Source organism: Diadema antillarum, unplaced genomic scaffold, assembly GCF_040938485.1.
Source record: "Diadema antillarum isolate AM-2024a unplaced genomic scaffold, OU_Dant_1.0 seq00001794_RagTag, whole genome shotgun sequence".
Taxonomy (NCBI): domain Eukaryota; kingdom Metazoa; phylum Echinodermata; class Echinoidea; order Diadematoida; family Diadematidae; genus Diadema; species Diadema antillarum.
The window spans coordinates 102,935-175,023 of NW_027272472.1; the positions used below are offsets into that span (position 1 = coordinate 102,935).

The 72,089-nt window shown below is 38.8% G+C and overlaps 1 protein-coding gene across 1 annotated transcript; it reads left to right on the forward strand.

The window, feature by feature from the left end:
* Window positions 1-10,913: 10,913 nt before the first annotated feature.
* LOC139712334 (uncharacterized) lies at window positions 10,914-43,236 on the forward strand. Its single transcript, XM_071624170.1, has 8 exons — window positions 10,914-10,940; window positions 11,671-11,838; window positions 13,293-13,463; window positions 15,387-15,554; window positions 37,576-37,680; window positions 38,108-38,224; window positions 41,693-41,968; window positions 43,204-43,236. Exons 1-8 carry the CDS (start codon window positions 10,914-10,916, stop codon window positions 43,234-43,236), a joined length of 1,065 nt encoding a protein of 354 aa, XP_071480271.1.
* Window positions 43,237-72,089: the final 28,853 nt, after the last annotated feature.

Sequence of the window (72,089 nt, forward strand, 5' to 3'; positions counted from 1 at the left end):
ACATGCCTATTACAGGCAACACCAAAGCAAGGGCGTAACCTTGCAATATAATGACACTCCGCACAGATTCATTCATGCATGCAATCCCCGAATCTATCACACTGCCTCTAACCGGCAATACCAAGGGCGTAACCTTGAAAAAGGAGTAACACTTCACATAGACTCTTGCACACAAACCCGAATCAATCAAACATGCATATAAGATGCAACACCAAGGGCGTAACCTTGAAACACGGAGCAACACCCCACACAGATTCATTCATGCATGCAAATCCCGAATCTATCAAACTGCCTGTAACCGGCAATACAAGGGCATAACCTTGGGAAAGGAGTAACACTCCACATAGACTCATGCACACAAACCCGAATCTGTCAACCATGCATATAGCATGCAACACCAAGGGCATAACCTTGTAATAAGGAGCAACACTCCACACAGATTCAACATCCAAATCTACATCACACATGTGCCTCTAATAGGCAACACCAAGGGCATAACCTTGGGGAGAAAAACTTCAATCAAACTGTCACGTAAGGCGACATACTCGTACGATTCACACTGGGGTAATGTTTCCGATCAAACATACGAAACAGCTATCATATCGACAATAATAACATGCAATAGGTAGCAGTGTCTCGGTGGGACCTCCAAATTGTCACGTGAGTGACTTTTTTTTTTTCTCTCTGCTACTCTGACACCGAAATAATGGAAATTCAAACTGTTCGTATACAGTTATGTTCGAGTTTAATCTTTCAAATCTTTGCAGCTTTCTCGTTCATAACAATACATTGAGCATAAAATATAATATGAAACAAATCACAAATACATAACTTAGGTTATCTTGGGTGACCTGAACTGGTGATCCCCTCAGCTTGGCTCAGTCGTCATCGATGTCCGATACCCTCGTCGTCGACCTCGGCACAGTCGCTTGGCTTGTCTCTTGGAAGCACCCCTTGACTTGGCCACTCAGCTAGACGCTACCCTATCGGCGGTCCTTTCAGCTCCTCGGCCTTCACTAGTCCCTGCTACCACGCAGACTCATGCCTTGATCTGCGATGCCCGAGCTCAAACGACGGCGAGCAGGCAAATGGAGATTGAGCTCCGTTCCAAAGTTCGGATCATAACTGTCCGAGTTCAGTTTTATCGGCAGCTGGAGCTCGCATCTCACCGACGTAGAAAACCCCCAGAAGAACGACTGCTGCCTAAGCGGAGATCTATGCTGGATGTCTGATCAAAGTATTTCTCCTCGATCCTCTACATTACTGAGCTTTTTATTAGCTTCCCTAACCATAGAGATTAACACTAAAGTCCCTTACACTCCCATACACTTGCTTTTTCATGCCTTTTCTACACAAAAAGGATCATCCAATCATCATGCTTAAATATAGCCCTATTGAAACTCTACACAATATGTCTAGCCATCGTCTAGACTGCTGTTACATAACATCTTTACTCATGAACTTGTGAACAATAAACTACAACCAACACCCTAGTGACACTGACATAGCTGAGTCTCGACTGAGCTAGAGAACATTCCTAGCCACCACCTGGATGGGAGCTATTACATAACACCTCTATTCACTCAATTTCTATAGTCTGAGTTAATACATAATATTGCAAACCGGGGATGCTGTTGCCATGCTATTTCTTTAACTTTTGCTTTGTCTCATTTCATGTGACTGCCCTGTCTGACTTTGACTGATCTAGACATGCTGTTGCTATGCCAGTTTATTCTTTAACTTTTACTTTGTCTCATTTAATATATTAAAATTTCCAGACAGTCAATCTCTTGCAGTTTGACCTAGTGGCTTTCTAGGACAACTTTAAAGCTCTAAATCTTTTGCAAACTCAAACAAATTCGATTTCACTTCACTGGCAAAATCAAAGATAAATTTCTCTCCTGACACATACTACACATTGTCATTTCTATTTAGATTGAATTAAACAAATGTATAAGGAAATAGGAATAACGTGAGGAACCCACTAAGAAAAAAATTTGGATTTTGTCAACACTTACAAATTAGGTGATCCGATCTATTCCAAGGTGGCATCTGAGCAAAAGTTTGTTTATCTATGAAACGATTCATGCGACATGGTCTATACGTGTGAAAAATATGTCAAAGATAGGACAAGTAGTTACCAAGATACTGGACGAAGAAACATTTATAACCTTTGACACTAATGTACCTACAAAAGACGGTGTCTGATGAATTAATTGTTATTTTATGAAATAATGTGCATGACATGGACTAAGCATGTGCAAAATGTGGGGGTGAGAGGGTGTGTTTTTCTTGAGCTATTGCAAAAAAAGTCACCCAAAGAAAGACATATCTCCCGACATTGAAGCTGAGCGTCAATTTCAACCAGGTCTTTGGACATAATCCTCACTTCCATTAAGAATATGGATCACGTGAACGATAGCCCGAAGTTTCATCTACAACATATTAAAATCTGGGAGAAATTCACGGAAGTATGAATTAGCTAGTGCTCGATAAAGACAGTCATGTCATTTTTCATTTCCAGAAAAAAATTTACTCCCATAGAGATAATACCTCATTTGCACAGCCAAAATGGCGTCCAACCAAAGCGTCGTTATTTTACAAAATAATCCCTCTATCGAGGTTCATGTGTGTGCAAAATATGACGGTGATACCATACACTAATGAGATTACAGAATGAAGTATATTTAGCCTTTGACCCCACTTTACACAGCCAAGATGGAATCTGAGCAAAGAGTTGTTATTTTGTGAAATGATTCTTCCAACATGTTCCTTACGTGTGCAACATGTGGGAAAGAAAGGACGTGTATTTACAAAGATACAGGATTAAACACTTTTGACCTTTGACCCTAATTTACCTACCAAAGATGGTGTCGGAGGAAGAAGTTGTTGTTTCATGAAATGATGTTCGTGACATGAACTAAACATGTGCAAAATATGGGGTTGATAGCCATTGTTGTTGTTGATCTATTGCACAGAAAGTGGAAGAAAGAAAGAAAAATAAAGAAAAAGTTAAGGTATTGTATGAAAATTTGAAAGAGAAGCATAAAAAATCAGAAAAAGATGAAGTTAGGAATGGAGAATAAGACTAACTAAAGAAAAAGAAGAAAAAGTGTTTTTAAAAAAAGCAAAAAGCAGGGATGAGGTTCGAGCCTGGGACCTTTAAAGTCCGATGCGCTCTGCACTGACCTATTTCATCCCCCTAGGCTCTCTGTATTAAGCAAAATGACGCTACATCGAAGCCAAGTGCCAATTTTAACCAAGTTTTTCGGCGTAATCCCGACGTCGTATAAAAAGAATGGAGGTACACTAACGATAGCCCAAAGTCTCAGCTACAACATATGAAAATCTGGTAGAAATTCATCGTAAATCAAGTGAGCTAGTGCTCGAAAAAGATAGGCATGTCAATTTTCATTTCCAGAAAAACTGCACTCCCATAGAGATAACACGTAAACTGGTCAAATTTGACAAGGTTACATTCAATCCATTTTTACGAGGTGATGCCGTCATTCAATCAAAATTTTGATATACACTTATGAAAGAACATTTAATAAGCTAAAACATACTGAAATCTGGGTGAAAATCGGCAAAGGATATGTGAGATACGCACGAGTAAACTTGAAATTTGATGACGTCATTTTGAAAATTTACTTTTTTTATTTCATTTAGAAATTGTATATCTTTTAATAATTTTTTCCAGCATCGCCAACCCATAGAATAACATGTACAACTCATCAGCTTTCAGAATATGTAAAAAAAATGGGAGGGTCATCATCCATCCTGACGAGTTAAATCAGAGTTAAAATCGGCGGTTTTTTGGCATAGTTGCACTGTTATTGCCATTGACGCGCGCGCGGAATTTCAACTTTGAGGGGCCCGTACGACGTCATATTGAGTCGAATTGACTTTTAAAGCTTGGTAGAATTATTCCTTGACATTTCAGACATCTGATCCATGTGAAAAACGGGAAATTTCTATTGCATGTGAGCTGTGCGTGCGTATATGCGCGCGCGCGTACGCTTCCGTCCATTTTTTTTCAACTTTTTGAAAAATGCTCCAAATGATCTGAAACGTGTGCAAAAAAAAAAAATGAGCTTGATTGGAGCATGTCAACATTTAAACGCGCGCCTACGCGTACGTTTTAAGTGTAAAGATGAATTTTGAGAATATGAGTAGAAAGAGCTTGACTTGAACTATATGAGACGTAAATTTCATTGAGAAATTCCATTCCATTAATGAGATATAAATGAAAATGTGATTTCGTATAATGACGTCATAGTGACGTCACGGTCGACTGATGACAATGATTTTATTAGATCTGTCGTCTTTGGGACACGATACATGTATGGTATGATTTTGAAAAATTGATTCAAGATTCATTTATTCAAGATTTCATGCGTGTTCACAAAATAGGAATGCATACAAATGTATGCAAGTACATCTTATATAGCCAAGACAGAATATATACAATAAGTATACATTGATAAGAAGCAGTTACAGGATAGTATACAACTCCACTAAAGAGAGCTACATTATTCAAGGTAACGAACACGCAAAGGAATTGGAACATAAGCTTAAAGCTTGAAAATTGTTGCAACCCCCGTGCACACAATCTATATGTGCTTGCAATTATAGGAGTTGGGGGGGGGGTATTTACAAAGAGAGCATGGGAACATGAGGGGGAAAGAAGAAATGCATGTGTGGTGCCTATTTGTCCTGTCGGACATTGACAAGAGAGAGCAAGAAAAAGTTTAAAGTGTCAAGTCATTATAAGCAAATTATACTGATTAAATTGATTAAATTTCTCATAAATCCCATTCAAATGTTGATTTCAGGGGAAATATATGATCACAGCAAGTTGAATAGCTAATAGTATCCAGGAGTTCAGCGTGAAGCTGATAATAGAATATGTTTGATCGACCTTTTGAAAGTAACTATTTTTTGTAAATTACGAACATGCTGAGGTAGCGCATTCCAGACATCAGGACCGCTATGTCTGACTGATTTATAGGCTAGTGCAGTACCGGGGTTCACTAAATGTGTATCTGATGCTTGTCTCGTGGGATACGAGTGAACTGCACTGTTCAGTTGAAACATTGTCGAAAAAGAGACAGGTAATAGGTCTTGCTTAGAACGAAACATGAAGAGGGCAGTCTGTAGGAAATGTATATCATCTACTTTTAAACATTTTAATTTCAAGAACAACGGGTCTGCATGTTCTAGGAAACCAGACCCTGTACATATGCGAACAGCTTTCTTTTGCAACAAAAGGATATTATCTGTCAAACTCTTTGACGTTGCCCACAGAATATTACAATATGAAATATAAGGTAAGATAAGAGTGTTATATTGCATCAAAAGCACTTTGTCAGAAACAAAACTTTTTACTTTCGTAGTATAATATACCAATATTGCGGGATATCGGTGTAGCGATATGATTCACATGGTCACTCCAATTAAGTTTATCATTATATACGCCAAGGAACTTTGTACATGTTTTCCTTTCAATGCGGGTACCATCTAGATTGACATTAATTTGTTGAGCACCTGAGCATTTCCTCCCTTTAAAGTGAATGAAATTAGTCTTCTGCACATTCAGAGATAGTATCTTACTTCTGAACCATGATGTTAGCTTTGGTAATTCTGAATTAGAGTTCAAGGGTTCGAACATCACGATGAGATAAGAAAACACTGGTATCATCAGCAAATAAGGTGTAGGTCAAGATTGTTGAAACATCACAAATGTCATTTATGTAGATGAGAAATAAAAGTGGGCCTAGAATGGATCCCTGTTGAACACCACATTTCAGATACAGAATGTCAGAATTAACAGAGTTGCAGTGAGTAAACTGTCTTCTCATTGACAAGTAGCTAGAAAACCACTGATAAGCCACACCCCTTACACCATAGTGACAGAGCTTAGACAGGAGTATCAAATGGTCAAGTGTGTCAAATGCCTTACTAAGATCCATAAACACACCAATAACATGTTCACGTGCAGCTAGAGCACTAGAGACACAATCATAAAATTTCAAAAGGGCATGGTCAGTTGAATTAGACCTCCGAAATCCATACTGTTCAGGATTTAGAGATTTAGAATTTTGATAGGCGGAGAGACTGTCTGAGCTAACCTCTACACAACTTTTGGGGAGAAATAAAGAAAGAAAGAAGAAAAAAGAATCCGTACATATACAGAAGGTGATCCGAGAGGATACTTGGATCACCTAATAAAAAAGATTGTAGGATATAGGGTCCATAGTAATGCTAGTAGTATAATCGTTTAGTACAATGTGTCAATGACGAAATAACGAAACATACGAACACACAAGATGTCAAGAATGTAATGAAATTCACGTAATGCACACAAAGTATTGTGCAATATTAACACTTAAGATGTCATTGCTATATTGGTAAACAATTCGGTTACACAAATGCAGTCACGCGAGCGAGGCTTTATTGTGAGTACACAAAGCTATTTCAAGAGATCATGGCACGGTAAAAGAATTAAACGTAAGATTTTCAGAAATAGGATTGGAAATTTTGCTTGAACGTGTTAAAGGAACTTAAATTAAAACTTAGATTACAACCGTTCAGAATCTAACCATTTCAGAATGAAAGGCCGGTAGCAGCAAGTGTCTTAAGGGGCTAGAACGTACTAAACGAACGAGCGAAAATGATTGGATCCACTGTGTGTTGTAGGGTAAGTACGCTATCACTTTTTAACAACATTAAGAAAAAATATAAGGAAGATCGTCAATAGTCAACTTTTACATAGATATTCCAACTTGAGCCCAGTAAAATCAGGAATTTTTAGCAATTTACTGGAAATAATTCATTTGTATGATCCCAAAAAAAAATGTGCGCGATTTACTATCCGCATTAACTTCCCTAGGCAAATATTCCGTTTTTCAAGCTAAGGTTATAATAAAGTTGAATAAAGAGAATGCAATACTCGTTTGGGGAAAAGATGTTTCGGTTTATGAATAACCCCAGCATTTTACAGCTGTTTGCACTAGCAATCAACGTGATCTTTCCACGAAAGATTACTTTCAATATGAATACCTAAACTTTGTCAAATTTATCTGGTTTAACTGCAATCCATTCACTGAAAGTAAACCTGGAAGTGACTTTTTTGTTTTACTAGAAGCCTTATGATAAGTTTTATCTATATTGAGAGATAATTTATTCACTTGAATCTACTCATATACTAATACGTATAGGGTCTGAGTGAAATTTAAAAAAAAGACTTGTGTCAACTGCGAACAGAAGAAAAGACAGCAGAGGGGATGAGTTGCGAAGTCGTTGATATAGAATAAATAAACGAGGACCTAATCAATGAGGGAGCCTTTTGGGATACCACAACGAATCGATTTAATTTCAGAGTCACGATTATTTACTGTATCAAAGCCATATCTCACAGTAAGATCCTTCGGAATGATTCCAAGGCCTTTCCACAAATACCGTAATGAATTAGTTTGTACAAAAGGATTTCGTGATCTATCATGTCAAAGGCCCAAGCTGGAGTAGTCAAGAAACAGACGGGATGTATGCGACTTTGTTTGTATGGACGTGATGGATTTCAGAACTTTATCATTCAGTTATTGGGTCATACTGGTGTTAGAAGCACCATGCTTTGGAATGTCCATCTCTAATTATCACCATGATAGTATGAATGCCTCAAGGTGAAAGTCAAATTCGAGGTATAGATGAAGATGTAACATTAAATTATCATCATCACTTATACCATGCCACTATCTGGTTCATGGTCAGAAAAAAAAAATCATGAAAGATCAAATACAAGATCAAGTACTGACCCTGCATGAAGTCAAATATTGTGTTTTTCAGCTTACTTGTCTTTTGGGGACTTTTACATTTGTAGGTTGATATGAGGGTATGTCAGGTTTACATTTCATTTACTCTGCCAATGAGATGATTATTATGGCCTTTTCATCCTGCAAGAGAACTGCCCATTTAGAGTATTGTATAATGATTTTGTCGCATTCTTGTATTCTCTCAGATTCATCATTACCCAATATCTCAGAAGATAAACTAAGTGCCCTCAGAGATGACGAAGTTCAACTGTTGAAGGAGGACTTGCAGGGCCATTATCGGAGCATGTACAGCAACGTTCGCACTTCTCCACTTGATTGGCGGTCATCAATGAAGCTGGATGACATTTACACGGATCTAGTCATGGTCATTGGAAACAAAAACGAAGAGAAGTTAGTCACGGAATACGATTTCATCAAACGGTTGGATGGTGCTGGCACTACAGAAAGTTCGCGCACCCGAATTGGGATACTCGGAGAAGCAGGCGTCGGAAAGACAACCTTCCTTGCTAAACTTGCATTGGATTGGGCTTCGGGGAGATGCCTGAAGACGATTGATCTCCTTTTTCTAATTCATCTAAGGGAAATCGAGGAGAGCACATGCTTCGCTGATACTATCTTAAGTAATGTGTCCGACCAACTAAACTTTGAAGGGGTACAATTAGATGAGTACATTCGACTGAACCAAAAGAGAGTGTTGATTCTTTATGATGGTCTTGATGAGTACAGTGGGGACATCAGCCAAACTGCTTCAAATGATGCTACCATTGCTGTGATCAGACGCGAGAAGTTTAAATGCTCCTCAGTCATTATTACCAGTCGATCGTGGAGAGTAGAGCCGATAAGATCCCATACCAAGCTAGGCAGTCTGTACACATTTTTTGAGCTCAAGGGCTTCAAGAAATCTGATGTAGCAACCTACATTTCCAAATTTTTCTCCAACAACGTGAGAGCTAGAAATAGTCTCGTCCAGTTGATGACAGGTAACAATCTGGTAGCAGAAAATATGGTTCCCTACCCGATTTACTGCAGCATGCTCTGTCACATTTGGAAGGATGAAGGAAGCCGCGCAGCAATTCAGGGACTGAAAACATTTGCCCAATTCTTCGAAGAATTGATCCATTGTCTTAAAGTCCACTATGCTGGCAGAGAGACAAACAATGAATCAAAAAGTAAGAGATTGCAGCAAGGCCAGGACTGTATCAGGAGGGTCGGAAAACATGCTCTTCACTGCCTCCTTCAAAACCAGCTTGTGTTTGGAGAGGAAAGTCTCGTGACAAATAAAGGTGACCTAGAAGCAGCCTGTGAAATTGGAGTCCTGACAAGAGAAGACCGGTTTGTTTCTAGACGAGACAACAGCAGGAGGGTAACAAAGCATGTGGTCGAATACCGCTTCCCCCACAAGCTATTTCAAGAGTATCTAGCAGGAGTGCATATGGCATCGCTGCTTCAAAGTGACAGGAATGAGTTCAACAGGTTGAACAACCAGCTAATGGCAGACTGTACTGGTTTTCGATACCTCTTTTACTTTACTGCAGCGCAAGGACTAGATGCTGGTAAGGCTGTCCTAAGGTCCTTGTGTGAGAAAGTCACTAGTTCCTTCTATGGTGACCTTCATTTTGCGATTGATGTTGCATTTGAATGTCACCAGTTAGATGCTCTTGAGCCTCTGATTCCTTACCTCAATAAACTGCCATCATTGGAGATTGAAGGTTCTGGACACACAACTTCTGGATGGTTGTTTGCTGCTGAGGCCTGCGGTCACTTTGTAAGTAACTCTCTCATTACTGAATTGCTCGTTTTTAAGTTGAGGTGTGTACACTGATACTGAGAAAAAAGAGAACAACTAAACTTCGAAAAGGAAAGTATGTGTAATCTTCTGTATAAAGTCTATCATTCAGTGTGATATAAAGCGTTAGTTAGGGCATTGATACATTTAAGATATATGACTAGTGAGAACACTTTGGCTTCACCTGACTGTTGTTTTCTGTGCAATAAAGAAGACGTTATTTCTTTATATAATTTTCATTGCTGGGAAAATCTTGTACAGTTTTTTAAAGGACAAGTTCACTTTCATATACATAAGCATTGAGAGAATGCATCAATATTAGTAGAACACATCAGTGAAAGTTTGAGGAAAATTGGACAATCCGTTCAAAAGTTACAAACATTTTAAGTATCTGCGCAGTCACTGCTGGAAGAGAAGACTACTACAGTGTATGATGTCACATGCGTACAACTAAATAAGGAAAATAAAAAGAGAATTTCACAAAACTTTACTTTTTGAATAAAGTGCACAGTTCTTCGACTTGCTACTGACGTATGTTAAGGGTAATATTATTCCCCCTGCCTTCTGAAAGAGAGAAGTCGAGTGTTCTTTTGTTATGCGAGAAAAAATGGAAATATGTCGAATTTTCTTTATTCTTTCTTTATGTCGTTGTACTCATGTGACATCACAAGCTAAAGTAGTCTTTTCATCCAGCCGTGACTGAGCAGAAACTTCAAAAATTCATAACTTTTTAACGGATTGTCCGATTTTGCTCAAACTCTCACTGATGTGTTCTAATATTGCTGCATTCACTCAACCCACATGTCTATGAAGGTGAACTTGTCCTTTAAGTGGATTAATTTATGATCTTCGTTGTGTCTAAACAAATAAGTAGTAAAAGCATGTTTATTAGTCGAATGTGAGCATACATGACAATGATATTTTAAAAGATGTTCATGGTTTAGGGATGCTTTTGTGATTGCATGTCAACATTCAAAAGAGTTGTTTCTAAGGTGCTTTATTTTTATGACTCTAAACAAATCTAATTACAGTAGCTGCTTTGTCGTTCTATGCAATTTGTGTATATCTCGATGCACCTGCACTCAATATGATTTAATAACATATTCTGAGAAACCTCTTTTCTCCTTTCCTTCCATCAAAAGGCAGCAAGGAATTCAGATCATTGTGATGTAGCAAAGAAGGAAGATAGCTGTGAGTTTGCAGCTAAAACTACTGGTCAAGGCATTTGCTCACTCTTAAGCCTCACATCATTGACAGTGAAAGATATTCAGTTGCATGATGACTTCTATGCAGGCATGGCTTCAATAGCCCCACAGTCAAAGGTAAGAATCCTCTTTGAAATGTGAAGTTGTTTTTGTCTCTCTTTCTCTCTGCAACATATCTAAGCTGCGCAGTTTACATTATATTTCCGTTGATCGAAATAAAAAGCAATCTAATCTATGAATATGTTTTCAAAATGTATGCAAAGGGAATGGCTAATAAAAGAGAGAAAGAACGTTGTGTGCCTGTCTGTTTTGTGTTTGGACTGCAGTTTGCATGATTGGAGACTGGAACATGAAAATAAAGAGTAAAAACTGCCAGTCAGATCAAATGATATATTTTATTTTATATATATATATCATACGAAAATCAGCTTTCACTAATATCATCAAATTGTTATTATGAGAGGATGTGATTTGTAGTATATCAATGCTGAAAATCCTCTTATGTAAGGGCAATAAAAATAGTAGTATATGATTAAAAGTTACTATCACTCACTAATGCAAGTGTATACCTGTTTTCTTAAAGTAAAGAAAGGATTTATTATTACAAGCACAACAGTTTGCTGATATGTGTGGCTGACTTTTGGAAAAGTTGAAGATTGCATTGGCGAAATGAAAACATGATACTTCATATCTAGCGACTGCTTGCCTCTGCTTACATGTGATATCTTTATCACATGAGTTAACAATACAGTGTGTACTTGTATTTAGTATGGTAATTATGCATTATTGAATCATTTCACCTCTGTCTCATAATTTACAACCTCGTTCTTATTTTTATATAACTTAGCTTCAAAGACTGTGTATGCAGAATATTGGTGTCACCAATCGTGTTGGAGCTCAAAAGTTTGCGCAGAGTATCTGCACCATGCCAAGCCTTGAGTGTTTGACCCTATGTGATGTTGCCATGGCACCTGACTTTTACAGCAGCCTTCAACATTCATCTTTAAGTTGTCAGGTAAAGATTTGTGTGCAGTTATTTTCTTTCTTCCTTGCTTTATTTTTATTTGTGTTTTATTTGTTCTTTGTTTCTGTCAGTGCAATCGTCTCTGATTTATTTTCTTCGATAATCCAATTACTGGGAATGAAGCTTAAACAGACATGCAGATTAAGTGAATGCAGCAATATCAGCAGTTTTGTTCCCGCCACCGCTGCTGGATGAGAAGACTGCAACATGTCGTAACGTCACATGGAAAACGATATAAAGATAATATAAACACAATTCAATATAGTATTTCCTTTTACGAGCATGACTAAGAAATAAAAGACTAGACTTTACAATTCTCTTTCAGAAAGCAGGGGAAATTTCATACTCTTACTGTCCATAACAGGTTGAGTGAATATAATGCTATTGGGGGGGGGGGGAATGAAATTTTTGGATTTCTCTGCATAGCTTCTTCATATCGTTTCCCATATAACTATAAGGTCACAAAATGTTGAAGTTTTCTCATCCATCGATGGTGCCACCAAAATATCAAAAACCCATAACTTTTCAACGAATATTGTCCAATTTTCCCCAGATTTTCACTGATGTATTCTATTCATATTGCTGCATTCACTCAATCTACATATGTGTTGGGGTTTTATTTCCCGTTAAACCCTTATAATTTCACACGATGGATCATCCCTTTAAGAAAGAACACAGCGTCAATACAGCGTGTTCATAGAACACAGAGTTGGTTACTCCCACAAAGGCCAACCCACAAAAAACAATTTTCTCCGTTCATATTTAAAAACCTAGATCGCAGCAAAAGACCCTGTCATGAATATGCATAGAGGAAATGGATTGTGTGGGTTGGCCATTGTGGGAGTGACCCGATTATCGCACAGGTGGCCATGTTTAAGGTTATAGAATTTTGTGGACTTCTCTGTGTAGTTTCTCCATACATAAGGTCAAGAAAAGATTTGTTTGCAATCATTTTCTTTTCTTCCTTGCTTTAATACTTCTTTTATGCATGAGTTCTGCTCTTTGTCTTTGTAAGCACAACATCAAGAATCGGAAAAAAATCATTAGTTTAAATTCAGATCCCTTCATTTCTGTAAAACAAAAAACAAAAAACAGAGTGTAAGCAAAACATACATGAAAGCATAGTAAAAACTTACCAGCACTATTTCACACAAATTGCTATTTTCTAAAATACATTCCAAAAGGCATTGTCATATTACAATTGTCACAAGATTGATAGCTTCCAACATTCTATTTTTTTATTTATTTCAATATCTTTAGTCAAGAAATTTCAGTAGTCATGCGTTTGAAAATCAAGAATTAAGAACACTCAATTTCTGATTTACTCATTCTTGGACTCCTAATGTTTCTCATCTCTCTCTCTCTCTCTCTCTCTCTCTCTGTATCTCGTTTTTATAAATGTTTTATTACCCACTGTTTTCCTTTCCTGTGTGTGCTGACTTCAGCTTCAGAGGCTTCGCCATTATTATGTGGGCCCTGTTGGACCTGCTGCATCCAAGGCATACGGTGAGAGCATATGTACCATGCCACGGCTCCAGGAGTTGATTCTGTACAACAACGTGGAGCTGGCTGATGAGTTTTATATCGCTCTGCAAGGATCTTCACTCAAATCTCAGGTATCTATAAATTTATTAACCCTAACACTGTTCTTATTCTTTTCTTTTATCTTTCCCCTGACCACTCTCTCACTTCCCGCCGTGTGAGCAGTGCAGTGATTCCACCAAAGCTATTATTTTCTTTTTATGCCTCCGCTAAGAAATGTCGCAGGAAGCATAATGTTTTCGGGTTGTCCGTCCGTCCGTCCTTCCGTCCGTAATGAATTTTGTGGACAGCGTACTAACTCGTTTGAGGTACCCTAATGAAATTTAGTATATGTCGATATGTATGAGCGGACGAAGCTGTGCCTATCAATTATTGGGTGCATATATGCTAAAGGTCAAATATCAAGGTTAAATTCTCAAAATTTTGCTACAATGTATTCCCCCATATCAATACAATGCCTAAAGGTAATTTCTTGAAACTTAGTGTATACATGTGCTACACAATAAGATTCTCTAGTCAAGGTTTTGGACCATGAGGTCAAAGGCCAGAGGTAAAAGGTCAAAGTGAAAATGCTAAAATTTCACTTTTCTACCCAGATCTCAGAAATGACTCCAGGAATCACCATGAAACATAGTACATATGCATGTACTGCCTGTCAGTGATATTCATGGGACTCTTTAGTTCATGGGGGGTCAAAGTTCAAGGTCAAAGGTCTAGGTCAATTGCTCAAAATGTCAATATTTCCCCCATATCCATGCAATGCCTGAAGATACTTTCTTAATACGTGGCGTATACATGTATAACTAGATAAAGATCTTCTTGGAAATTTTGAGGCCATGGCAGTCAGAGTTAAAAGGGCAAAGGTCAAAGAACAAGTGAAAATGCTAAAATGTTACTTTTTCTCCATATCTTGGGAATGCCGGCTTAAGTTATTAGCATAAAACTTAGTACATATGCTTGTACTACCTGACAATGACTCTCTTGGAAATTTTGAGGTCATTTTGGTTAAGGCTCAAGGGTCAAAGATCACGTAATAATGCTAAATTTCAACTATTTGATGCTGAAAGTAAACATTTTCTCCTTACATTGTAGATAGGTCAATGCTAAAACTTAACCCGTTGAGGACGGGCTGATTTCACAATAACACGCATTTTGCATTGACCCCTGTCCGAGTATACTCGGGACTCGTTTCAATTTATTTCCATGCATTACTGCACAATGATTCTGTAAGGAAAGATTTTGGCCATGGGGTTAAAGGTCAGTAAAAATATTCAAATGTCACAATTTGGGGTGACAGGCCTTTTGTTAGTGCGGGATCCTCTCTCTGGAACAAGCTTGCTTTACATATTCGTATTATCTCCTCAGTTGATTCTTAGGTAGCACTGAAAACACACCTGTTTCATAGCATATGATTAGTATATGACTATTATTCCTTCTTTCTTTCTTTTGTCTATTTCTTTCTCTCTTTTTGCTGTGTGAGAGATTTTTCATGCCCTTTGAGCACTCAGACTGAGTGGTAAAGGGCATTATAAGTAACTCCCATATGAGATATCATTATCATATGTTGAAAGTAGCTCAGAGTATTAGGAAAATGGATGTTACAAGTGTAGTTAGGGATTATTTGACGAATTGTGGGCAGGGAGGACAAAAGACGAGGGTGTGAAAATGTTCAAATCCCCCAATACCTGCTCTATAAAACAATTTAGCCATCCGTCCAAATGAAACCTAGTTCAAGGAGGGTAAACACTCACACAATTTTGACAAACTTGTCATTTTGTTTGTGCCAATGATGTTAAATTGTCATCTCAGCATTGTCAAGACGTACTATAATAGACCTATTGGAAGAACTATGCATTATGACGGAGGCATACTAGTCGCCAGAGCGACATGTCTAGTTTTAGTTATTTTCTTCTCCTGTTCCCCCTATCCCTAGATCTTGCTTTTGTTAATATCATATCTTTTTATACTTGTATCTCTGTCTCTGTGTGTTATTTCAGCTTCAGATGCTTTATCATCAGGGTAGCCCCCCTATTGGACCTGCTGCATCCCAGGCATACGGTAAGAGCATCTCTGTCATGCCACGACTCCAACAGATGACTTTCGTCGACATGAAGCTTGCTGATGAGTTTTATATCGCTCTGCAAGAATCCTCACCAAAATTTCAGGTATTTAACCAGTTTCCTTATTATTTCCTCTTATCTGTCCTCCTCTTCCACTTGCCAGCTATAGTCACGATAGTGATTTTTCGAAGATATCAGTACATTGGTGACTCCAGTTTTAAGTTTGATTTTTTTTTATGGCAGAACCAAAAATACCCCATTGAGGCCTTGTTATAGGGCCCAAATAGGGGCCCTTACTTTACATTGCCATCTTCATCTTAAAAATGCCTGTCAAATTGTCACCAAACTCGACAGGTTTTATGGGGAAAGACAAAAACCATATTCAAATACGGAATATTTACAAATCTTCTTCTCTCGAACCTTAATGAGCATGATGAGTAAAATAGGTTATTGTGTCATGAGTACTAAAGTAGATTGGCGACGGTGGTTTCAAGCTTTTCACGGCAGATCGGGGGACAGCCCGGGGAGGACCACTTGGCCAAATTTTCTCATTTCCATCTTCTTGAAAACGCATGGTCAATTTGTCGAAACCTGTTCAAATGTCCACCAGACAGACAAGGCAGTCGCAAAGTCAAAGCCAGGTGTCAAACGACAAGCCGATGAATGCCGCCATGACAGATTTCTTTCAAAATGATGAATTTCTCGCTGCCGTAAAAGACGCAGTCAAACAAGCAGTGCGCGAAGAAATGAAGGAAATCAGGCAGGATTACTCTCCTTGATGACGACGCAGATTGAGCTCAAAGAATCCAGAATATTTTCTCGAGAAGTTTGCAATAACCAAAGAAAATAGATGAATTGGAGAGAAAACTACTCGAACAAAAAGAGCAAATACAATCACTGGAAAACGAAGCGAAAGAATCGGAGCAATATTCGAGAAGAAACTGTTTGAGGGTATTTGGAATCCCGGAAGTCAGGGGTGAGAATACTGACGATATTGTCCTTAAGCTCGCCAAAGAAAAGCTCGGTATCGAAATCGACATCGATGACATCGATAGAAGTCATAGAACAGGACCCCATCAAACCTCAGAGCGATCGCATGCCCACAAACAAGCAGAGCGTCAAAGATCACACTCCCAAGATCCAGCCACATCGACTTCGTCATCGTCATCGTCATCGCGCAAGAGAGAAGCCTCGTCTTCTTCCAAGGCGGACAGCAAGCTGTACCATCGGCCTGTCATTGACAAGTTTACCACGTACCGTGCCCGACAAGTCGTCATGAAAGCTAGGCGCAAACTCAAACAATCGGGAATCTCTATTGCAGAGGATCTCACAGCATCAAACTACAGAATTCTCAAAACAGTCAGACAATCCAAAAACGTCTCTGCTACATGGTCTCAAGACGGCAGAGTCTATGTTACCATTGTTGGGAAAAGTGAAAGGAAGCACGTGACCTCTCTCCAGGAAGCGCAAAAGTTGTAAAACATGTTTAAAAAATCACGTCAGAGCTGATGAACAATGAGGGTACATGTTGCCATAATGATTCTTCCCATTCGCGGCACTATGCTGCTGTTTGAACTTTTAACTATTGATTGATTTTTTCTCCAAGTCATAATCTAGGTGTGATGTAATTTAGTTGAATTTACGTATAAAGATTTTTTTTTGTGGTTTATGTAATAAGTCAGTAAGTGTAAATCAAAAAGGTTTAAAATGTACTCAGTGTAAGAAATTGGTTCATTTCTCATGTAATGGTATCGCAGAGAAGCTGTACAATTATGTACCAGAGCAGTTTGTAGGCTGGGAATATCGTAAATGTACTATGAGGCGTATGCCGTTTTACGTTGAACAATATCATCAATAAGAAAATAAAACTGCAAGTGTATGTAATCGGAAAAGGGATGATTCAGAAAGTGTAAAGAATAAAAGTTAAAAAATTTCACATATGAGTCAGAATGGACTAAATTGTGCACATTTAAATGTTGTGAGTTTAATGAAGAATTTTGATGAGATTAAAGTTATATTATGCAGTAATAATATTCACACATCTGCTATAAATGAAAGTCGGCTTGATGAAAGTATTCATTCTTCGGAAATTAAAGTTGATCATTATAGATTGATTCGGAAAGATCGTAATAGGCAAGGCGGGTGTGTTGCTGTATACATGCATGAAATTTTGAATTAAAAAGAAGTACCACATCCCTCCATTAATGAGTTGGAGGCGATAATGTTATTGATTGATGTTAGAAAATGTGCACCCCTACTTTTTGTGAACTGGCACAGACCTCCTAACTCAAAACGCAACATTCTCCCTGTGTACGAAGATATATATGTTGGTTTTTATTGAAGGATTCGGAACACCTGCGATTTTGATGGGAGACATCAATCTTTTATGCAGCAATCATTAAGTACTGATTGCCGAAGGTATTGTGAGATAAATGAAATTCATGATCCTCATCAAATTTATAAATTACATGTGAATATACGCGTATATCTCCTGATTCACGGTCTCTCATATATCATTTGGTGTGTAGTCAACCTTGGATGGGGTATACATGACGTGGGATTCAGTGATCATTCTCTGAGCTATCTCCCATGGAAAGTAAAGCAGATGAACAATACAAATAATCATGCAAATGTGATCACGTTTCGAAAAACTACTGGTGTTGATATAGATGCATTTAAAGATGAAATGCGGTCACAAAATTGGTCTAAAGTAGAAGAATTTGGCTGTTTAGATGAAGCAGTGTCCCAATGGGAGAAATTCGTAACGGAAATTGTAGATAAGCATAATTTATGCCAATCAGAGTCAAGAGAGTAAAGAAGAAACACTCTCCATGGATTAACGAGTTTATTTTTGAATTGATGTAGAAACGGGATAAATCGAAAAAGAATGCAAAATTGCACAACAGGGTCGAAGACTGGAGAGAATGTAAGAGAATACGAAATAAAGTTACGTTGGAAATAAAAAAGCAAAGAAAAATGTTATGCTGAAAAAAATATGTGACACTCAAGGTCGTGAGATCTTGGAACATCCTCTAATTGTTCATACCTACTAAGTCTTCAGAAATGGTTCATATTACTGGAGGCGGAAAACATTTACCTGAGGAATTTAAGTCATTTTTCAAATGTTGCCATTTCCATTCTTCTTGAGGAAAACTAATCGCAAGATATCCCACTAAATTGTATGAATAGAAATGGAAACCCATTTGTATTAAGTCCAGTGAGGGAAATAGATATACTTCAAGAAATGTCTGCTCTTGCAAGTAGATCATAGAGCCGGGGGGGGGGGGGGGGGGGCCTCCAGATCTCGGCCGTCGACTGCGCGATCGCGACGAAAATTGGCACACACATTACCTATGATGTAATCTTAAGTACTACGAAGTTAGATTTTTTAAAAATTATCATTTATGCTAAATTATGCTAATTTATGCATATTGATGCATGAAATCAGACAATTTGGTATAAATCAGTAAAGCTCAAAATGGGCCCAAATTTTGTTTAAATATTGTTTTTAGTGTCCTGAGCAAATGTAAGAGAAAAAAATTGTGCCATCAGAAAAAACTTCTGGAGTATTTTACTGTTTTTTTATTTTCTTATGTATTTCTTAGTTTTTTCGACGGAACTTGTCCGCGACATTGTTCCGAACAAGAGAATATGTTATTAAATGATTTTAATCAATAAAACCCCCAAATAATCATGCTTTCATGAAATTTGCCTGTAACCACAGTTTGCATTAAACTTGTACATGAATTCACGTTTTTGAGCAATTTTGGGTCTGACATGCACGTACATATTTGATGCGCAACTTCGGAACCGCGCATCGCAAATTTGGTGTCAAAAGATGCGGGAGACTCGAAAGAAAAAATTCATGAAACGTCGCGGCGATAGCTTTTCGCGCTAGCGATACATCGCGCGGAACGTCCAGGGTGGTGCCCCCCCCCCCCCCCCCCCGGCCTAGTTAGGGTTAATGGTATAAGTTTTTATGTTTTGAAGTCATGTGGCTTGGAGTTTGTTAAAGGTATAATGCACATTATCAATAGATCGATTCATGAGGAACGGGTTCCGAAGCGATGGAAAATAGCCAAGATCACACCATTGTTTAAAAAGAGAGATAAATCCGATCCCGATAATTATAGACCTATTTCTCTCTTACCATGCGTCTCGAAACTCTTAGGAAAACAAAATCGTCCAACGTCAACTGATCCGATTTGTGTTAGACAATGACATTATCACTCACCATCAGTCTGGATTTCGAAAATTGCACTCGACAAGCACGTGCTGTAATTAAGGTAACACATGATTGGCTTATGTCGCTTGACCATGGCATGTACGCTGGAGCTGTTTTTGTTGACCTCCAAAAGGCTTCTGATCTGATTGACATTGACGTTCTACAGGAGAAGCTTGCTTTTACCTTAAGACTTAAGGGTAAATCCTCAGACTGGTTTCATAGCTATCTAAAAGGTAGACATATAAGAACTTCAGTTAACGGTACAATATCATCAGAATGACCGGTGACTCATGGGGTACCACTAGTTCAGTTCAGTTCAGTTTTATTCACCATCAATTTAGAAGTATACAATAAAAAACATACACAAAGATACATAACTATATACAAAGCAAACAAAAACAAAACAGAAAACAATTAAACTTTTTTTTAATTTATGTTTTATTGAAAAATTATACAGAATCACAATATTTACAGCAATCAACTTGATTAGAATTACGTAATCACTGAACAACGTTGAGGAATTGTAAAAAAAGAACAAAAAAAAGCAGAACATTAAGTTACCATATACAAATCAGATCTTGTTCAAGAGCGATATTCCGAGATGGGGAAGGAGAATATAACAAACAAACAAGTAAACAATTTAATGAGTGACCAATTAGCAGTTTCATCCTCCCTTCCAACTGAAAAATGTGTGTGCACTGCAAAGACTGGAGCAAGCCAAATCAGGGGGCGAGAAGATCCACCTTACCCAAACATAACTTGAACTTCCACACAAACTACACCTCCCTCCCCCCCCCCCGAAAACAATTAAACTTGATGGTGGGAACCCCAGGAGAAGCAGTGCTTATAAATAGGGGCCCCAGTAATGCTTAAATATCAATATACATGTGAAACAAACAAGCAAAAGAATTAATATACATTTCAAGGTTTTACATTTTGTATGGTGGGAATGGGAAAGGAAAAAAAAAACAGCACGCATATATAAATACATATATATGTACAGATACCATTGACTAGGATCTATGCTTGGTCCGGTCCATGATTTCTACAGATTATTTAGCACCAGCAAACCCACTTTTCAAAAGAAATAACTTATTGAAGATTTTTTTTTATATAAATTCTTACTCTCTTGGAATATCTACGTGTCAATCAACTAAAGATGAATTACCGCATGTTTTCACTCCTATGTCTGTGAAAAATATAGTTATTCTTTTTCTTATCCCACAAGACAGCCAAACTCATTTCATTTTTTTTCCCAGTGAGAACTGCATTTATACTCAAAACAGTAGTACACAGACCGGCATTCTGTAAGAGCCTTGACTCTAACATCACGGAATCGTAGTTAATGAATTATTGTTTTAAACCCAAACTTAAAAAACAAACAAACAAACAAACAAACAAACATGAAGCCACTCATTCAGCCTTATGTTTAATCATAGCAACTACATTCCAACTTCATTTTCTTTGTCAGATTCGTTGCTTGTTAGGTATTCCGGACTTGTTTTTCGTTCTGCCAAGTGCCAACAGATTCATTCATGTCAAGGCTTTTCCTGAATTGTCATGTATCATGTGTACTTTATAGGCCCCTACATTGTTACGTAACTGTCTTGCTCGGGTGACGAGGAATCTTTAAGGCCTGATTTAACGATTTGCGAGGACGCGAATGGCAAAATCCAACATTCGGAAAAGAGTTTCTCAGAATGTATGCCGACAATGAAGCTGAAAACCATTCTTGCGCAGTTTGTGCGAAGTTCTCACGACGTATTTCGAATGTCGTGTGTACCATTGCTTAATAAGAACGGCATGCTACGTACACGAAGCACACGCGACGGAAATGCAAATTTTTCAATATTCATGGGAGAAATGTTTCCAAGGAGAGATGATGGCTGTCTTGAGTTGAAGTTTTTCTCTTTCCTGTATTTCTCCTTTCTTTTCCTTTCATTGTTCTGTTGTGTGTGTGCCTAAAAGTTGTTATTGTTTTTTTTCGGAGGACCTATACATTCACAAGTAAATCAATTGATTTTGTGCAAATTGTCCCACACATAATTTCTAGTTTTAAATGTAATTTTTTTTTGGCATACACTAGAATCATCTCAAGTGTATTCTGTGATTTTTTTTTGTATATCAAACATCTCGTCCTCTTTGTTTTTTTTTTTCACTATAGTTTTCAAAAACTGTTTGATGTGTGGATGTGTGCTACCATTTTGATTTTTAGAAAACGTAGAACTTTAAAGAGGTCATATATAACGTCCACCAAATATGCGCTAAACGTTCGTGAGAATGTCTCAAAAGGTATACGCGAACCGTTTGCGGTTACGTCGTAAACGTAAAATGATCGCAAAAATTTCGCAGATTTTGCGAAACATACGCGAGACATTTTCGAAAGTTTCGGGGTCTGTTTAGGGTTTTACAAAGATTTTCTGAATATTCAGCATGTCTTGCGAAGGTCGTGCGCATATGACGAGGCTTTAAAGACACTCTCGAGAACAAATCACGAGCAAATCACGACCAAGTGTGCGGAAAGGGTGGCAAAAAAATTTCAAAACTTTTTGAAATTCTCGCCAAAGTAAAAACGACATCCGCGAACCAATGTTGACGCTTCCGAACCTCCGCGTTCATTTGGCGATCTTTTGCAGGCTAGGTACGAATGCTGGATTTGGCCATTCGCGTCCTTCGCAAATCATTCGCGTGCTCGTTGAAATTACATCTGAAGCGTTTTACAGGGTGCTATCTCGGTATGTTGTACTGTATTCTCGTTGGGGTTTTTTTTTTTTCTTGCTTGAATTCTTTCTCTCTTCTTTGCTCTCGATCCCTCCTTTCAAGGTTGTTTGTTTTATAAGACTGTTTTTATACAATGCAAGCTTTGCTTTTAGTAGGTTCCTCATAGTTAATGTTTGTAAATTTCCTTTTCTCTTGATTACGATTCATGTGTTATGTTCTATCGATTGTATATTCATATTCATATTTGAGATGTGGAACAATAAGCTAAAATCAAAATCAAATCAAGAGGGATGAAAATAGATAAATTGACGAATATTTCCTCAGCGCAAAGAGAGTTAAAGTTTAGTACTTAGTATGAGGTAAAGATCAATGTACTTCTATTATCAAAATGTAAAGGAAGGGCTATTTTCTCAGTTGCAATGGCAAATAAAGTGACTACTTTTAAGAAGTGGAAACTTCCTGAGAAATGTTTAGTTGCTCTATTTTTGTAGGGTAAGCACAGGCAAAGAGCTCCCTTACATGAGATTACTTGAAAACCATATAAGGAAAATTTATTCCTAGTTTGTGTAATATAGCAGCAGGAGCAGCATAGTTCTCCAAGGTCATTACTGACATCGCATCTTTTTGAGTGATTGTGCCACATGTCTAAGAAATTAAAATGAGACTGAAATGTAAGTAGCAAAAAGTGCAGAAAACCCTCAATGTATAGTAGTATTGATTGGCGAAAATTTGGAACATGATATCGCCTACATCTGCTGCACTGTGACTATAATGTGCACTTTCAATATTTCAGCATTATTATGAATTTTCTGTCGTGTCTTAATGAACTAGGTTAAAAAGAAAATAGAATGTGCTATTCTGAAAAGTATCATCAGAATTTGATGACTTCTTAATTTTTTTTTTCTTTCTAATGTTCATCTGAAAAAAAAAAAACAATACTTAGCACAAAAATCTTTAAAACATCCTGGCCTCGATGTCTTGAAACATTTACCCGACAACCTAAAGCAATGTACATGCATATACACATGTTAAAAAAACAACAACAACAAACACAGTTTAAGGATATGCTATCAAATAAATACATGTCTTATCATTATAGAGCATGTCACTAATGTGGTTTTTTTTTTTTTGCTCTCCTCGATTCACTCCTATCATTCAAGAAAAGGCCCCGAACTAAACTTACAAATCAAACATGGGCATTAAAGGGATCGTATAGTTTTGGTTGAGACATAATTTCAGGTTTCTAACATTTTTAGGTGAGATAAAGAGAAACCTCCCATGAAATATGAAAGGGCATGTAATTCCATGAGGAATTCAACGTTTATTTGATGAAATTGGTTTTGAAATGGCTGAGATATCCAAAACAGAGCGATTCTAATAAAGTGTGGGACCGAACTTTTCTTACGATCGCTTTGTTTTACTTTGGTTCTTTTTTTTTTTTTGGATGTTTCAGTCATTCCAAACCCGATTTTCATCAAATAAACTTTGAATTCCTCTTAAAATGGTATGCTCTGTATTATTTCATAAGTGTTTTCTAGGTATCTCGCAAAAAGTCAAAAGCCCAATTCTCATCTCCACCAATACTGTACCATCCCTTAAAAGACACATTCACTCTCACATACACACTCTCCATCTCCACATAAACTGTTCATATTTTTGCATGATGCACCGCTGCACTTTTCCCTTGTTTTTTGTTTTACCTTTCAGCGACTGACGACTTGAGTATTTTTTTTAATTTTGTCGTACAATGAACATTACAACTCTTTCAGAGGTCACTATCTTCGACGTACAGTTGCTAAAAAAGAAATATGTATGGTCTCCTGCATTTTTTATTTGTCTTATGAACGCAGGTACGTATAATTATTGAGTTTGTATATGCACGTGCTCGTCTTCATTTTATATTACCCGCAAAATTGTGGAACAATGTCGCACATTTCGGTTGATCACTTACCTTTTCCAACCTTTAGATTCAAACAATACTCATCAGTGACTTTGTTAATATTGACTTTGTGCAGCATCATGACATTGTGTGAAAATCAAATCAGGCTTGAAGAATCATTTTGAAAGCTGTCCAGTATAAAATCAATATTCCAGTGATCTGACAAGTTCGGTCATAAAAAAGGAACATCAAATACAGTGCTGTTTTTGTCATGTCATAATTTTCTTGATATTATTATTTTTTTGTTTTTGTTCTTGCTTCGAAAAACCTCATACAATCCTGCATAGCTTCAGTCAATTACCCAATTGGTCAGTCGTGATGAAGATAACATCTCATCAGCTGCTGAATCGCAAGCCTATGCCAAAAGTGTCTGGTCCATGCCAAACCTTCAGAGTCTCGCACTTTACCAAGTCAACATAGCAAACATTCCTTACGCCACTCTTCCTGCGTCGTCCTCGGGAGCATACGTAACCATACTCTTTCTGTGATTGTATTTCTTTAATACCAGTTTGTTCTCATGTGAATGGAACAAAGTCCACTGCTCGTTTCATTTTCATATGTCAATTATGAGAAACCCTCTCTCCAAATTAAAGTTATCTGTAAGAAAAATATTATGATCGAGCCAACAGAATAATGTATCATCAAGATTTGATGATACAGTAAGAAAGCGTTACATGTTTTCATAAAAATTGTGGGTTTTTTTTCATGTGTGAAACTTATATGAGGTGGTGACATCATTGGATCGTAAGTTGCTCATTCGTTTTTATGATATAATAGATGAACATGATGAATGTCAACGGTTTAGCAACTATGAATCTCTACCGTCAGCAGTCATATATAATGAAAAAAAAACTCCGAAAAATGGAAAATATATTTCCCTCTATAATTCAGTCGAATTGATTTCTACAAGGAAATTTTAGTGAGCATTGTTTGTGTGTATGCTAGCAGAGGATCTTTTGATGCAATACCATCATCTTAAAATCTCATGTCCACGTATCAGTTTAAGAAAAACTCCATTACATAAAACACCATCTCCTTATTTGGTTGTATTGAAGCTTCAGACTGATCTACTCTCTTGAAGTCAAGTGTATTGCAGTCTACTGCAGTTAAGTTATTTAAGCAATTTTTAATGTTTTTTTTTTTTCACAAATGTCCATCTTCCAAACACAAGGTGGGAGGAAAAACGTGATATATGCCATCGCGATAAAACATTCATTTGGATGAAGAGATCACCATTGTTTAAGAAAAAATGTGTTATATACAGCCACGGCAGCGGATCCTTGTTATAATCAGGACCTAAAGAGCAACATGATTACATTGTTACAGTGTATATCAGGTTTTTCACTACACATTGTATTAGGGCGTATCTGGGCAGTTACACCCTGAACGAGTTCTCATCTCACCAAAAAATTATGTTAAAAGTCTGAAGTTAGGTCTCAACCAAAACTATACGATCCCTTTAATGAGCAAAAATTTGCCTTTTTTTCGATTCAAATAAACGATGTTAGAAAACTATCAATGGGACGGGTAATATTTTCATGGGGCAGGGTGACTGTACGAGGGGTGATTTGTTTGGATCAGGGTTAGGGATTTGTTTTGGGGCCTAGTATTTACAAGGGGTAACTGTAAAGGGATGTAATGCTCTGTGGTAATTACACTAGTGGTTAATGACCAATGATGCAGCAGGGCAATTATAAAAATAGTGTTACAATATAAACTAATAAAATCGCATCGAAGAAACGCCTAAACACAACTGGTGGTAGTGATAGGCATTGTCGAAATAGATACAGTGATTATCAAATAATCTGTAGACGAAATAAAGAATATACAATAGATATAATTATGGGCGATATCACGCGAAGTCGGTTAAATTACTCCGTGACCCTTTTTCCTAGGCAGAACTTAGCCTGAGTAGTTATCTTGGAGGGGGGGGGGGGGGGGGGTTGCCCTAATATGGGAATTGTCCTTGAGGATGATTACCCTAAGAGGTTTGTTATCCGGGGGTAGTTGTACTGGGGGAATACTTGGTAGCCCTACTTACGGGGGGTGCTCGGGGGGTATTCACCCGGGTGGTAAGTTGTAGTTAGGTTATCTAAGCCCTGGGGGTAAGTTATGGGGGCGGTTGTCCGTATTGTAGTTATCCGAGGATAGTTATCGGAGGTATTGGGGGGGGAGGGGTAGTTATCCGGGGGAATGTCCTAGTTATCCGGGGAATAGGTCCTAGTTATCCGGGGAGTATAGGTCCTAGTTATCCGGATGGTAGTTATCCGGGGAGTAGTTATGGGTCTATAGAAGACCCATAACTACTCCCCGGATAACTACCACCCGGATAACTAGGACCTACTCCCCGGATAACTAGGACCTATTCCCCGGATAACTAGGAACACTACCCCCTGGAAAACCACCCTCTGGATTACTACCACTGGGATAATTACTCCCCAGGACAATTCCCCCCTAGGGCAACTACCCGCCGGACAACTACCCCCCTAGGGCAATTACCCTCCAGGGCAATTACCCCCTAGGACAAATACCCCCAGGACAACTACCCTCCTAGGGCAATCACCCCTCTGGGAGATTCCCCCTTGGGACAACTACCCCACGGATAACCACCCCCAAGGATAACAACCCCTGGATAACTACCCCTAGGATAACTACCCCCCGGATATCTACCTCTTGGATAACTACCCCCCGGATAACTACCCTCCTGGATAACTACCCCCGGATAACTACCCCCGGATAACTACTCCCCGGATAACTACCCCCCGGATAACTACCCCCCGGATAACTACCCCGAGTTAACTACCCCCGGGAAAGCTATCCCGCGGATGACTACCCCCAGATGGCACTATCAAATAATACGTTATTACAACATGAAAGCAGGGAATTCAAATATAAATACAACTTAAGCAATCACTGAATATTACCGATGCTCCACCCTGACCTGATGGTGTTAACTCATCCTGCAAAACTGGTGATTGGATTTACGTTCTTTCAGAAAAAAAAAATGTGTCATTATAGTACCACCAAACGGCAACACATTGCCCAACGATGATCAAAGATAATAATTATGTTCAGCTTATTCAGAAATGATTATCCGTACCAAAATTTCGATCTTTCGGAGTTTTGCACGCTGTAACAGCTAGTGTAGCTCGTGTGTAGGAATCAACAACAGCGCAGCGGTGTCGTTCGCTACGCGCTGCACGCACTGCTGCTGCACTGCTACAGCCTAACGTTAGATTTATCGTTCACGAAACCTGCACACTTTTCCAAAAGGGAACCGTCATTACTCTAGTAAAATGCTCGAGAGGGATATAAAACAAATATCGACTGCTTTCTTTCGGGCCATGGTAAAACTATTTGACCTCGGTGATGTCTCAACACTGCCATGTCCCTCGACTTCGTCTCGGGACATAGCACTGTTGAGACATCACCTCGGTGCAAATAGTTTTACCATCTCCCTCTGCAGCAGTCGATATTTGTATACTACCCGATAATTACTACTCAGAGATCCCCATTTTTGCATTCAGTCTAGGAATGCAATAGTGAAAAGCTTGCTTGCTTTACAAATAATAACGATGATAATGATAATAATGATGATGATGATAATAATAATAATAATAATAATACACTGCAAAAAGTCCGGTGTTAAATATGAAACACCGAGCTGGTATTAAATTTCCGGTGCTCATTCATGGTGTTAGATTAACACCTCCGGGTGTCATTTCAAAATTTAAAATTGTTTTTTGAATAGTTTCTTAGTTACTGCACTTCTTGTTAATTTTGAACTTCAACAAGACGATAAAGAATTTTCCGATAAAGTACTTGATTTTTGAAAAAATGTGTAAACAAATTTACACCACAGTAACACCAGTTGGTGTGGTCCCCTATTGAAGCTGGACGGGTGTTATACCATTGCAATTAACACCACCAATATCAAATCAACACCATGCGGTGTCATTATTGAATTAACTCTAGCGCAGTGTCAAAAATATCAATATGTCAAATTAATACCACGAAGTGCCAGGCGAACACTTTTTAACACCGTCACAATACATTTTCAACACCTGTGGGTGTGGTCCTCTATTGAAGTTTGATCGGTGTTAGATTTAACACCCATGGGGTTAAATCTAACACCGATGTTTTTACAGTCTAATGATAATAATAATAATGATAATGGTGGTTATATTTGCACAGGGCGCAGGTCCACTTTTTTTCGATGCTAATGGCGTTTCAAGAAATAAAAATGAATATAAATATCATACATGTTCAAACATGAAAACACAGAAGAAAATGACAAGCAACAAACAACCACATACCAGATAAAGAATGCAATCCTTCCGAACATTATAAATTGCAGTTATAGTCCTCAGTGTGAGGGGAACAGATACGTGGATTTAGATATTTGTAGATGACAGTTTCCTCATCTGAATAGGTAGCTGAGTCCACAATTCTGGTCCTATAACGGAGAAAGCACGATCACCCCCATCCATGTTTTCCTCTAGATTTTTGGAGTAACAACATGGTGAACGTAGACTTCGTGTCGGATTGTATTTTGGAATAGAGTAGGTATACGGGGAAAAGGGTATAAACCGAATGATGTACTAATAACAAGATCCGTGAAATATACATATATATATTTTCACTACAGAAACCGATGTAAGGAACGGATGATTGGTGATATGGAATAAAACTTAGTATAGTAACAGTTAACAACCGGGTGGCAAAATTTTGCAACCGTTGAAGTTTTGTGACATCTTTTTTGGAAGATTACATAATAGCGATTTCGAAAAATCCAACCGAGAAGAAGGCAAAGCATGATTTTTAAAAGCATATCAGCCATGGGCGTAACTTCCCACTGAAATGGAGGAGGAGGGGGTGGTCTGTACATAATGTTATTACATAAAAGGAATTTTACCATTTTATTGAATTTATTTGGGCATTATTCAGGGCCGCGCCACGTTTTTGAAAGGGTGAGGGGGTCAAAATTGTCTTTCAGTCAAGGAGAAAGAAAATCAAAAGACAAGAGAAACAACAACAAAAAATTCTTCGTACTTTTAAGATGTGATTCTCTGCCGAATGTCGGCTGACAAGCAAAAAACAAACAAACAAAAAACAAGAACAAAAAGACTTGATATTTTTGCTGCCACTTCCATCCCACTTTATATTTCATGCAAAATTGTTGGACATTCGCTCCCTGTAAAGTGTGTGTGTGGGGGGGGGGGAGGGGGGCACCAAGCTTCCCCCCCCCCCCCAAAAAAAAGGCTGCGCCGGTCAGGTTATGGGCTTGTAATCGTTAGTAATGGTGACTATCATTCCCCCCCCCCCCCCCCCCCTCAGTACGGATTTGCGCCGTTGATATCAGCTGCAAATTTTGACCCCCCAAAAAAGAAATCGTATGAAACTTAAATTACCCAACTGATATCTAACATTTCGCTAAACTTGAGCTATATGACTTGAAATGAGATTTCGTGATCGACTATCACACCTAAGTTACGGGCTGTTTTCGATGAAGTATATAAGTGCTACAGACAGGACTGATATGGACTTGACGTCATTAATGATCGACTTTACTTAACATATAATTCTTAAAACCAATATGTATATATATATATATATGTATATATATATGTATATGTGTATATATATATATATATAAACAACTAAACATTTATCATCATTTAGTTTAAGACCACTGGATGTAAGCCAAATTCTTCAGATCTTGCGAACATGTTTCAAGTTTTGCAATGGCCGATGAAAGTGAAGACACAGCAGGTTTGAAAGAAAATGAAGTTGTGTATCATATCATGCATAACAATGATAAGCAATACAATGTTTGCGCAATACTTTACCGATTAGTTTCATAAACAGACAAAAAAAAAAACGGGCCTCCAATAGAACCTTGGGGTAACTAATAAAAAAAACTAATAACCAATAACCAATAACCAATCCTGACATAATTCTCTGCAGCAACTCAACTCAACAATCTTCATCTTTCAGTGCGTGAAACACACATGTACGTATAGGACCTACACACAATGTAGATGTAGGCTTACATAAAAGTAGGCTTCATTACAGATGTATACAATTAATGATATACTAGTACCTGAATGTCTTATATCGCACGAAATGCACCAAAAATATGGGAGAACGTGGCTACAGCTGCTAGCGTCTTTCACGGTGAGTGAGGTATTTAACCAGGGGGTATAGGCCCTATAGTTATCCAGGGGATTTTTTCCCCGAGGGGGGGGGGGGGGGTGGGGGGGAGAAAGTAATAGGGGGGGTGAGCATTCCGGGTGGTAGTTATCGGGGGGGGGGGGTGGGTAGGTGTCCAGGGGGTAGTTTTCTGGGTGGTAGTTTTCCGGGTGGAAGTTATCGGGGGGGGGGGTAATTATCCTGGGGGTAGTTTTCCGGGTTGTAGTTTTCCGGGTGGTAATCTTCCGGGTGGTAGTTATCCTGGGGGTAGTTATCCGGGGGGTAGTTATCCAAGTGGTAGTAATCTTGGTGGTAGTTATCCGGGGGTAGTTATCCCAGTGGTAGTAATCTCGGTGGTAGTTATCGGGGGGGGGGGTAGTTATCTGGGTGGTAGTTGTCGGGGGGGGGTAGTTATCTAGGGGGTAATTTTCCGGGGGGTAATTATCTGGGTGGTAGTTATCCGGGGGGTAGTTAACCGGGGGGGGGGGGGGTAGTTATCCGGTGGGTAGTTGTCCTAAGGGGAATTGCCCCTAAGGGGTGATTGCCCTAAGAGGGTAGTTGTCGGGGGGGGGTAGTTGCCCTAGGGGGTAATTGCCCTGGAGGGTAATTGCCAAAGGAGGGTAGTTGTCCGGGTGGTAGTTGCCCTAGGGGGGAATAGCCCTGGGGGGTAATTATCCTTGTGGTAGTTATCCGGAGGGTAGTTGCCCATTGGGTAAGTGCCCGGATACGGTGAAGAATGTGCAGAAAACAAACAATATACATGGGATAACACAGTAATGATGTGATGATGTAATGATAACTGGTCAAAATGAGTTGGTACCTGCAAAAACACCTTATAATAGGAGGCTTTTTTATATCCAGCCTCGTTAAGACGAGATTCCACTGTACTCTCTTATTTTCTGATAAACACTAACCTTTACAAAATGTTGATTATTAGGTCTGTGGATATGAAGTGGTGAATCACACTGTACGTAGCTATGCGACATGTGAAGACGATTGCTGATTGGCTGGCAGCTCCGCAACTCCTTTCTGCTATTTCAATTGGTTTCTGACCCTAAATTTCATCTGTTGACTTCGATGTACCATAGATAGCAGATATATGTTTGTACCCTAAACGACTGAATTGACTGGTGGAGTGCATTTCGTCTGGAATTCTTCCGAATTCATGACATTTTTAGGGTCTGCAATGCCGATGGCCACCAGGCTCAAACCGAAGCGAAATCGGCACAACGCCTGCCCGGGCAACCCAGCGGAGGAAGAGCAGCCCACTGACCATGGCCAAAATCCAGCTGGGCAACCAACCATCACGTCGCCGGACAATGAAGTGACAGATAATGACAATGAGCTGGATTGTATACTGGTTGAAAAGATTCGCCGGGCTCTCCTTTCACCGACTGTCATGGCTGCCCTTGTGAAAGCTGTCAAAGAGGCTGTCATTGAAGACGTGACACAGAGAGTGTACGAATCCCTACGACTCGATATAGAGAGCAAGGAAAGGGAAATCGGTGCTCTCACATCCCAAATGAGGAAACTACAACAAAGGCTTGACGAGGTTGATGACGAGCTCGACGACCAAGAGCAGTATAGTCGACGACACTGCCTCAAAATCCACGGAATAGCTGAGAGACCCAGTGAGAACACCGACGACGTGGTCATACAGTTCGCCAAGGATCAGCTAGACGTCGACATCAAACCAACCGAGATCGACCGCAGCCACCGACTTGCCCGACAAAATCGACATGGACGCGACGCTCGAGAAGAGAGTCATGGAAAGCGAAAACCGAACGTGATCATCGTCCGCTTCTCGACGTACAACGCCAGAGAGAGAGTTTACAAAGCAAAGGCCAAACTGAAGGGAACGCCATTCTACGTCAACGAATCTCTCACAGCGTACAGACAGCAACTCTTGAACAAGGCTCTGCGCCACACCAACGTTCTAAGAACTTGGACATACGACGGAAGGATCACAGCCCTCACGAAAAACATGAAGAAAGTAGCCATACACGGTGAAAAAGACCTCGAGAAACTTGACAGACTGTAAGTTTTCCCCTCAAACTTGTGTCGAACATTTAAATAGTTGAAGGACTAAACATGGTCTTAAAATACCCATGCATCTCATGCAATACAACAGTTAAATCAAATCAAAATGCAGTTATGTGTTTCATGTGTAAGAGGTGGATTCACCTGAAGTGTTCGACTTTGGATCTGAATTTTTTTCTCTCAAGCTCAGACTGGTTCTGTGATATATGTTTATACGATGAATTGCCATTTAGCGCAAACGACAGTCAAAATTGTGATAGTATACTTCAGTGTCAAAATAATAAGCTCAACCAAGTTAAAGCGTCATGTGATTTATTGAACTCTCTAAAAACTTATTCTGGTATGAATATTGCACATCTCAATGTCTATTCTCTTGTTAAAAATATAGACGAAATTCGACTCATAATGCAAAAATCACTGTCACAAATGTACACACTAGTCGTTATGTACATATGTATGATGTACTGTATGCATGGCTGTTTTAATGTGTATGTACACAGGTTGACCAGATTCATGGAGAACATTCTATATGGTATAGATATAGTACATACAGGCTGACCAGATCAGAGGAGAATTTTCTAGGTGGTATACAATGTAGCTATACAGTACATGCATGTAACAGGAAATACATTATAGCTCACTCAATGTAGAATGATTTCACCCATTCCAGAATGTTCTGGGAAGTGCTAACATATTTGGCTGAGTGAGGCACTGTCCCTGTAGCCCAATGTGATTGGTAGTTATTCTTGGTAATGAAGTTTTGTACATAGTTAGGCAGTGAGTCATCCAGGTTTCCTGGAACTAGGACTTGCTATTATGTTCAGGTATGTGGCCCCAGGTTGGAGAGAGTTACAGAATGTGCTAGAAAGGGGTGAATGGATAGTATATAAGCCAGAGAAATTCTGCAGTAGGCAGAGTACCCAACACCTCTGCTCTGAGAGTTACGTCACTTCTGGCTCTGAAGCGACTTGTTATAGTCAGTCCTGTGTTACCTGCTGACCTGTTATGTTTGTGGAGATAAGGCCTGGGAGACATTTTGCCTGCAGATAATTAATTTGCCTACATTGGAGAGAGACTCCATTTTTATGTCAATGGACATTGCTACGGCAAAGCTGTGGTGGGCTGGATTCTTAGCTGAACATTATTAAGTGAATCATCATTCAACGCATCAACTGGACGTGGTCGTCACAACGTTTGGACTCTGCACGTTTCGCCGTAGACATATATCGTGGATTTTACCCCGGATCTATACCGTGGACTATCGTAACCTGCGCCTCTGGAGTTACGTCGGAGGAATCATTCATCGGTGCGTCAAAGATCATTCGTCTGTGCATTGAACATCGTATCTGGACACTTTCAAAGGATTACTTAATACGTGTAAGTGATTCCACTACCGATTTATAACTGTTTCTATTTATCATTGTTGTACTGATGTGACACCGATTACCAGTCTGTACCCACAATATCACTGTTAATAAACCGCCTGAACATCAGTTGATTGTTTCTTTTGTGCGATCATTCTCGGAGTGATTTTGGTCGTAACATCACATATTCATATATTAACTCTATGTGAAACCAGGCTGGATTATTCAATTAGTATCGAAGAGATAGGAATACCGGGCTTTAAGATAGCCAGGAGAGACAGAAATAGACAAGGCGGTGGTGTAATTATGTATATTTGTGAGACGTTAAATTTCATCATTAGAGAAGATCTGCACATCGAAGGATTAGAGTTATTGTGCATTGAAATTAGTTTGGAAAAACAGAAACCATTTTTAATCATGTCATGGTATAGACCCCCCGATTCATATGCTCATATATTCGATTCGTTTGAAACAGTTCTGCAGACTGTCGAAGTGCAACAAATTGAATATCTTTTGATTGGAGATCTCAATTGTGATCTATTATCAGGAAAATTATCACACAGTTGCAAACGTTTACTTGAATTGATGAAAGATTATAGTTTGAAGCAATATGTTACTGAGGCCACACGTGTGACTGAAAACACTGCAACAAAAATAGATCTCGCACTCGCGTCATGTGATAAAATCTGACATTGCAATGTTATTCCAGTAAGTTTGAGTGATCATTATGTGATTGCAGTGACGTGGGGGAAATGTAAACCTCATATGCAAAGAGATCACAATTATATTTGTTCACGTAATGTTAAGAAAATTAATGTTAATACACTGATAAGATATCTGCAGGAGCATTCCGTGAATGATGTCCTTGAAATGAATGATACTGAACAGGCTTATGAGAATTGGGTTGTAAGATTTAAAGCCGCCCTAGATATACAGGCTCCTGTTAAAAGGAAAAGAGTGCGAAAACAGAAGTCTCCATGGATGAATAAACAAATACTGGACACCATGCGAGAAAGAGATAATATGAAAAATAAAGCCAAAGAATCTGGAGTACCTGCTGATTGGCAGCGATATAAAAAACTTAAAAACCGTGTAACTTCTCTGATTCGCTCAGCAAAACGTGTGTATGTTGTAGACAGCATTTGTAAAAATAAGGGAAACTCCAGTGTTATATGGAAATTAGTACGATTTTTGATACCAGGCAAGAAGACATCTAATATTCAAAAGGTAAAATATAATGGTGAAGAAATAACAGATGGTAAAATTATAGCAAATGTGTTTAATAATCATTATGCTGATGCTGTAAGATGTACAAAGGCATCGATTGATTTCCAGGCAAATCCTGAGCAATTTCTCAAACCAATGTCACGTGATATTTTATTTTACTTCACTCCCGTTACTGAAAAGGATGTGTCGAAGATAGTAAAGGAAATACCCAGAAATAAAGCAACAGGACTTGATTATATTCATTGCAGTGTAATTAAGAACTCAATTGAATGCATTGGTAAATCGTTGACACACATAATAAATCTCTCATTAATGGAAGGACATGTTCCTGATGAATGGAAATTAGCTCGAATAACTCCCGTGTTTAAAAATGGAGATGTTTGCGATCCTCGCAACTACAGGCCGATTTCTGTGTTACCCGTCCTATCGAAGGTAATTGAAAAAGTTGTTTTTAAGCAGACTTACAAATATCTCTCGGAGAACGATATCTTGTGCCCGAATCAATTTGGTTTCAGGTCAAACCACTCGACAAGCCTTGCACTCTTAGAACTCACTGAAAATATAAGCACCGCCATAGACAATGGTTATGTTGTGGGTTTGGTAACCTTGGACTTAGAAAAAGCATTTGATATGATTTCCCATGATATCTTGCTCAGGAAACTGAAATTGTACGGTTTCAGTGATGATGTATTAAAATGGTTCAAATGTTATTTTTCTCTTCGTAAGCAAGTAACTATTATAAATGGACATACGTCGACCACATCATTTGTCACATCTAGGGTGCCCCAAGGCAGTATACTAGGGCCATTGTTATTTATTCTATACATGAACGATTTACCCCGTGTTGTCCATCATTGTACTGTATCTCTGTACGCAGACGATACTTGTCTATACGTAGCAACTAAAGACCCCTATGAGCTTGAAAGAAAGGTGAATGATGACTTAACCTCAGTAGTGAACTGGCTGAGCCATAACGAGTTACTATTGAATGTAAAAAATTGCAAAGCTATGCTGATGGGATCACAAAGGAGATTATCCCGTTTTCGTATCCCGTTTTCGTATCCCGTTTTTGAAAATAGCAAGCTGGAGTTTGTCTCGGAATGTAAATACCTTGGCGTTATTCTCGATAGTCATTTGTCTTGGACTCCACAAATAAGTCATGTAAAGTCAAAGGCATTGAGTAGTTTACACGTGTTAAGACGCACGTGCGCATTCATTGACCTAGATACCGCGATCTTATTGTACAAAAGCATGATACAACCCCATTTTGACTACTGTAATACAATTTGGATGCATTCAAATTCTACCGCCATACGGAAACTCCAGGTCGTTCAGAATAGGGCACTGAGAATAATCCTACAAGTAAATGGTATGTATAGTCGAAAGCTACTGTATGAAACCTTACATATAGACTGTCTGAATGTGAAGTTAGAAAAAGATCTGGCTATATTGGTTTTCAAACTACTACGCAAACTTGTTCCTAGGGAGATTTCTGCTGGATTAACAACATTACCAACTGAGAAATAACGTATCCAAAGTTTCCCTCCCAAAGCCAAACACAAATTTCGAGAGAAACAGCGCATTGTATGTAGCGTCAAAAGTTTATAACGGCCTCCCGATTAATCTCAGATGTGAAACCCAGTTGAATAGATTTGTGTCAAACATTAATTGTACCATTTTCCAAACTCCGTTTTAATATGGTAATTTGCAGATTTGTATGAATTTTTTTTTGGTCTAGACTACTTTTTCCCTTTGTTTTTTTGTATCTACATTTTTTACCCTTATCAAACTTTGTTACTGTATTTTTGTTTTGTCAATATGTTTCTTGTCGTGTTTGTGAATGCAATTTTTGTTTTGTATTTTACTTTTGTTGTTTTATACCATGTATGTTGATATATACGGACTCACTGAAAAACAGCCCTGAGGCTGATAGTGGGTTTTTTTACACCGTATTGAAATAAATAAAACAAACAAACAAACAAACAAACAAGATACCGTGGTTGGTCTATGTGCTCTTACTGTGTTTACCAATTGTGTGGGTGTACCATTATGAGAATTGTTCTGTTTAATAAGCATCATTTATGCTGAATGTTTCGACACTTCAAATGAAATTTGGTGAGATCATATTTTTGCAATATTCCTCTAACGTGAAAGTTTATCTAATTTCGATGAATATCAATTACATGAAATAATTAAATATACAAAATATAAGAACAATGTGATGTCCAAAATTTGAACTTTTTCTGAAGCAACGTAAATTGCTGGACATTATACTTTTAGTCTAGACTTTTGCCTGTGGCGCAGTCAAAAGCTACCAGATGACTCCTGATCATATGTCACTGTTTTTCCACTGACAGTGACTGCTGTCATAGTTACTATCGTACACTAATAAATACTTTCCATTAACGATCCGTATAGATCCAGCGACTTGATCTGATTGGAGTTAACATGTCAACAAGTGATCTTCAGTCAATCTTATGTCTGCCCCGTCTGAGTTCCCTTAGCGTACGAAAGGTAACTGAGGTAAGTGTAATGAAATTTCATGGCATTCATAGATACATTAACAATTGGTTTCAGCCAGTGGACATTTCACTTGGAAAACGTATAGGCCCTACTAAATAATACAATTTATTATGTGAGATAATTCAAGTAAGCGCTGTCTGTAATGTGCAATAGACATTTGACATCATTATTCTACATTTGATTTCTAAAATAGAACATTGCTCAAAATAATGGTATATCTATTTGACTATGTGCATTTGAATGACAAAGTCTGATGTTTGGCATGTGCTATCATGGACATTTTTACTGTCGCTGCTGTATATCTACTCACTTGATTATTTTGCTTTTGTATTTTCGTTTCTTTGTGTCCTTGCGAGAAACTTAAACAGTTTTCCGTCAATATTTTTCTTCTTCTTACTAACAATGTTGTGGAAAATTATGAATCCAGCCTCCAGTCACTTTGTCATCTCGTCTACGCCGGAAGTTCCGTCGTTCCAAGGTTCCGTCGTCTGTACAGGCCAAGATGAAGACTGAAGCTGGCAAGGGACACAAAGAAGGCTTTGAGGTTTGTTCCACGAACATTGTACCTTTATGTATCAATTCTAATGAATGATGATTGTGACAGAACAGACAGAACAGAACAGAAATGATGCAAAGAATAACGGGTATAATTAAGATGTCATTTATGACTGTAAATAATGACAGTGACTGTATTGGGGGTCATCCCATACGGCCCACGATTTCGATACATGTATTGAAGAAAAGAAAAAGTTCCATGAGAACACTCGGTAGGCAAGTATGGCCCATGAGTCTGACAACAGGCAAAAAAAAAAATCTTCAAGTCCAACACTACGCCCAAAAAAAAAGCCTAGAGTCCAACACTGAGAAAAAAAAGAAGAAAAAAGAAAATGCGCACGGACCGACACCATAGGCAAATAGGCCTAAGGGTTCGACATAAACCAGCAATAGGTATGTATTTGTACAGGGTGTTGCATTAAAAAGAAATGAACCGTGAGAAAAAGAGGGGGACGGAGAGAGAGGTAAGCCGAGCAGCAGGATGAAAAGGAATTACTAAAACAGAAAATAATAAGATATGAGTTTGACCGTTGCATCTAAAAATTCAGTCACGCTGAACATCTTCTGGCAGTATATGAAAGTTGCATTTTCAGATTGAAAGACATGATTTCAAGAAATATACTTATTTAGGATGGTCCTGTGATAGGATGTATGAGAATGCATAGGCAAAAAAGAAAAAAAAAAGAAAAAGGAAAAATCATGTTTAAGTAGGAAACAGCCGTTGAACGTGAACAAATAAAGAGCCCCCGCCTACTTAGCATCTCCCTCTATAATTCATTTCCCTCGCAGGCTCCGTCCGCAAGTTCGTATACCATTGGCCTCGATTAGGCCCCCATGCAACTCCCACCCCATCGCACATGATGACCTGCACCATTCATTTCTTCCCCGCTTCAGTCCATTCTTTATTTGAATCATCCACTCTCTTATACTGTAAATATCTGTCGGGATAAAATGGAAAGTAAATCGGCTAACACAAAAAAAAAAAACGATAAAAGGATCGACCTTTATCCTTTTTCTTCATTGCTAATTCTAATGACAGCATTTAAAAAAAATCAGAGAAAAAAAAGCATAGTATCGAGGATCTCTTTTGCGTAGTGTCGGATTCGGGGGCCTTTTTTGCGTAGTGTCGAACTCGTGGGCCTTATTTGCTTAGTGTCAGTCTTGTAGGCATATTTTGCCTAGTCTCAGACTGGTGGACCGTATGACTCGTGGGCCTATTTTATTTTATGTCGAACTCGTGGACCTTGTTCACTTAAGTGTCCAGCTCATGGGCTGTATGACTCGTGGGTGTCAAACGAGCACCCGTATTTGGTGCCGGGCAAATGAGACCTCATTGATTGATGAGGTCAAAGTGACAGTACTATTAGAATTTTATGATTGTAATGATGGTAAGACAGACAGTGACAGTAGTTGATGAACACTTTATGGCATTGGTGATGATAATGACAACAATGATAGTTTTCGGTTCAGTCGATCAGGATGCTGGAAAATGTAACGGTTTACATGATGATTATGATTATGATTACGGTGATGGTGATGGTTCTATAAAAGCCATCATTATCCGTGTTAACAGACCATGATATACTATAAGCTCCCCTAGCCCAAAGGCTCATATCAGTTAATTTGCAATCATTCTTCGTCCGCTCATCGTCCGTCGAGCAAAATCAACTTCTTTTTTTCCATATTAAGCTTCTTCTTGAACGCATAGTGACGGATTTTCACCACATTCGGAATATAATTATAGAATGCATAGGGGAATAGTCTCATCTGCTCAAATTGCACCGTGTCCCCAAATTCAGGATTTTTGTAACATCATCTGTAATGCCATGCAGAAGTGAAGTCTATAGAGCTGAGTAGATATTATGAGTAAGTACGTATAGATAGATGACTGTAGTTTGAAGCTTGTTCATGGCAGATTTGAGATGCCCCCCCCCCCCCCACACACACACACACACACACACACATTTTGGGAGGCGGGGCAGGCGCTAAATTAATTTCCAATTTTCCAATTTTCATAATTCTTGATAACACATCACATTTTTCACCAAACTTGGCAGACATTATTACTATCTATAAGATGATGAATGGGCACCATTGCCCCTCCCCTCCCCCCCCCCCCCCTTGATATGTAGGCCTACATGTTAGTATATACAAACGATGCACGGGACACTTTGGCACTGTTTAAACCCACTTGCGCAGCGAGTGGGTTTTAGACTGTTCCAAAGTTAAACGAGAGCATCCAATTCTCACTGATCCACGAAAGAGACCTGTGCATCGTTTGCGTTATAAAAATGGGCACATAATTCATGAAATACAACCATTTTCTCATGCGTCCGGTACAAATACAACGCTATAAAAGACTTGAACCATGTGCTCGGATTTTGCTGGTCCAGATACTGGATTTTAATCGGCCGCATTCCCCACACTAACACACGCACCCCACATGCTGATTGCGACACTCCACAATTGGGACGCCCGAAAAATAATCGGTGATCTTAAAGGGACTGTACAGTACTGTTTGAGGTAGGGATTCATGTTTTGAACATTCCTAAGTGAGATAATGAAAAGCCTCTGATGAAATATGAAAGAGCATGTAATTTTTAAGAAGGATTCAACGTTTATTTGATGAAAATTGGTTGTCAAATGGCAGAGATATCCCCAAAAGTGCTAATAATGAAAGGCGACAAGCCACAACTTTATTAGGATCTCTTTGTTTCACCCTGTTTTTGGATATCTCAGCCATTTCAAAACCGATTTTCATCGAATAAACTTTTGATACCCCTTAGAACTGCAGTCCCCCTTATATCTCATAGAGTGGTTTCTGAATATCTCGCAAAATGTTAAAAGCTAAATCTACACCTCGACCAGAACTGTACACACCCTTTAACGTCCGGGCACACACTGCATTGATTGTGATAGTATACCACTACGAATACAGTCCAGGAAGTGGACTAGGATTTTACCAAACGCATGGCTCAGTGTGGATCAGTAAAAATCAACGCATGACAATTGACCAATCAGATTGCAGAGATTGTAAAGCCCATTTTATAATCTGCGAGAATACTTAGAAGGTTAACTTGGGATACTCACATGAGCGCTATAAGACTCTCAGGTTTCTTGTTATTATGCCTCATCAGGTGTGAACTACTAATGAGAAATAGTTTTCATCAGATATGCACACAAAGAAAGAAAGGTATCACTTGAAATCACTCCTTATCTTGTATCACAGGAGTATAGACGCGTTATAAATTGCATATTTCATCTATCGCGTTTGTGTTTTAAAGAAGTTTGATATACATTTTATGTTAGCTGTCACAATTTCCATTTTGTTGTTGTTGATGGAAGAATGAATCTTTGATATGCAAGTTAGATTTTTCAATTGAACGAGTGACTGCCATCTCTCAACATAATGTTATATGACTATGGTACATTTCCTCTCTTCCCCATCTTTCTACAGAGTGGTTGTGGGAGGAGTCCCCTTGTCCACCTTGGAGTAGACGTCCGATTCCTCCTCTTACTCAAGCAGATAAATGTGGCCTCCCTGTGTCCTAATGTGGAGAAGGTCACCCTTTATCTGCTTCGAGAGATGCATATTCCAGACTTGCAGCAAGCATGGCCACTCCATTCCCACAGTGATATAGAGCTCTGTCTAACTCTCGACTTGAAACAGTTCAGGGAATGCCAACAGTTACGCCAGGTCCTACTTACGCCGCAAAATGTTACCAAGCTGTCTGTAAGGGATATCTACTTGGGCGATCGCGGAGCCAAGGAGATAATCGGATCTGTGCGCTCTTATTCTCATCTAAAGAATATAATGTGAGCTTTCATGAAACTCCGTGTTTAAATGTTATGTTCATGCTTTAAGAATTCCACATCGGTCTTCAGCGAACTATTTCAATTTGCACAGAATTTTATCTTAATATACAGGTTCAGTGATACATGTATTAGTAACAGCCATGCCAAAGCATACAAATGTCAAGAAATCAGACACGAGGATGTTATCTTTATGAGTATCTTTATATCGATGGTGACTGTTTCTTCAATATTTTTTTCTCTATAAGTGACATCGCTCAAAATTGGCATTTTAGTTGCTGAATGAGACTTAGTTAATAACCCCCCCCCCCCCAAAAAAAAAAAGAGGAAAAAAAATGCCGTACTAGTGTCTAAACATTGAACGAACTTGTTTGAAGAACATGTATGGCGAAGTTACACATTATTTTCACTGTCATGTAATACTGTCTAGAAGCACTGTTTACAGGCAGTTAGTTTAAGATCCTTTGTGGCTTTTCGAAAACCAAATGAAGATTTGAAAGTTAACAATTTATGTGGCAGCTCTCGCTACCATTTTTAAGGGGATATCAATTTTAAAAAAAGACACTTGACATCAAGTCAAATTTCATCGTAGTCACATGCTCCTCTTTTTACTAGAGTTAATAGTATTTAGGGGAATATGCAGAAGAGAGATGCGAATCAAATCAAGAAGACCGTCCATTATGAAAGGAAAAGCTGATTATACCATTGACCATGCATGGAGTCAGAAAATTTAGGAAGGCTGATTTTACTTGATAGATTGCTGATTTAGATTTGAATGTATGGATAAAAGTCACAGAGACTTTTAATGATATGAGATTGTGTTGTTCGGAGAAAAACAATCAGTGCTGCAATTCTGTCTTCAAGTTGTAAAAAAAAAAAAAAAAAAGTGGTTTTAAAAAAAAAAACTATATCTGGGCGGACACTGCATGAGTTGCCCCACCACTAAAATAATAGCGGTTTTTCTAAACATTGCTTTTTGATCCAGGTTGATCAGATGTTACACGACAGAAAGTCTGGACCGATATTGTGAGAAGGTTAATGAAGAAGGGGGACTCAGTGTTGATGTTGAGCATGGAGACCCAGATGAGGAAGTATGCATCAGAATTACTGTTCATTCAACTTCTAATTTTCATAACGATTTGTTGGCCTTTTCAGCATCTCAAGATTGAAGATGCCTGCGTTGAATAATGATTTTTTTTTTTTTTGGGGGGGGGGGGAGGGGGGCTGTTTCTCAATAGTCTTTCATCAATATGTAAATTAGTTTTCAAATATTTAAGTAAGTAGCAGCAGTACTTTTTAGACATTTTTATTGTCATGAAATAGAGGAAACATTGCTCCACGATATTCATATAGTCAAAAGGTGCACAATAAAAGTCAAACATTATTTGAGAGATGCAGGTGCACAAAGTCACGCCACCCACATGGCAATAATACAGAAAACATACAGTATAGCCAACACCTACCATGGATCCCATCATGAATACATGCCTAAAAAAAACACACACAAAAAAAAACTTCCAGCTGTATAGCAAACTAATTTTCACGAAACGTGATGGAATCTATAAAGGAGACATTGTCTTATACAATATCATCACTGCGACCAAACATCATGCGTTTGTTTCTCTCGTCAAATTTCTTATTTTCTCTAGTACGGCCCACCAGCTCGACATTGAAAGAGGCCCATGAGTCATACACCACACGAGTCAGAGGCAGTATATAGGAAGACAAGACCAGCGAGTCCGACACTAGACAAAAAAAAAGGAAGAAGAAAGGGCTCATGAGTCTGACACTACGCGAATAAAGGGCCCATGAGACAGAGTAGGCGTACATTAAAGGCATACTTTACCATTTGCAGATGAAACAAAAACCCTGCTTTAGTGCTTTAAAATAGTTCTAAAATGTGAGTTACGGATGAAAACAACCGCTGTGAAAATTTGAATCAGTAAAATCGATGCTAAGTATTGTTAAATGTACAAAATGTGAACAATGGTTATACTAAAAATGTTTCCAGACTAAACCGTTATACTGCTACGGTTTATAGAGAAAAATACTTACATCTCCTTATATCTCAGGATTTATTGCAAAACTTTTATATGGGAGGGTGTTTTATGACACAACAGACCTACACATATGCATGAAAGGCAATATCTTGAACATTTTTCAAATGACTGCTCCCAAAGGTAAACTGAATCTTTAACCCAATAAAGCCCGGGGGCACGTGCTTGTGCCCCTACCAAATTTTCTTTTGCCACTCCTACGCCCTTTACCTGATTTCAACTGATTTTGATGACTTTCCCAAAACATTTTTTGCAAACATTTTGATATATAATTTAGCTGTATGCGATATTGCTGGTTGCCATGGCAACCATATACTGACAACCATGTCCGTCAGATTCTGCACGGTTTTCTGTACCAATTTCAGATAACGATATGGTAATGGATTAAATGGCGGTTTCTTTGCTGTAATTTGCCGGAGGACCAAAATGTGAAGTAATTATGGTCGTGAATCACCCTAAAGTGGTCGTATTATTTCCTTTATATATTATAATCTATCATAGTCATCAAACAATAATCGAAAATACGGCACTTTCCAAAGACTATCCTTTCATTTTGTGTCATTTTCGCATAATCTTTGCCTGTATAGTATCATTAAATTTGTTTACCATATTATTATCTATCTGCAAGCTCAAAATTCCAATATTATGGAAATATAGAATGTGATACCAATACAATGTACCTATCTCAAGCTATACATCATATGGGTTTCATGATATCTCTTTGTAATGAACGGAATAGTGCCCCCACTTGATGACCTTGAGAAATTTCAACCGTAACAAGTGGTGAAGGTTGACTTGCTTATCCTTTGTGGCAAATATGAAAATGATTGATATAAAATGAAAACATTATGTACGGTGGACTCCCGTTATAACGAAGTTCTTATGTCCGGCGGTTTTCTTTCGCTTTATCGAAATTTCGTTACAACCGAACAATTAAACAATAAAAATCCATAGAGTGGATAACGATGCGACCTGATTTTTTACTTTATTGCAACCAGAATTTCGTTTTAACCGTGTTCGTTGTAACCGGAATTTCGTTATAACCGTGTTCGTTATAACGGGATTGCACTCTGCTGGCGATAAGAAAAAAAAAACATGATTTTAGCATATTTCCTATATCTTTCTTTTATATTTTGGTAAACAGCACCCTCAGTAGGTAACCGTGAAAACTTTCAAATGTTGAGTCATGTAGAGTATGAGTTGCTTTGCCTATGTGCCAAATATGACGGTGATACATCATGTAATGTGCCCCCCCCCCCCCTTTGGCCTGGAAGGGGTCAAAATAGCTTGGGCTTTATAGGGTTAAGCCCCGTGATGTAATGTCGGACTCGTGGGTATTGTTTAACTGTGGTACTCGTGGGCCTTGTTCGCCTAGCTTCGGAATCGAGGGCCTTTTTTGCATAGTGTCAAGGGCTTTTTACACTTGTAAATTTTTGCTTAGTCCCGTACCAACGGTGGGGCTAAGGGGGGGGGGAGGGGCTTAGCCCCACCGTTGGTACGGGACTATCCTTAGCCCACTTTCTGTTTACACCGGCTCGTTTTTGCCAAAGTGGGCTAGCCCCACCGATAGTACGGTACTATCTGGCCCTGCAAAATAGCACGGTTAGCACCGCAATTGCGGTGCCAAGCAAGTGAGTGTAAACAGAACGAAAAAATAATCCTGGGCTAAGCGATGGAGACGAAGTCTGACCCTCACTGACCAATCAGAAACGAGGTAATCAAGTGCTGCCGGTGCGTGCGTGTACGTGTACAGTACACAGCGTAATCATGAATATAGCATGTGGTTTGGAAAGTCCGGGGCTGAGAAATACGAGTGTAAAAAGGTCAGTTTTCTCCTTAGCCCCGGACAAGAGATAGTACGGGACTAATTGGCCAGTGTAAAAAGCTGAAAAAATTGGTACGGGACTAACGATAGTCCTGCATGGGTCAGAGAAAGTCCGGGGTTAAGAAACACAAGTGTAAAAAGGGCTTCAGACTCGTGTGCCTTTTTGTTTTTTTGCCTAGTGTCGGCGACTCATGGGCCTTATTTGCTTCGTGTCGAACTCGTGGGCTATATTAAATCCTCTACCGTATGACTTATGAGTGTCGGACTTACGCCGTGCACTCGTTCAGACGGTGTGGCAAAGATACTTGTTTTCACTTAATGTAATAGAAATGATAGATAAGACATTGTTCTACAATATCTACAGGGTGAGTGTGAAAAATATACACACTTAGAAATTGCCATTTGTAAAAAAAAAAAAAAAAAAAAATGCTATGAATGAAAGGTCATCATTCATGCTTTCAAAGATTATTTCATTTCTAATCATTCGGTATCACATTTATGTAATATTTGTACACGCTTGGATGAGCACGAGGCATTGTTTGCATACAAAAATCGACATGCACAAAAGTACAAAGGGAGAGAATTAAATGAATATAACAAATGAGATGCATTGTATATGCTTTTATTGAGAAGCAAAGTCGCACAGATACACAATAGTGGGATGGCTTAGTGACAAATATACTGATAATCGTGACACGCCGGACAAAAGTGTCATTTTTTCCTCAGACATTTGTATATATATGAGGATCAAAATTAGGGGGTGCTCCAAGAAATCCGCTAACAGAAAAAATGAGAAAATGCCCTTAATTTGTACATAACAATAATGTCTGAATTCAAAGACTATACACAGGGCATTCGCCAGCTTTCTGTACAATGCAATGCAATGTACATGGTTGCTAGTCTTAAAATTAAGACCCATAATACGACATACATGTATTATGTGCATGTTTACAGTAATACACCATTTTTACTGGTTTTCCTGTGGTAACAGGTGGTTAGTCTGTGTTGCAGACCTGAGGGAGGTGTGTTGGAATAGTCACCTTTTCATTAAATAATTTCATATAATTTCTGGTAAAGGATTTTTTTAGTATACTGTCTACCTCCTGTAGAGAAATGGCAAAGAGTGACATGTGACTCTGGCTCAGATACTTTAAATCTTGGGCAATGACTGAGCCAGGTGTAGGACTATGTCACAGTTCATTTTTTCTCCCAGAACTACTAGTTTACCAGTAGAAGAGCTGCATATTCCATTGAGAACTTAAGGTTTTGGGTACTGCCCTACATATTTCCTAACAAATTTAACCCGTTTCCTCCAAGATTGTGTGAATTCCATAGGTTTAGCGCAGGGATTACCTGGTTCCCGTAAGCAATTTTTGTAGTCCGCACCTCCCCTCTTTATATGTTTCTTATTTCTTATGGGGGTTATTCAAATGTTTCAAAAGGTTAAAAGTCTGTTTTCATAGATGAAGTTGAATTTAGACAATTTGAATATTTTTAAAAATATATTGATATTTGTAATTTCACTCATAAAGACTTAAAGCGGTTTGAATATTTTTGGTCTGATAGCTATGTATAGACATGATATTAAAAAGTAAAAGCAATGTTTGATTGGTTCACATTATCCAAAGAGGGTGGGATGTAGTTGGCTGGTGAACAAAGTCTATGGGGAAGTTTAAAAAGTTGATAGAAATAAAACAAAATCGGCATAGAGCAGAATCTAAATCACAATATAATATGACAAAATTCCCAACCCCAAAGGCGGTTGATTCTATGATGCTTTATGTCAAAATACATTCCACCCAAAATACATGTGATTGATAGGAGGAAAAAGTATAGTACATTAAAAACAATATAGTTCAACTAACCCCATTAGTCCAGCAGCATAATGAAATGATTGTTAAGTTTTATCGCCTTGTCAATTGAAGATGGATGTTACATAATGACAATTATCAAAGTCAGCTAGATCTACTAGTATATCAAGAAACCAAAAAGAAGGGGTGGGATGGGGTGGGGAGAGAAGAATGAAGTAAGTTATTAGTATCTGTAGTTTTGGTTTTCAGCATATTCATTTTAATTTCCTTAATTTCCGTTAGGTCATCATGGATTGGAGCATTTGTGTACTAGTAATCTGCCAGGAACAAACACAAGAAAAACTTAAAGGTCCTATATATACACTTTTGGGAGAGTGACTTGAAAAAAAAATGTTCAGGATATCACATTTTATGCATAATATGTGTAGGTCTGGGGGCATTTCATGAAGCATTTTGTCCGACAAGTTGTCGGACAAATTTGCTCTCTGCCAATCAGATGCAAGGATTTCTGTAGTTTGTAACAGTTTGTCAGAAAAATAACTGACCAAACTGCTTCATGAAATGCCCCCCTGTTGTATCACAAGACATCCTACCATATACAGTTTTTGCAATCAAAGCAAACATATAAAGAGATATCAGTATTTTTCTCATTAAAGCATAAATGCGGACGGTTTAGTCTGGAAACATGCTATCATAGAGATATTGTTCACATTTTGTGTTATTAACAATACTTAACATTGATTATACAGATTCATTTTTTACAGAGGTTCTTTCTATCCGTAACTCACACTTAAGAATAATTTTCAAGCACTAATTTTGGGTTTTTGCCTTTAATTATCCACAAAAAGGAGGACTCAATGCATAAAAGGTGTATGCTTTATTTTTGGAAAATGTTGAGGAGATCAGGAAAATAATACATAATGATGTAGATTTTGGACCTGAAGGAGCAGTTGAAGCATTTTTAAGAAACAATGCCTTGTGGCATCGTTCTTATCATCAAAAATTAATAATGACAAACTCAAATGAAAATTGGAGGGGGGAAGAAAAGATGAACATAATGACATGAGACAGCTTGGTAAAGATTAAACGCTAAAATAGACAATGCAGCCTCTTTTCTCAGTTCATATTTATCCAGAGTGCGTGCTTTCTTTCCAGTACCGGTATTATTATTTAGATAGGTTAGGGGAATCCCTTTGAATTGTGTGATACATTATTTTAAAGCTTACAGTCTGCTCTTTCAGAATCTGTCCTTAAAGGACAAGTCCACCTTCATGCGCACGTGGATTCAGTGAATACAACAATATTAGTAGGACACATCACATAAAGCTTTAAAAAAATCGTACAATCCGTTCAAAAGTTATGATTTTTTAAGGTATCTGCACAGTCGCGGCTGGATGAAAAGACTACCACAGTGTATGATGTCACATGCGCACATTCTAAGGAAAATGAAATGAGAATTTCACAAAACCATACTTTTTGAATAAAGTTCACATAGTTTCTTTGACTTGCTACTGACGTATGTCAAGGGTAATATTATTCCCCCTGCCTTCTGAAAGAGAAGTCGAGTATCCTTTTGTAAGCGAAAATAATTTATGTTGAATTTTCTTTATTCATTCTTTATATCGTTGTACACATGTGACATTACAAGGTATCGTAGTCTTCTCATCCAGCCTCGACTGCATGAGCAGAAACTTCAAAAATTCATAACTTTAGAACGGATTGTCCAATTTTCCTCAAACTCTCACTAATGTGTTCTACTATTGTTGCTGCATTCACTCAACCCACATGCTATAAAGGTGACAAATCTTTGTCTGGCGACTTTTTTGTTGATCAATTATACCAACCCTGATGGAAATCTCTTCAAATTCATAAGTTCTGAAGTCTCCTTTAAGTTTAACCAAAATCTATATATGTAGTTGCCATGGCAACATACCACTTAACACTAATGAAAAGTATTTCAAACCTCTATACATCCCGTTGATCAGTTGTACCTATTCAAATGGAATCTCTTCCAAACTGGAAAATAGCCTCCTGTAACTAACTTCAATTAAAAACCCTAGTTTTGGGTTGCCATGGCAACGCACAAATCAACAATTATATTTGACCCCTGGTTTATACTCTTGGTACCTTCTATACAACGTTCATATCAAATTTTGTGAAAATTGAATCTTCCTACCTGGAGAAATAAACAAAAACATAATTTTTAGAAAAAGTTCATTGACATTTGACCTTTGACCTTTGGAAAATTCACCCCAAATTCAATCAAAATATTTTACTGGTTCTCAATATTCTTCCTGCCAAGTTTTATCCAGATTGGATATTCCTGACCTGAGAAATAGCCAAAAAACCTATTTCACAAGTAAGGTCATTGACCTTTGACCTCTGACCTCCTTCCCAGCATCAATTTTCTTGGAGCACCCTATTTTTTGAGAAGGTACATTATGAAGTACCTTTGGTGAAAAAATCATGCTTTTGTCCGCCGTGTCACGATAATTTCACTAAGCCACCCCACTACAAGGCTTAAACACACTTACACACACACACATATATGTATATATTATACTTATCATTTTTACAAGAATGCGAATTCGACTTATGCCAAAATGTGGTAATGCTTAGACGTGATGTTTGATTTCAAAAAAATGGAATTTGAATATAATTCGTTTTTGCAGATACAAATTACATCCCTAACAAAATAAAACATACAAAACACATCAAAAATGACACACAGTCACACTCAAACAGGTACACACACACACACACACACACACACGCACACACACACACACACGCACACACACACAAATATATGTTTATATATATATATATATATATATATATATATATGGGTGAAAACGTTGAACGATGTACAATTGGGCAAATCAGGGGTCAAAATTAAAAAACGTGACTCATTGACATGAATATATCTCAGTCAAATGTCATTGATATCAGCTTTCTTCCAAACCCGATTATGCTGGGATATCTCCAAGGGTGTTGTTTTTATTCAAGGCTAGATAGAACTGTGACATATTGGCAAACGTCTCTGACTAAAATAAACATTGTTTTAGTGAAAATTAAAATGAAGGGTAGAAAAACATTCAAATAAATATATTTTCATCTTGTTCGTGCTTTTGAAGACTGTGTTAATTTGTTTTTAAAATATTGTTTACCTCCTGTGAAGTTTACAAAAGCTAATACACACGGAAGTTAAAGTAAAAGTGGAGTTTTTGTTATTTAAGCAGAGATATTTATATTCTTATCTTCACTTTCATCTCATTTGAGCAAAACATATAGCAGGGGTCTCATTTGTTTAAATGTTAATGTTCAGTAGATACTAATAATGAATTTAGTGCATTTCGTTTGGTCAAATACCCATAAAAGCCCTTTACAGATGCTGAAAGTAAACCATGTTTTGATCAGAGACGTTCAGGTTTCACTCATAGACGTTCCTCAGACATAGACAATAAAAACGATGTCCTTTGATCCATAATTACGAGGTTTGTGAACAAACAACATTATTCTTTTATTGTCCCCGCCGAACGAGTTCGAGCAGGGGCCTATGAAACAGGCTCCGTACGTGTGTGTGTCCGTCCGTGCGTCCGTCCGTGTGTCCGTCCGTGTGTCCGTGTGTGCGTCCGTGTGTGATCAAAATCTTCAATTTGCTACTTCTCTGTCATTTATGAGCCAATTTTGATTCTGTTTGCTTTATATGATAGCACTACATGGGAGCTTTAAAACTTCTACACAGAATTTCAGTCGTGACCTTTGACCTTGACCTTTGACCTATATTGTACATTTTGCTACAAAATGCTACTCCTTCGCCATTTCTAACCCGATTTCGATTCCGTTTGCTTTATATGATGGCACTAGGTGAGGGCTTCAAAACTTCTACACAGAATTTTGACCTTTGCCTTCTTTGACCTTTGACCTTGATTTTTGACCTATATTGTACATTTTGCTACAAAAGGCTACTCCTTCGCCATTTCTAACCCGATTTCGATTCCGTTTGCTTTATGTGATGGCACTCGGTGAGGGCTTCAAAACTTCTACACAGAATTTTGACCTTTGCCTTCTTTGACCTTTGACCTTGATTTTTGACCTGTATTGTACATTGGCTACAAAATGCTACTCCTTCGCCATTTCTAACCCGATTTCGATTCTGTTTGCTTTATGTGATGGCACTAGGTGAGGGCTTCAAAACTTTACACAGAATTTTGACCTTTGCCTTCTTTGACCTTTGACCTTGATTTTTGACCTGTATTGTACATTGGCTATAAAATGCTACTCCTTCGCCATTTCTAACCCGATTTTGATTCCGTTTGCTTTATGTGATGGCACTAGGTGAGGGCTTCAAAACTTTTACACAGAATTTTGACCTTTATCTCCCCCTTCTCTCTCTGTGGACTCAGAGGAATGTCCTACTGGGTTAATCCTGGAGGCACCCTTCAACAACCTCCTGGATGAAATTTCTTTATGTGATGGCACTAGGTGAGGGCTTCAAAACTTTTACACAGAATTTTGACCTTTGACTTCTTTGACCTTTGACCTTGATTTTTAACCTATATTGCACATTTTGCTACAAAATGCTACTTCCGGCGGGGACGTATATTACGCACCGCGTAATTTCTACTTTTCCTTGTTAAACATATGTTTATCTTTTGTCAACAATTATTCAGAATGGTAATTTCAACTTGAATTATTTTTCATAATAACCGATTGTAACTACAAACCTCCAAATTGTAAGAGGAATTTCGATTTCTACACCAAAAAGCAACAACAAACCTGTCCTTGTTATATTATTCATATCGTATAACACTTTTGAATGACAGACAAATGAAAATTACATGAAGTACTTGCAATTTTGACTACCTTAGCTAAATTATTTGTTTATATCAGAGACATTTGCTTTTCCATCAGGGACGTTTCGGCTGTAAGTTATCACTAGAATTAAACACCAAACTCCCTATTTTAAAAGATGCTCATAACTCAACATTCCACATTCATTGAGAAATCATTCACCGAGGCATATATGTCAAGAATTTTTTTTTTGTTTTTAATGATGACCACTACTTTGTATTTCACCTTCCGGTGTATACGAAGGTGTGCCCACATGCTATCAATATTGTATATGTTTTCTTTCAAATGTAGTCCAAATCTATAACAAAGGTAAACACAAATTTACTAATACTATTTCAATTTGACCACTATACCTCAAATATGATTGTATGTGTATGCCAGACCAGTTCGGATTTTTATTAGGGACCGTACTTGGGCCACTGTTATGTCGTCTCAGAAAGCTGTAATTAACTTACACTCATCCTAGAAGTATCAAATTCCGCTGTGCTTTTTTGTATACTATGGCAGATATAAATTGTAAACACCAAACTCAAAAGAATATCAACGGTGTGGTACAGCAAACGTTTGACCAAAAATGAACTGAAAACCTCTTTCAAGAGGTTGACAATGATAACATTACAATATCACATTTTACCTGTCACATCGGTAGGGGATTATCAATCCTTCTTTCTACTCGAAGGCGATACATAGCATAAGTAGTGTTGTAGAGTAAACTAAGTAAAGGGACATTTTTGATAGACATTTTCTTGTTTCATCACAGATGTTAGTATTTATTCTTTTCTCATGTATTTGGCTTACAAGCCTCAAAAATGATACCACTAGAATATCTCACCTTACTTCTAAGAGAAAAAGATTAATTACAGGGGAAATTTAGCCCAAATATGAGCTAGCCGCTGATAAGAAAGAATAAAATCTTACGGGCTCAAGAAAAATAAAGAAGTTATGACGTTTTGAAGTTTCGTTAATTATTCAGGAAACAGTTTTTGAACGGTCATTATGAATATGCAAATGGCAAATTGAGCTTGTCATTCCCTCACAACTTGCCATAATGTTTGCACATAAACATTTTGAAATATTCAGTTTTTCATTCAAACATAATATGCCAGAGGCTCAAATCCGGGTATATCTAACTGATCACTATTCTGAAGGTAATCAACGAGGAATAGCATCATGTTTCAGATTTCAAAGACAGAAAAATTTGATTTTCGTAATTTTTTTTACAAGATTCAATGGAAAATTGTGAGGTTATGACGTGGTTAGCTCATTCATTTGCACTATTCTTATCAACTGTACGAGAACTTGTTTGCAGAAATTAGCAAATCTTCAAAAAGGCAGTTAATTAAGGGTGCAATTAACACAATTAAGGGTGCAAGTATGCACCGCAGATGTGCTGCTATTGTTACAAATTAGGTGCAATTTGAACATTTATTTCTTAGCGTGTAAGCCTCAGATTTTACAGGCTCAAAAGCAAACGTAGCGATGTGCATTAAAAACAGAGTCCGCATTATAACATTGAATTGTATTTCCCCTCCACTTGGTATTCCATGTCCTCAATCAGTGCGGCGTAGTATACCGACTGCGTCGCTTGCTACCTGAAACAGGGGTTGGGATAGTCATTATTTTGTAAACAGATGGCACCTCCAAGATGTCCGTCCAGTCTTGCCAGTACCACGGCCGTTGTCTGGAACTTGTAGGCTCCATGAACACGACTTTGCCTAAAGATCCTGAGCAGGACGAAATTCTAATATTCGGAGCATTTAAAATCCATCCGGTCTTCCCATCTTGCTCTAAGAAAAAAAAAAGATAGAGTTAAAATGATAACAAAATAAATTCATCATGCACTGTAAGAACAATGTGCGCACAAATGAACGTCTCTGAACAAAATTATGAAATCAACATTGTTTTTAGATTGCGTAAATTACCTAGAACGATGTATGTATACGAGGGCCACACACTGTGGAATAATGAAATATCTACTCTTTATTGTAGTAGTTTAAAATGTGTAAAACGTTCAGTGTAACGTCTCTGACGTAAACATCTTTGCTTATCAGTACTTTATGGGTTTGATTTTTACAAGATATTGGCATCATGTTTGGATTGAGGAACCTATGTGCTATAAACATAGGCACCAATTCGCCATGATGGGTCATTGATATTGGTTTGAGAGCAGATCCTATTTGTTCAGAGAACGTCTCTGACCTAAACCTGTTTTTCTTACATTTCTGCCCGTCTCACAAAAAAATACGCAAACTAAAGTGACTACTACATAATAATCATAGAATATTGACCTATTACTAGTCATAAAACATAGTTTCTGTCCTGGCAATGTGTTTACACTTGCTCAATCAACAGAAAATCTTAAATTTGAAACTCTTTTACATATTTTCAACATCTTTCAGGAGGCTTCATTTTTCTTAATATTATAACACGCCCGTGTTAACTTGGTTCTACTTGTTCCTTTTATACTAACTGAGCCCATCCAGACATACATTTACTTTAATGTTCTCATAATTTGTATAGTGGATGTCTTTATTTCATGAAATAGTAATTTTCAGAGACGTTTTTCATTTTGCTCAGAGACGTGCGGTCTTTGATCTTCGTGCAGATTCTTACATAAGAAACCGTCCATCCTTTTTTAATTTACCTCTAATCCAAAGATTAAAATAAATAGTTTCACAAATGATACTGATTGGCAAATCTACGGAATAATAATTCTAATAAATCGGCACAAACACCAGGAAAGTTTTTGTTATTACTCACATTTTCAAGATTTGTGGGCATATCTGTCGTTGAACTGTGCTGACTCGATTCCAGGATGGCTCATCAGTGCGTAAAATAAGCACGCAAATAAAGTATCATGCAGTGCGAAAGTGTCAGATGAGGCATGGGCGTCACCGGGGGGGGGGGGGGGTGCGTTGGGTGCGAACGCACCCCCCTTCAGCCCCTAAAAAAAAAATTAAAAAAAATAAAAAAAATCAGTCTGCGAGCGACCTCAATGCCGGACGCTAAATAATTATTCTTTTTTATTTTATTTTTTTTTTAATTTTGCACCAGGGACAACAAATTCGTGGGCAAACACAATTCGCACATCTGGCTCTGGCAGCACTGATTTTATACATAATATCTACTAGTATTCTATACAGTGTTTACTATTTATCGACCGTACTGTACATCCGTACGGTACGGAGCACGTACACGTTTGCATGTACGTGTGCTACTTACAAGTATGTAGGGTCTATGTACGTTACTTCTGACCAATCCATATTACCAGCCCAAGTGCGAGCCTTAGCCTCATTAAAAAAAAAAATGGAGGGGTAAGTATATCATTTTGCCCACCCTCCTCGATAATTTCAGAGACGAGAAGATTTCCTTCTTACCTTTTTTTTTTGACAGAAAAAAAAAGTTTCCCCCATAAAAATATTGGAGGAGCAAGCATATTATAATTTCGCCCCACATAATCAATAATTGATAATCAATAAATGAGAAGATTTTCTTGCTTTTGAAAGAAAAAAAATGTTGGACCCATAAAAATATTGGAAGGCAAGCGCACCATTTGCCCCACCCCACGTAATCATAATTCCCGCGATGAAAAGAAATTCTTGCTTGTTGGTTAGAAATCTGTCCAATTATTTCACCCAAAAGCAGTGGCGTAACTACGGAGGGGGGGGTGCCCCCCCCCCCCCCCATCCGCTGGTAAAAAAAAAAAGACTTACCAAAATGGTAATTCAAGGGTTAGTAAACTGCTTTTGAAATCGACATGAAAGGGGTGATCAAGAAATAAGATATTTTTCTATGATTTCTTTTAACCATAATTCAAGAGGTATATAGTGTGAAACGTTGTTCAAAAAGCCCGGAGCCGACAAAAGATTGTGATTCAGCGTGATTCCTGGTTGGCATTCTGCATATAAGCAGGATGTGCGCAGTGTACTCAGAACATCCGAACGGCAAAGAGAGTCGGTGCAATGTTGCGCAATGTGATGTCGAATGTACACCTTTGTACCTTTCGCTTCGTTATATCAAAGCTAGATCATTGATTTTACAGTGTTGCTTTACATATTAGTCTATATAAAAATGTCTTGCATTGCCAATAAAAAGACTTGACCTGGGCTAATTCCTAACTTTTCCATGCATATAATACACACACACAAACAAACACGCACAATTAGGGGATGCTCTAAAGTGCAGATTTTGGACATCCTTCCCCCGCTTGGTCACTTCGACGCTCCCTCGCTGGTCATACCTCCCCCAATCATAAACATAAACCGACATCCTTGACTACCAGTGGCGGATCCAGGAGGGGGGGGGGCGCACCGGGCGTCTTCCCCCCCCCCCCTTATTTCCAAAGCGAAAAAGTATAGCTACAAACGGCAGTTTTTGGACTGTAAAATGTCAAAATTTTCAAGCTCGCTCGCTCCACTTCTCTCGCATTTAGTCGTAATGCCATTCTCCTGAAGTTGCTGCCAGTAATTGCCAGCAGTTGCGCCCATGTGCGCCTCGCCCCTTTATTTCCAAAGCGAAAAAATATAGCTACAAACGGCAGTTTTGGGACTGTAAAATGTCAAAATTTTCAAGTTCGCTCGCTCCGCTCGCTCGCATTTAATTGTTATGCCATTCTCCTGATGTTGCCGCCAGTAATTACCGGCAGTTGCGCCCGGTGCGCCCCCTTCCTTTATTTCGAAAGCGAAAATATAGCTACAAACGGCAGTTTTTGGACTGTATCATGTCAAAATTTTCAAGTTCGCTCTCTTCGCTCGCTCGCATTTAATTGCTATGCCATTCTCTTGATGTTGCTGCCAGTAATTGCCAGCAGTTGCGCCCGGTGCGCCCCGCCCCTTTATTTCTAAAGCGAAAAAATATAGCTACAAACGGCAGTTTTTGGACTGTAAAATGCCAAAATTTTCAAGCTCGCTTTCTTCGCTCACTCGCATTTAATCGTTATGCAATTCACCTGATGTTGCTGCCAGTAATTGTCAGCAGTTGTGTCCGGTGCGCCCCCCTTTTAATTTCCAAAGCGAAAAATATGGCTACAAACTGCAGTTTTTGGACTGTAAAATGTATGGTTTTCAAGCTCGCTTGCATGTAACCGTTATGTCATTCTCCTGATATTGCTGCCAGTTATTGCAAGCAGTTGCGCCCGGTGCCCCCCTTAAATTCCAAAGCAAAAAAATATAGCTACAAACGGCATTTCTTTCAACTGTAAAATGTCAAAATTTTCAAGCTCGCTCGCTCCGCTCGTTCGCATTTAATTGTTATCCAATTTTCCTGATGTTGCTGACAGTAATTTGTCATTTCACGCTGTCATTCCATAATCTATTTTAATAGGGGGGACAACTCCCTCCCACACCCTCCCTCCTCGCTCGCTCCGCTTGCTCGGGCTCGGTCGCGTTCATGACTCAGTGTAAGAATCAATACAAGAAGTTTAAATGATATGATTTATAGGCACATTGTTCAACAACAATTTCCATCAAAATGTACTGCTACCTTAAACAAGTGGGACTGTTTCAAGTCGATAAAAACACGCAATGAACCTGCATCAAATTGCACCATTTACAACATCAAAATGCAAAAAGTTCTCACCGTTGGAGGAGGGGGGGACAACAGGCACTTCCACACACCCCCCTTGCTCGCTCCCTCTCATACTCAACACCCCCCCCCCCCTCCCCCCAAGATGAAATCCTAGCTACGCCGGTGCCCTTTCCCCGCTTGGATCCCCTCAAAAAACACTAAAAGTCTGGGGATTGAGAGCTTCCTATATTCCAAATGTCTGTCCAAAAAATCGCGTTACATTTAGTGTCAAAACGCACCCCCCTTGAAAAAAAGCTGGTGACGCCCCGCGTGTGAGGGAATATCCCTTTAAAGACTTTCAATCAGGGACATTCGTTTTGATCAGAGACATTCGCCAATTCGGGTTTTCAACCAGAACTCATTTTTGTGGACAGTATGCTACTAAAGCTGCCAATTATCATAGTCGCCTGGCTCACATTGACATATACTGATAGTCACTTTTTATCTCAAGCATAATCCACTTTCATTAATGACACCATTAAACAACTGAACATCTCTGATGGTTATTCAGTATAATTTTCTTTCATGAGCCACCACACGATTATTTCACACAGCTCACTCACAAATTTTGATGGAATGGTAGTACGGATAAGACGCTAAATAAATATGGCCTTACATGTTTTCATAGTCATCCTGAATTTTTGGCGTCAAGGAAAAGATAATTCATTCAGAGACGTTCTTTTTCAGACATAAGTGAATTCAACGTTTCCTGATAAGATAAATAATACACACGTTCATGGCAGAAGTATTTGATTAAATAGTTGAAGTGTGTGGGCTTACTCACAAGGAAAAACAAAGCTGTAGAATTGCATTAGAACAAAAATTAAGACGTGTGATTCTGGGATTTTTTCCCAAAATATGCATTTTTGTCAATTTTTTCAGCTTCAAGGCATTATTTTTAAAGAAAATATAGTAAGAACACGACAAAGAATATATTTTCTGAAAGGTACAACCCTCCCCTACCAAATGATACCTAAAACCACAAAACACATCCCCAGGTTACAATTTTACAAGGGTTTGAATATCGAAAAGCCCGAAAAAGGCCAATTGTACATCGTTCAACGTTTTCACCCATATATATATATATATACATAAAACACCCCAAGCTGATCTTCGATGACCTGAATGTCCTTTTGCTAGTTCCCATTCTGCGGTATATATTTATCAAAGTTCTTACAAGCGTTTGTTAGCATGGTTAAACGCCGTCGTCGGGGACGTCTCAAGACCTCTTCCCCTTTGCCTTGACATCCCATGTACTTCCTGTACTTTCTATCCCCAAGAAAGATTGCTATTGCGGGGTAAACTGAGGACACATTGGCCCGTATTCTGCTAAAAACTTAGACCCGAGTTTAAACCCACGCCTGGGTCTAAAGTGGGTTTTGGGGGTTTAAACCTGGGTTTAAACCACCAGTGTAGACCCAGGTTTAAACTCAGGTTCAATTTGTATTCTGCTAAGTCCAGCTGTGGTCTAAATTGGGTTTAAATTAAACCTACCCAGGAGGAGGTTTATTTCGAGTTTAAATCGAGTCTAACGATGACTGGTACGGGTACCAGTACACAGATCAATGCCAATGGCACAAAACGAGTGGATGGCTGGATACGTACAGCAGCTAGCTTGCCGGCCACATGCGTGTACACACGAGATACGCCTACTACGTATGGTTGGGTGTTCATAATACCGGACACCTAACGTTTTTCTATCAATAGAAATGTGAAAATTCTCACAATTTGACTGAAATTTTACTCACGTGTGGAGAAAATACTCCGGATTCACAAGCGCGCACTGAAAATGCGATCTCAGGTACGCGCTCTTAGATGGCGGCTTCGAACGCGTGGGGTGTCATTTTTTCCGCACTCAGTTGCCCTGCTCATTTCGACCGACCACCCTGACAGTACGTATAAAGGGCACTTAAATGCGTTTTTTCGACAGGCCGCTGTTTTTTTCTAGCCGTCATTTTTTCCCCAATAATATTTGAATATATTTTGAATCCTTCGATATTACTTTTGAGGGACTGTTTGATGAATTTGACTTGATTTTCATTAGGAATCTTTTCATCATAATTGAAATAAATTACATGAGTCGGTTTGTTGTTTCACATTCATTTCTCGTTTCTGCATCAACTCGTACGGTCGTAGCGGGCGACAAAATGTTTATGTCATGTGTATGTGTAACGTACGGAAGCTTAAAAGTGCCAACCAGATGACGAGATAAGAAGACGAGAAGACAGGTTAAATACCGAGAAGCCGAGTTATTGCAACTTGGCAAGTCGACTTGTTTGGGTCAAGAAGACAAGAAGCCGAGTTGTTGAGTCGATTTGTATTGGACGAGAAGACGAGATGATGAGTTGTCGAAACTCGGCAAGTCGAGTTGCTTTGGACAAAAGTACAAGATGACGGGTTGTTGGAACTCGGCAAGTCGACTTGCTTGAAATAAGAAAACAAGATGACAAGTTGTTGAAACTCGGTAAGTTGACTTGTTTGAGACAAAAAGACATGATAACGAGTTGTTGAAACTCGGCAAGTCGATTCTTTTGGGACAAAAAGACATGATAACGAGTTGTTGAAACTCGGCAAGTCGACTCTTTTGGGACGAAAAGATATGATAACGAGTTGTTGAAACTCGGAAAGTCGACTTGCTTTGGACAAGAAGTCCAGATGACAAGTTGTTGAAACTCGGCAACTCAACTTGCTTGGGACAAGAAGTCAAGATGACAAGTTATTGAAACTCGGCAAGTCAACTCGTTTTGGACAAGAAGACATGATAACGAGTTGTTGAAACTCGGAAAGTCGACTTGCTTTGGACAAGAATTCAAGATGACAAGTTGTTGAAACCCGGCAAGTCGACTCGTTTGGGACAAGAAGTCAAGACGACAAGTTGTTGAAACTCGGCAAGTCGACTCGTTTGGAACAAGAAGGCATGATAACGAGTTGTTCAAACACGGAAAGTCGACTTGCTTTGGACAAGAAGTCAAGATGACAAGTTGTTGAAACTCGGAAAGTCGACTTGCTTGGGACAAGAAGTCAAGATGACAAGTTACTAAAACTCGGCAAGTCGACTCGTTTGGGACAAGAAGTCAAGATGACAAGTTGTTGAAACTCGGCAAGTCGACTCGTTTGGAACAAGAAGGCATGATAACGAGTTGTTCAAACACGGAAAGTCGACTTGCTTTGGACAAGAAGTCAAGATGACAAGTTGTTGAAACTCGGAAAGTCGACTTGCTTGGGACAAGAAGTCAAGATGACAAGTTACTAAAACTCGGCAAGTCGACTCGTTTGGGACAAGAAGTCAAGATGACAAGTTGTTGAAACTCGGAAAGTCGACTTGCTTGGGACAAGAAGTCAAGATGACAAGTTATTGAAACTCGGCAAGTCGACTCGTTTGGGACAAGAAGTCAAGATGACAAGTTGTTGAAACTCGGCAAGTCGACTTGTTTGGGCCAAGAAGATATGATAACGAGTTGTTGAAACTCGGCAAGTCGACTTGCTTGGGACAAGAAGTCAAGATGACAAGTTATTGAAACTCGGCAAGTCGACTTGTTTGGGACACAAAGACATAACGAGTTGTTGAAACTCAGCAAGTCGACTAGTTTTGGACAAACAGACATGAAAATGAGTTGTTGAAACTCGGGAAGTCGACTTGTTTGGGAAATGAAGACATGATAACGAGTTGTTGAAACTCGGAATGTCGACTTGCTTGGGACAAGACGTCAAATGACAAGTTGTTGAAACTCGGCAAGTCGACTCGTTTTGGACAAGAAGACATGATAACGAGTTGTTGAAACTCGACAAGTCGACTTGTTTTCGACGAGAAGACAAAATGCCGAGTTGTCAAAACACGACAAGTCGACTTGTTTTGGAAAAGAAGACAAATTGGTTAGTGGAACAAAAAAGTCGACTTGTTGCGGACAAAAAGACAAGTCAACGAGTGGTTGGAATTTGTTTAGGACAAGAAATCAAGGTGACAAGTTGTTTTTCAAAATTTGGGGTCTAGGAACACTACCCCCTGGAAAACTACCCTCCGGATAACTGCCACTTGGATAATTATCCCTTAGGACAATTCCCCCTAGGGCAACTACCCGCCGAACAACTAACCCCCATAGGGCAATTACCCTCCATTACCCCATAGGACAACTGCCCCCTGAGCAGCTACCCTCCTTGTGCAATCACCCCTCTGGGCGATTCCCCCTTAGGACAACTACCCCATGGATAACCACCCCCAGGATGCATACCCTTGAATAACTACCCCCAGATAACTACCCCCCGGATATCTACCTCTTGGATTAGGATAACTACCCCGCGGATATCTACTCTCTCGATAACTACCACCCGGACGGCTACCCCCTGGATAACTACCCCCGGATAACTACCCCCAGATAACTACCCCCGGACAGCTACCCCCTGGATAATTACCCCATAATTACTACCCCCTGGATCTGGATAACTACCCCCGGATAACTACCCCCGGATAATTCCCCCCGGGATAACTACTCATGGATAACTATCCCACAGATGACTACCCCCAGATAGCACTATCAAATAAAACATCATCACGACAACGACAACAAAAAAGCAGTGAATTCAAAGACAAATATATACAACTGAAACAATCACTGAATATTTCCGATGCCCCACCCTGACCCGATGGTGTTAGCTCATCCAGCAAAACTGGTAATTGGATTTATGTTCTTTCAGAAAAAAAAAACTTGTCATTATAGTACCACCCAACGGCAACACATTGCCCTATGATGATCAAAGATATGTTCAGTTTATTTAGAAATGATTGTCCTCACCAAAATCTCAATGCATAAACCTCACCAATGGAGCAAAACACTGGTATTTCTTTTCTGAAAATACTGTTTCCGTGACAACACAGTGTCTAGCACCGACAAATGACGAAAGTTGCACTACAATCGGGATAACTACTTCCCGCATTAGTACCTCCGAACCCGAGCCCCGAACAACTTACCTCCAGGGCTATTCCCTATAGGGCAACTCATGGGCGTCACCAGGGGGTGCGCTGGGTGCGAATGCACCCCCTTCAGAACCTAAAAAAAAAAAAAAAAAAAAAAAAAAAAATGCTTCAGTCTGCGAGCGACCTCAACGCCGGACGTTAAATAATTGTTTTTTGTTTTTATTTTTTTTTCTTATTCAATTTTTTTTTTATTTTGCACCAGGACGAAAAAACAAAAAACAAAACAAAAAACAAAAACAAAAACAAAAAAACAAAAACAATCGCACCCCGGATCTGGCAGCACTGATGCTATACATACAGTGTTTACTATCTATCGACCGTACTGTACATGCGTAAGGTATATTTCATTCATTGTGCAACGGATTATCAATTCAGAAAAAAGCAAAAGCTCCATCGCATGGGAGGGAGATACCCTGCCCACCCCCTCCCTCGTTATAGGTCTCCAATCAGTGGCGTAACTGGGGTGGGGGGGGGGGAGGGAGGGCACGTGCCCCCCCCCCCCCCCCCCCCAAAAAAAAAAAAAAAATCCGCTGGTAAAAAAAAAAATATCAAAATGGTAATTCAAGGTTTAGTAAACTGCTTTTGAAATTGACCTGAAAGGGTAAGCAAGAAATTATTTTTCTTTCTCTAAGATTTCTTTTAACCATAATCAAAGAGGCCTCAATAGTGTGAAACATTGTTCAAAAAGCCCGGAGCCGACAAAAGATTGTGATTCAGCGTGATTCCTGGTTGGCATTCTGAATGATAGGCAGGATGGAGCAGTGTACTCAGAACATCCGAACGGCAAAGAGTCGCTGTAATGTTGCGCAATGTGATGTAGAATGTACACCTCAGTACCTTACACTTCGTTATATCAAAGCTAGATCACTGATTGTTGCTGTACATACTATAGTCTATATTAAAATACCTTGCATTTCCAATAATAAGACTTGACGGGCTATTTCCCAACTTTTCCATGTATGAAACACACACACACACACAAACACAAACAATTAGGGGATGCTCTAAAGTGCAGATTTTGGACATCCCTCCCCCGCTTGGTCACTTCGACGCCCCCTCGCTGGTCATACCTCCCCCAATCATGAACATAAACCGACATCCTTGACTACCAGTGGCGCACCGCCCCCCCCCCTTAATTTCCAAAGCGAAAACAACATATCTATAGCTAAAAACGGCAGTTTTTGGACTGTAAAATGTCAGAATTTTCACTCTCACTCGCTCCGCTCGCTCGTATTTAATCGCTCTGCCATTCTCCTGATGTTGCTGCCAGTATTAAATTGCCAGCAGTTGCACCCGGTGCGCCCCTCCCCCCTCCTTAATTTCCAAAGCGAAAAGGATAGCTACAAACGGAAGTTTTTAGACTGTAAAATGCCAAAATTTTCAAGCTCGCTCGCATTTTAATCAATTCAATTCAATTCAAACTTTATTTCATTTTTTTCGAAAAGAAGATAAACATTTCACTTCCTTTGGTAACATAGAATAAGGTTGCATAATCAAAACAAAGTAAATTGAGAAAACATAATTGTGGAACCTTGGGGTAACAGAAACGTTGTAAGGAAAATTGATTGACTGAAGTAATACAGACGATATAATCGTTATGCCATTCTCCTGATGTTGCTGCCAGTAATTGGCAGCAGTTGCGCCCTGTGCTCCACCCTTAATTTCCAAAACGAAGAAATATAGCTACAAATGGAAGTTTTTTTGACAGTAAATTGTCAAATTTTGCAAGGTCGCTCGCTCCGCTAGCTCGCATTTAATCGTTATCCCATTCTCCTGATGTTGCTGCCAGTAATTGCCAGCAGTTGCGCCCGGTGCGCCCTGCTTAATTTCCAAAGCGAACAAATATAGCTACAAACGGTAATTTTTTTACTGTAAAATGTGAACATTTTCAAGCTCGCTCGCATTTAATCGCCTTGCCATTCTCCTGATGTTACTGCCAGTAATTGCCAGCAGTTGCGCCCGTTGCCCCCTCTTAATTCTCAAAGCGAAAAGATGCGTAGCTAAAAACGGCATTTTTTTTTTAACTGTGAAATGCCAACATTTTCGAGCTCGCTCGCTTCTCTCGCTTGCATTTAATCGTTGTGCCGTTCTCCTGACGTTGCTGCCAGTAATTGCCAGCAGTTGCACCCGGTGCGCCCCCCCCCCCCCTTAATTTCGAAAACAAAAAAATATAGATACAAACGGCAGTTTTTTGTTTGTGTCAAAATTTTCAAGCTCACTCGTTCTGCTCGCTCGCATCTAATTGTTATGCCACTCTCCTGATGTTACTGCCAGTAATTGCCAGCAGTTGCGCCCTGTGCGCCCCCCTTAATTTTCAAAGCAAAGAAATATAGGTACAAACGGAAGTTTTTGGACTGTAAATTTGTCAAAATTTTTAAAGGACAAGTTCACCTTTATAAACATAAGGATTAAAAGAATGTAGCAAAATTAGTAGAACACATCATTGAAAGTTTGAGGAAAATCAGACCATCGGTTCAAAAGTTATGAATTTTTGAAGTTTTTGTGCAGTACCCGCTGGATGAGAAGACTACTGCAGTGCATGAATAACTTAGATGTCACATGCGTACAACAATATAAGGAAAATATAAAGAGAATTTCACAAAATTCCATCTTTTGAAAAAAGTACATATTCCCCCGACTCCTTACCGACAAATGTTATGGGTAATATTATTCCCCCTACCTTTAGAAAGAGGCAAGTCAAGTGCTCTTTTATTATGCGAAAAAAGTGAAAATATGTTGAATTTTCTTTTACATTTTCTTTATACTGTTGTACGCATATGACTCACAAGCTGTAGTAGTCTCCTCATCCAGCGGTTCCAACACAAAAATTTAAAAAATTCATAACTTTTGCATCGATTGTCCGATTTTCCTCAAACTTTCACTGATGTGTTCTACTAATATTGTTACATTTTCTCAATCCTTATGTTTATGAAGGTGAACTTGTCCTTTAAGCTCTCTCGCTCCGCTTGCTCGCATTTAATCGTTATGCCATTATCCTCATGTTGATGCCAGTAATTGCCAGCAGTTGCGCCCGGTGCGCCCCCCTTCATTTCCAAATCGAAAAAATATAGCTACAAACCGCAGTTTTTAATTGTAAAATATCAAAATTTTCAAGCTTGCTCGCTCCGATTGCTCGCATTTAATTGTTATGCAATTCTCCTTTTTTTTTTTTTTTTTTTTACAATAAGTCCCTCCGGGGGAGGGGTATCCCCCTCCTACACCCTCTCCCGCTCGGTTGTTTCGCTCCCTCGCCGAGGATCTCACATCATCACATAATGTACCCCCGTAATAGTCCTTCATAGTATTTCTATTTTCACTATGCTCTATAAACGCCACTTTTACCGTGTTTACACTCTTGTTTTTACAAAAAGTTACTACCGTGGGAGGGGTATCCCCCTCCCACACCCTCCGCACTGAAGGAGCGAAATGGATCATCGTCGAGGATCTCACACCGTCACATAATGTACCCCCGTATAGTCCTTCATAGCGAAAGATTTGTGTATGTATACAATCACATGTAGGTACATACATAGAGTACGTGTAAATGTACATGATGACACAGGAGCCAATAATTCAAATTAAAAAAAAATCTCACAGTTTACATTTACTGTCAAAACGCACCCCCCTTGAAAAAAAGCTGGTGACGCCCCTGCAACTACACCCCCTCCCCCGACAACATCCCCCGTCCCCGGATAAATACCACCAGGACAATTTTCGGTTCCATGACATTTGCTCCGGCGACATTATGCTCCGACAATTGCTCCGAAAAATGCGACAAATGCTCCGCGACATTTGCTCCGCCGACAAATGCTCCGGCAATATTTGCTCCGGCGACATTTGCTCCGCCGACAAATGGTCCGGCGATATTTGCTCCAGCGACATTTGCTCAGGCGACGTTTGCTCCTACGACAAATGCTCCGGCGACAAATGCTCCGCGACATTTGCTCCGCCCACAAATGCTCCGGCGACATTTGCTCCGCCGACAAATGCTCCGGCGACATTTGCTCCGCCGACAAATGGTCCGGCGATATTTGCTCCAGCGACATTTGCTCCGGCGACATCTGCTCCTACGACAAATGCTCTTAAGGTGCGACAATTGCTCCGGTGACATTTGCTCCGGCGATATTTGCTCCTACGACATTTGCTCCGACGTCATATGATGCAAAGGTCTGAAAGTACACACAGATACGACATTTGCTCCGGCGACAATTGCTCCTACGACATTTGCTCCTACGACATTTGCTCCGACGTCATATGATGCAAAGGTCTGAAGATACTCACAGGTACGACCTTTGCTCTTCCGACGTTTGCTCCTACGACAAATGTTCCGGCGACATTTGCTCCAGCGACGTTTGCTCCGGCGACATTTGCTCCGATGACAATTGTTCGAAGGACATTGATGCAAAGGTCTGAAGGTACAGACAGGTACGACATTTGCTCCTCCGACATTTGCTCCGGAGACAAATGCTCCGGCGACAGTTGCTCCAGCGACAAATGAAAGTTAAGAACATCAAACACGACACCGTCAGCGTTGGAATGAAAATTAGATTAAAATTGAAATACATTAATTTTAAGCGCCCCGTCCAGCAGGGGCGAAAATTTCGCAATTTTCAATTATATTATTAACAAGTTTTAGACAAGAAAAGTGCCTTATTGTTTAATTTTGTCTTTAATTAATTGATTTATTAATTATTTCTTAACCTTCCGGGGGCACATTCGTTCCCCCCGAAGAAAAATTCTTGGGGGGGGGGGGGAGGGCAAGGGCCCACTCTGTCTCCCGCTCCGGCGCCCATGTGTTCAATTCAATTCAATTGAGTTTATTGATCTGATTCAAACAAAAAGGATTACAATAAATATTCGACAAATAGTATATGACTTTCACAATTGAGGAAATAACGAAATAATATGACTTTCACAATTTTCAAAATAACAAACTACTATAACTTTTACAATTGACAAAATAACAAAAACATGAATAGCAAAATCAGAAAATACGTATCTATGAAACATTCCCATTAACATAATTCAGCGAACTGTAACATTGCTAAATCAATTATAGTGTTATCAAAGTAATAAGTGGGGTATCATGATGATTAACTACCAAAATAAAATCATAGATTTCTTCTGGCCATATCTTAACACCCCCCCCCCCCCAAGAAACCCAATAACAAATCCATTATCCACGAAGTCTTTTTCGCACTAGGAAATAATGTAAATTTTAGACCCACATATAGGTTTATAATCAGGGGGCAATCTTTTTTTTAATCCATAAAATACCTGTCTATTATAACAGAAATGTCAACAAAATTTGTCAAGGCTTATTTGTATATGAGAAAGCGATAGAAAGAACAATATTTTAATTTGACTGTGTCGTTTACCTACGGTCGATTGACGTGCTTTCTCTTTTCGGGCACAAAATCAGACGGAAGAGATTGAGTGAAACTCTTTTTATACAATATTTATACTATGTGGACCTTTGAAATTTCGGTATTCCAGCAGCTTAATGCTACGATGTTACGTTGTTACAAAAGACAATACTTTGGGGAGTGCCAACTTTTCTGATTCCTCGAGAGCTTGTATATTTTGTGGAAGTTTTGTAGAAAATTTTGCAAAGATAGTTTGTTTGTTTGTTTGTTTTGAATTTTACAGGTCTTTTTCAAGATTCACCATTATTTTTTGTAAAAACTGCATTTACCATTCGACGTGGTCTAAAAAGTTTTCTGTGTTTCCTCTATTCGTATTATAGTTCTGTGTTACCCAAAAAAGTTATTGTTTTGATTCTGTAATTGCTTTGCTGATTCTGATCAATAAAAAAAAATAGTTTATTTCATCACAACTTTTTACTCCGCTTCAGACTCGGAAGTATAAATCCAGCATGCTTTCTTTCTAGAAATTCCTACAAAATAACTACATACCTAATAGACTTAGGCCGTATGCAGTATTTTACCCTGTGTATGTGTTTTATTTATTTTATTTATTTATTTCACATCTTTAAGAATGGTATAGCCCGAGTCAGCATTAGCTGGTTTTCATCGGGTCCCTTTAAAACACAATACATAAAAACAGTGCAGAATCACAGTTTACTAACAATACATTTCAAAACATTTAAATACAAATCGAAGGACAAAGCATGATGATACCAGTATGGTAGTTAAACAAATGAAAGACTAAAACGATTCCTAGGTTAAACGAAGGGGAAAAAAACATACATCGAAATTACATTTAAATTGTTTCCCCGAATACATTCAGTTGATACAATAAGAATAGGTTTTAAGAATTGAAAGACATATCCTTAAAACAATCCAGTGTACAATGGTAACTTCAGATATTGCATATAAAATCATATATGATAGGGGTAATATACATACTCACTTTTTTGATAATAAACCGTTTTATAAAAATGGCATAAGTACTAGTACATGGATTAAAGAAATCATAATTAATAGAAACAGAAATGGATAAAATGGACTTTGCAATAGGTGACATAATTGATGTCAATATAAGAACTTCAAGTAGTAGTATTGTTTTCTTGTAGGAAAAAAAGGGAATTCTTGCATTTGGTCATTTTTTCCTGGGAATTGGGGAAAAATGAACAATAACATTTATTACACAAATTAAACCTCTGGTATAATTTATTCTGTGTGGGTATTGATTATTGAGAAGGGGTCCTCCTGGTATGAAAAACATATATGTATATCATAATTTACTTTTAAACAATACTGAATTGGGGAACAGCGTGTCTCTATGGGTAGATTATTGTAATCGGATATTGCTGAGCATATGAATGATCGCTTGTAAAATTCAGTATTACATCTAGGAGGCTCAAGCTTGAGTTGATGTGAATTACTAGTCAGTACGTGTTATGCGTTGCGCTACGTCATCGTGCAAAAGAAATTTGTTTTGTGTGGGGGGGGGGGAAGCGGGTGTGTGGGGGGTGTTGGTGTGTGTCAAGGAGGGGGATTATCTACAATAATTCGATATACGTGCGCTATACATCGTATACTAGTAGTCTTTTCCAAACCGTTACACACAGAGAAATTAGGGTTCTTTTAGGGTTCTTATTTTCACCCTACGAGCAAATCTAACTACGTGGCACCTTATAGGGTTCGGGATGGATGTAGGGGTGCAAATCCGAACCCTAAAGGGAGCCAAGTCTTAAGGGTTCGAATTTGGAACCATTCCATAGTCTTTCCCGAAAGCTGACATGTGGGTGTTGAATGGCGTTTGCTTAAAATGCCACACTATTTTTGGATATTATCGTATATTTTTATTTGAAAATATAACTACACGTTGTTAAAGAGTAACAGTGTAATCAGTAATACTGTACTCAAAAAATTACTACTTGAATTAAACATTTTTTTTTTCTTCTCGCACCGGGATCAAGAATATCATTTCAATGACGTTATCATAGAGAGAAAGCAAACGAGTACAAGTACACGTATTATGCGTGCACGCGTGGACCGTTGAGCACTTGGTCAATGGCAAAGCTAAAATTGCATGCGCACGCCACGCCGTAGGTCGCGCGGTATACGTACGTGCATACTACTGAAGTTCCTCGTTTGGAATGGACAGACGACCGTGAGGTTGGGGTGATGAATTAATCTTTTTGATGAGCCAAACGTTGTGAGTAGATAATTGTACTGTAATTCCGTTGAAAATATTTCACAGTAATCGATGATGATATGTGTGAATTATGCTCATAGAATGCTGAGTGGTGAAAACTGATGCGAAAGAGTTGTATCGAGGTACATGTGTACTAACATGTCAGAAGTGCGATCATACCTACAGTAAAGCATAGCGAATAAGTCAATGAAAGTGCACGGTAATACGGAAAGCCTCAACCAAGGTACTAAAGTACGACCAACAGCCCCATACGCATAGCGTAATTACGCTATGCGTATGGGGCTGCTGGACGCAGTTACCAAGGTATGTACGTAAATAGGTGACCGGATATAGTCGCATCATTTTCGTTAATGGGAATTATTACGTTTGAGCCGAGTTGAGGCTCAGTTGGATATTGGTTTCTGTGAAGTTGACAGAAAGAACGATGTATGCATGTATGATGTGCCTAATGAAGAAAAATAGTGTTCCTGGTTCATTTAGGAGAATTTAAGACATGTATGAAGATTGAAGTCAGAAAATTTAGGTTGGCCTTAACTCCTTGTTGTCTATCAATGAAACTAGAATGTGTGTTATAAATTAGCAATGCCATAGTCACAGAGCATAAGCAATGATACACGATATGTGAATTTAGATAATATCCACTGGAGAAGTTGCATGTGCTAGACATGACATAAAATAAGTCACACAAACAAGGTATGTAATGTAAACGGTAAATCACTTCAGAAGTACAACCACTTGATCCCATACTTTAGCAGGTAGATACATGTAGGCCTATTCCAATATTGATTTTATGTTGAACTTTGTTTTATTCAATTACAGGTTGAACCTTGCTGATCCATGCTGATGCATGGTGTTAGCTTGGTCTCATACTGGGCCAAAGGGACCTGTGTTTGATTGATTATTTATCATCGAGTTCACTATGCATCAAGTTCAATAATGGTCTTCAGGATGAGTGATGCAGGTCAACCTCGAGAGACTGGTGAGCCATATAGGATGCCAGAGCTGGAGATGGAAGATGTTCAGGATGTCAATCCTGGTTCCTCGTTGAGTCAGTGTGGAAGCCATGCCAGTTCTTTTGACAGTGATGGCCTGAAGGGCATACTATTTGGCAGCTGAAGCAGCTGCTATAGAAACGCATCAAAAACTAGAGCTCAAGGAGTTTCGACTTATGCAGCGTAAGATGAGATTAGCTATGAGACCAAGCTGCAGGTTGCTGAAGCAGAGGAGCAGATATACCTTGACAACAAGAACAAGAAGTTGGGAGTCGGCTTTCCTGTGAAAGCAGAGGATGAAACCTTGCTGTACCCAACTGAATGCGCCAACCGACCAGT

What these genes read in the sequence shown, in the direction of transcription:
- LOC139712334 (XM_071624170.1), top strand. Translation starts at nt 10,914, where the DNA reads ATGGCTTCAATAGCCCCACAGTCAAAG. An exon ending in GATCTTCACTCAAATCTCAG is followed by an intron (nt 13,464 to 15,386) that starts GTATCTATAAAT and finishes GTGTTATTTCAG; the next exon opens with CTTCAGATGCTTTATCATCA. An exon ending in GACACAAAGAAGGCTTTGAG is followed by an intron (nt 38,225 to 41,692) that starts GTTTGTTCCACG and finishes ATCTTTCTACAG; the next exon opens with AGTGGTTGTGGGAGGAGTCC.